At 41.8% G+C, this 72089-nt stretch overlaps 1 protein-coding gene and 1 long non-coding RNA gene across 2 annotated transcripts; both read right to left on the reverse strand.

The window, feature by feature from the left end:
- Nucleotides 1-19949: 19949 nt before the first annotated feature.
- On the reverse strand, nt 19950-35452 carry LOC138615913 (cationic amino acid transporter 2-like). Its single transcript, XM_069689792.1, is given in 11 exon segments — nt 19950-20072; nt 27507-27673; nt 28061-28155; nt 28682-28829; nt 29675-29811; nt 30593-30809; nt 31316-31455; nt 32930-33095; nt 33210-33363; nt 35059-35122; nt 35124-35452. Coding segments are annotated over 11 exon segments (1740 nt in total).
- Nucleotides 35453-37814: 2362 nt separating this feature from the next.
- LOC138615893 (uncharacterized) lies at nt 37815-38415 on the reverse strand. Its single transcript, XR_011310562.1, has 3 exons — nt 38364-38415; nt 38011-38309; nt 37815-37898 (listed from the first exon to the last, which is right to left on the reverse strand). It is a non-coding gene; the product is annotated as an uncharacterized lncRNA (long non-coding RNA).
- Between the last annotated feature and the right edge of the window lie 33674 nt (nt 38416-72089).

Consider the following 72089-nt stretch of genomic DNA (forward strand, 5'->3'; position numbering starts at 1 on the left):
TAGACCTGGCCGTCCAGCCAAACTGAGCAATCGTGGGAGAAGAGCCTTGGTGAGAGAGGTAAAGAAGAACCCAAAGATCACTGTGGCTGAGCTCCAGAGATGCAGTAGGGAGATGGGAGAAAGTTCCACAAAGTCAACTATCACTGCAGCCCTCCACCAGTCGGGGCTTTATGGCAGAGTGGCCCGACGGAAGCCTCTCCTCAGTGCAAGACATATGAAAGCCTGCATAGAGTTTGCCAAAAAACACATGAAGGACTCCCAGACTATGAGAAATAAGATTCTCTGGTCTGATGAGACCAAGATTGAACTTTTTGGCGTTAATTCTAAGCGGTATGTGTGGAGAAAACCAGGCACTGCTCATCACCTGCCCAATACAATCCCAACAGTGAAACATGGTGGTGGCAGCATCATGCTATGTTTTTTTTTTTTCAGCTGCAGGGACAGGACGACTGGTTGCAATTGAAGGAAAGATGAATGCGGCCAAGTACAGAGATATCCTGGAAGAAAACCTCTTCCAGAGTGCTCTGGACCTCAGACTGGGCCGAAGGTTCACCTTCCAACAAGACAATGACCCTAAGCACACAGCTAAAATAACAAAGGAGTGGCTTCGGAACAACTCTGTGACCATTCTTGACTGGCCCAGCCAGAGCCCTGACCTAAACCCAATTGAGCATCTCTGGAGAGACCTGAAAATGGCTGTCCACCAACATTCACCATCCAACCTGACGGAACTGGAGAGGATCTGCAAGGAAGAATGGCAGAGGATCCCCAAATCCAGGTGTGAAAAGCTTGTTGCATCATTCCCAAGAAGACTCATGGCTGTACGAGCTCAAAAGGGTGCTTCTACTCAATACTGAGCAAAGGGTCTGAATACTTATGACCATGTGATATTTCAGTTTTTCTTTTTTAATAAATTTACACAAATTTCTACATTTCTGTTTTTTTCTGTCAACATGGGGTGCTGAGTGTACATTAATGAGAAATAAAATGAACTTTTTTGATTTTAGCAAATGGCTGCAATGAAACAAAGAGTGAAAAATGTAAAGGGGTGTGAATACTTTCCGTACCCACTGTATATAGCACTTTTCTACCTTTATACACGTTGCAAGTTTGCCTCACCCATTCACACACAAACATTCACAAAGACACATCAAAATTAATGAATGCCTCACTCTACCAGCCCAGAGTCATGCCATTTACCATAAAATAGAATAAATCATGTTTTCCTCCTGTCTCACAGCTGACTTGTATTACCTAGACCAACTGTTTGGTATTAATTGTTAGTAAATTCATTTTTATAGCCATAACCAAAAGCTTCATGTTCTTGGGTTTCCATCTGTCCGGCCCCTTCTTGTGCACGTGATATCTCAGGAATTTCTTGAAACTTGGCAAAAAGATTCAATTGATACCGAGGATTAACTGATCTGTTTTTGGGGTTGAAAGGTTAAGGTCACTGTGACCTCACCTGCATTGTGACAGAAGGTGCATTATCCTGCTGAAATAGGCCACTGACATCATGGAAAACTATTCCCATGAAGAGGTGTATGTAAACTGCAAGGTCGGTATTATGTGGCAAAGTAATGTCCACGAGTGCGGGGACCCAAGATTTCCCTGCAGAACATTCCCCAGAACATCCCACTGCCTCCGCCTTCTTCCCATTGGGCACTCTGCTGCCGTCCTTTCCCCAGGTTAACGATACACTCTCCTGCTAAAATAAAATGTGATTCATCAGACCAGACTGATTGCTCCGTGGTACTGTTCGAATGCTGATGTGCCTACTGTAGGCATTTTCAGCAGTGGACTGGGATAAGCATGGGCCTTCTGACAAGTCTGCAGCTAAGCAGCCCCTGAGACCTTTCTGTCATAGCTAGCATTTAGGATTTCAGTAGTTTGTGCTACGGTAGCTCTTCTATGGGATCAGCCCATAAAGGCCAGCCTTCGCTCTTGACACACATTAATGAGCCTTGGGTTCCCATGACCCTGTCAGTGGTTCACCAGTAGTCCTTCCTTGGATTGTATGTATATTGGATGGTAGGTATACTAACCACTTCACCCAGGATCCCACAAGACCTGCCGCTTTGGAGATGCTCTGACCATCAAGTCATCACAATTTGGCCTTTGTTAAAGTCACTCAGATCCTTATGCTTGCCTATTTTTCCTGCTTTTCACACATCAACTTTAAGAACTGACTATTCACTTGCTTCCAAACATATTCCATCCAGGTGCCAGTGTAACAATATATCCAGTGCTTCTCACTCGGTTGTAATGTTGAGGCCAATCAATGTATTTCAACAGTATTACTTAATTTACTAAACATACATTGTTACTTTAGTGCATAATGTATTGAAGCATTAATATTGTAACTTTATTGAAATATTAGAATTTGTACTTAACCCTCCCGTTGTCCTCGGGTCAAAATGACCCGCAGCTGTCTTCAACCAAGTTCTATTTTATTTCTATATTTTTATATTTTTTTGGGATCATTGGTGATCACTCTTTAAAGAAACCCTCACAGCCTCCTTGTCACCAATGATCCCAAAAAATATGAAAATAAAATAGAACCCGGTTGAAAGCAGCTGCTTTTTGACCCAAGGACAACGGGAGGGTTAAGTGCAATATTTATTGTAACATTTTAGTTTGGACATTTTAGTGGAACATGCACTACTGATAAGTTTATGCATCACTATGTTGGTATTAAGATCAGTAAAACCGATTGTCAAAAGCATGTATTGAATCAACTGACCTTCTTTTCTAAAACCATAAGGCGGTTGGATGTGGTGGTGTTATCCTGCTGGTGACTTTTGTTTCCATCAACATATTTGTATGTGCATGTATCAATACTAAACACCTTAAATATAATGTGTGCCAACAATTTTCTACTATCTTTATGTTAACCTACTTTACTAACCTTTTGTTTGGGAGCTTTGATGCAACCATCTTTTTATGATGTAATCTGGAAGTAAACAGCTCCAGTCATGTGACACATTACACTACAAATATTTAATGCAGACCCTTTATAATTTATTTATTTGTTAAACATGGATTCAGTAACATGCTTTATTTTCAAATGTTTTTACAGTCAAAGTTGTAAATGATGAGATTTAATGGGTTAAATCTATTACAACCATTTCAGTTATGTAAAAATGAGGCCATCTCAAAAGCTGCTATAACTCCACTCGGAACTATTTTTTGCAAACTTTACGCATGTCAGAATGTTTGGAAACTACAGGTTTATTTTTAAAAATGGAATCAGAAAAGTAACAAAATAGATAAATATGAGTCTTTTTGACATTGCTGTTGATTTTGGGCTGAGGGCAGCTCAGTTTCTCCAGTCCTTCCTTCTCTTTCTATTTATTCTCCTCCTTCTCCTCCTGCTCTTTCTGTTTTTCTCACCTTCTCCCATTTCTCCTTTTACCTTTTCTTTCCTCTTCATCATCCTTACTCCCACCCATCTTCTGTCATCGTCAGCTCTTTTTTTCTCCTTCATATTTACGCCTCGGTCTTCTCATTAGTTCTCCATCCTTTCCTCTTTTCTCTCTTTCCTCTTGTTCCCTCCCTTCCACCATCTCCTCTTCTGTGATCCTGCTGTGTTTCTTCTTTATTTACCACGGGAGCTGCTGGGTTTTCCAGCAGGCCTGACACTTTAAGCTTTGATGGATAGGCCTGCCAGCGGACGAGAGTGATAAACGGTGAAGTGATGGATAGATCTGCCGGGGCGGTGGAGACATCACGAGGCAGTTTCGCTGTTTGGCAGCTCCTCGCCAGGCAGCAGGAGGGCCTGAGGGCGGCCATTTTGTGCCAAACCAGTGGCCCCTAGTGGAGGAGCCAGGGCCTAATGAGGCCAGATCATTAGACAGCAGAAACATGGAGGATGGAGGGGTGGGGGAGTGTGTGTGTGTGTGTGTGTGTGTGTGTGTGTGTGTGTGTGTGTGTGTGTGTGAGTGAGACGGGGGGGGGGGGGGCAGTAATCTGACCCCAGTAGAAATAGTAGCAGTCCTGCTACAGAGACAGTCCAAGATGCCAGGAGAATAGAGATTTCACACTACTATACTATAAAAGTATTACGATTAGTTGAATGACTCTGGAAGAAAAGGATTCCATCATATTGTCACAGGTGAACTTGAGGGCATTTAGTGGTTTAGCTCCAGCTGCTAAATGTACTTAATTGGAGTCTACCTGTGACAAAATTAATTCATCAAACAAACACCTGTGTACAGTGGGTACGGAAAGTATTCAGACCCCTTTACATTTTTCACTCTTTGTTTCATTGCAGCCATTTGCTAAAATCAAAAAAGTTCATTTTATTTCTCATTAATGTACACTCAGCACCCCATGTTGACAGAAAAAACCAGAAATGTAGAAATTTGTGCAAATTTATTAAAAAAAGAAAAACTGAAATATCACATGGTCATAAGTATTCAGACCCTTTGCTGTGACACTCATATTTAACTCACATGCTGTCCATTTCTTCTGATCCTCCTTGAGATGGTTCTACTCCTTCATTGGAGTCCAGCTGTGTTTAATTAAACTGATTGGACTTGATTAGGAAAGGCACACACCTGTCTATATAAGACCTTACAGCTCACAGCGCATGTCAGAGCAAATGAGAATCATGAGGTCGAAGGAACTGTCCAAGGAGCTCAGAGACAGAATTGTGGCAAGGCACAGATCTGGCCAAGGTTACAAAATAATTTCTGCAGCACTCAAGGTTCCTAAGAGCACAGTGGCCTCCATAATCCTTAAATGGAAGAAGTTTTCTTCCAGGATATCTCTGTACTTGGCCGCATTCATCTTTCCTTCAATTGCAACCAGTCGTCCTGTCCCTGCAGCTGAAAAACACCCCCAAAGCATGATGCTGCCACCACATGTTTCACTGTTGGGATTTGTGGAACTTTCTCCCATCTCCCTACTGCATCTCTGGAGCTCAGCCACAGTGATCTTTGGGTTCTTCTTTACCTCTCTCACCAAGGCTCTTCTCCCACGATTGCTCAGTTTGGCTGGACGGCCAGGTCTATGAAGAGTTCTGGTCGTCCCAAACTTCTTCCATTTAAGGATTATGGAGGCCACTGTGCTCTTAGGAACCTTGAGTGCTGCAGAAATTATTTTGTAACCTTGGCCAGATCTGTGCCTTGCCACAATTCTGTCTCTGAGCTCCTTGGACAGTTCCTTCGACCTCATGATTCTCATTTGCTCTGACATGCACTGTGAGCTGTAAGGTCTTATATAGACAGGTGTGTGCCTTTCCTAATCAAGTCCAATCAGTTTAATTAAACACAGCTGGACTCCAATGAAGGAGTAGAACCATCTCAAGGAGGATCAGAAGAAATGGACAGCATGTGAGTTAAATATGAGTGTCACAGCAAAGGGTCTGAATACTTATGACCATGTGATATTTCAGTTTTTCTTTTTTAATAAATTTGCACAAATTTCTACATTTCTGGTTTTTTCTGTCAACATGGGGTGCTGAGTGTACATTAATGAGAAATAAAATGAACTTTTTTGATTTTAGCAAATGGCTGCAATGAAACAAAGAGTGAAAAATTTAAAGGGGTCTGAATACTTTCTGTACCCACTGTATATTCAGTCAATGTCTCAACAATTGTTGTATGGATTGCCATGAAACGTTTAGACTTACATTCCCAGACCGGGCTGTGCAAGCGATGGACAAAGGTCTGACTGCCCCTTTAAATCCTTCCGCTATAGTGGGGGAAAAAAGCTCTGCCCATTTCCAGTGTGTAGGTTTCTAGCTCAGAAGTAGTTGGATTTTAAAGGAAGTACCCTCCACTTTTGTGTCACTAGTGCAGGAGCTGAGGATAATCGTAGTTCTTAGAACATCGTTTTGAGAGACTCTTTTATGTCCAACTTAAGACTCGGTACTTTCTCTGCACAAGAGGAACTATAGCGAAATACAGTAAGTGTATGTTGATTAGTTGAACTCGTGGTTCACTTGCAGACCTTTATCATTCCTTTGGGACATGATACATGATACATGTCCCCCTCAGATGTCAAAGCTTTATGACCAAATATCTGCAAATATATAATTGTGCTAATGTCACTATGGTAACACACTAAACTAAGATAGGAACAATACCATTGTGAACATGATAGTACAATGATTTTAGCTTTCAGCTCAAAGTACTGCTGTGCACAGCACAGACATTACTATCGTAGTCTTGGTCTAATGTGTGTCTGGGTTGTAATTTAAAAATGAGAACAAATACCTTATTTCTCTGAGTTTTTCACAACTTCAAAAGGCTGTTTAAGTGTTCTGATTTGGTTATACGTATGAGGTCAGATTTAGGTAGGGATGGAATTATTGTTATTTATTGTTCGGGTTAGTCATTCAGTTGTATGGTTGAAATATTGGGTTACAGGGCTTTTAAATGCTTTAAACCATTGAGTATCTTCCCAACCATCTATGAAGTTTAGAACGTTTGTTTTTCTTGGAAATGACATAAAAAACACAACTAGATGCTGGTTTCTTGTACACTGCATCTGGAAAGTATTCACAGCGCTTCACTTTTTCCACATTTTGTTATGTTACAGCCTTATTCTGAAATGGATTCAATTATTTTTTTCCCTCAAAATTCTACACACAATACCCCATAATGATAATGTGAAAAAAGTTTTTTTTGAAATTTTTGCAAATCTATTCAAAATAAAAAGCGAAAAAAAAAATCACGTGTACATAAGTATTCACAGCCTTTGCCATGACACTCAAAATTGAGCTCAGGTTCATCCTGGTTCCACTGATCATCCTTGAGATGTTTCTACAACTTGATTGGAGTCCACCTGGTAAATTCAGTTGATTGGACATGATTTGGAAAGGCACACACCGTCTATATAAGGTCCCAGAGTTGACAGCGCATGTCAAAGCACAAACCAAGCCATGAAGTCCAAGGAATGACAATTCCTCTAGACCTCTGAGACAGGATTGTATCGAGGCACAGATCTGGGGAAGGGTACAGAAAAAAATTCTGCAGCATTGAAGGTCCCAATGAGCACAGTGGCCACAATCATCCGTAAATGGAAGAAGTTTGGAACCACCAGGACTCTTCCTAGAGTTGGCCGCCTAGTCAAACTGAGCGATCGGGGGAGAAGGGCCTTAGTCAGGGATGTGACCAAGAACCCATTGCTCTGTGAAGAGAGGAGACCCTTCCAGAAGGACAACCATCTATGCAGCACTCCACCAAGCAGGCCTGAATGGTAGAGTGGCCAGACGGAAGCCATTCCTCAGTAAAAGGCACATGACAGCCCGTCTGGAGTTTCCCAAAAGGCACCTGAAGGACTCTCAGATCATGAGAAACAAAATTCTCTGGTCTGATGAAACAAGATTGAACTCTTTGGCCTGAATGCCAAGCATCATGTCTGGAGGAAACCAGGCACCACTCATCACCTGGCCAATAACATCCCTACAGTGAAGCATGGTGGTGGCAGCATCATGCTGTGGGGATGTTTTTCAGCGGCAGGAACTGGGAGACTAGTCAGGATGGAGGGAAAGGTAAAAGCAGCAAGGTACAGAGACATCCTTGATGAAAACCCGCTCCAGAATGCTCTGGACCTCAGAGTAAGTTCATCTTCCAACAGGACAACGACCCGAAGCACACAGCAGAGATAACAAAGGATTGGCTTCAGGACAACTCTGTGAATGTTCTTGAGTGGCCCAGCCAGAGCCCAGACTTGAACCCGATTGAACATCTCTGGAGAGATCTGAAAATGGCTGTGCTCCCCATCCAACCTGATGGAGCTTGAGAGGTCCTGCAAAGAAGAATGGGAGAAACTGCCCAAAAATGGGTGCCAAGCTTATAGCATCATACTCAAAAAGACTTGAGGCTGTAATTGCTGCCAAAGGTGCTTCAACAAAGTATTGAGCAAAGGCTGTGAATACTTATGGACGTGTTATATTTTCATTATTTATTTTTAATAGATTTGCAAACATTTTAAACAAACTTTTTTCACTTTGTCATTATGGGGTATTGTGTGTCGAATTTTTAGGAAAACGATGAATTTAATCCATTTTGGAATAAGGCTGTAACATAACAAAATGTGTCAAAAGTGAAGCGCTGTGAATACTTTCCAGATGCACTGTAGGTCGTAAGCCAAAAGGAACAATATGTTCCTCTGAAATGTAGGAGTATCAAGTTGCTCAAATGGTGAGTATCTCAGAATCATAGCAGCCTATAGCACCTGAGGAAATATCATTTTATATTATATTCCAGCACTTCACATGTCCAGATGCAGAGCTATTTCACCACTGTCTTGATCACATTTTACCCACTGGTAGTGTGGGGTTTTATTGTAATTCCCTTCCTTATATTTCTGTGTCCTCTCTGTTTTTGATTGGAATTGGTTTATATTGTCACACCAATAAAGGTTATTCTCCTTCCCAGAAGACATGGTTGAAACTATTTCCAGAGTAGCACAGATGGGCGGTGAGAGACTTTGATATTGACCCAAATCTAACACCCCTCAAGGTCACTGAGACCACCAATGTGTGTGTGTGTGTGAGTGAGTGTTGAAATCTTGATCAACACATATGTCTGAAAAACTAATTCATTGCACTCTTAATCATCATTTCAATGCACATATTTTTTTTTTCTATCTTTAGTTTGACTCCCTTCCTGTTTTTTTGCTCAGGGTCGGAGTTCATGACCTCCTACTGACAGGACAGCAGTGCTGACCTTTACTAGAGATGGAAGCTGACGTACTTCTGAAATGTCAAGCTGAATGTCAGGGCGTGGCTTCACACCAGGGGTCAGCATGTCACCCCTAAAGTACTGGACAGAGGCTAAAAATAGCTGCATTTGACATTCATCAGCCAGGAAATGTCCGATCCACCTTCAGACAGTCAGTCAGCTGCTTTATCTGTGACTACTTATTTTTTCTACTTGATTGTGAGTGTTACCTTCTTTTCTTAGATGATAGGATCAGCAGTATTCTGTCTCTCTAGAAAATATGCTAGAGCCATTAGTTTAGCTTAGCATAAAAACTGGATGCAGGTAGCATTGCTGTCCAAGTTACAAAATATGGAATATATTTAGAGGTGTGGTTAGTTGTATTTTAGAACTTTGGAGCCCAGCTAGCTAGTCTCCACCTTCCAGTCTTTGTGCTAAACTAACTGCTCCTTACGCTAACTACATAGGGCCTGATTTACTAAAGGTTTGCGTGTGTAAAATCACATGCAAATTTCACACCACCCACAAAAAAATGTCCAAGCTGATCTACTAACGACATGCAGTGAGGATTGCGTCTTTCAAATGTACAATTTAACACACGTTGTCCATTTTACGTGTTTGCCTGAATGCATATGTAATATTGAGTGTTTCTACCTGAATGTGCAAAATACTGGGAGGGGAAATGCAAATACATAAATTTAGCACCCGCAATGATATTTATCAAACCTGAAAGTAATTATCTGAGAAGTGATTGCATGTGTATTTTAGTACGACTGAAGGGCTTGTATTATAATCATATGCGCACATTAGGAGAGATGGCTGCTCTTATTGTGGTGAGAAGGAGACGCAGGGAAACCAAAGAATACGTAGAAAACGTGTTTTTACACCCGTGGAAACATTTTTAAGATGTCAGAGGCAAAGATTTACAGCGATGACATTTCTGAGTTATTGAATGCAGAATTCATAGGTAGCTTCATAAGGTTGCTGAGCACTGAATGAAACTAATTAATTTGCTCATCACAGAAAGAGCTGGACCTGCTGATCAATGTTTGTTAGAAGCATCTCATACACCGTCCCTCCTCTTTTATTGCCGATGTTTTATTATAAGTTTTTTTCACCTAATATCTTGCAGATATCTTCTCATAATTTCATCTATTGATCTTTTTGTTATTCCCTCAGCATTGACATCCTCGCTGATAATCTGCTACATAATCTCCTAGTTCTTGTTATATTAATATTTATTAATTTTAATGAGATCAGATTTCCTTTTGCTTTAATAGTCGTTCTGTTTGAACGTGTTGGAAAAATTACTCAGAGGCTTGGTTCAAAATCAAACATATCGGACATTTATTCTTGCAAGAAGGAGCAAATACATGCCACCCTCAAAGAGAGGTGTCCAGCAATGCTCCACGTCACTCCTCCGTAGGGCAGCTTTTATACAGTGTGACAAACAGTTGACAGTCACTCCCATTCCCTTTGTATCTGCTTTCGTATGGTAATACTGAGTTGGTTGTAGGTCACAAGATAAGGACACAGGGGAGTCGTCAATTAGATGCAGAAAGTAAAACAAAAAAGAATCACTTGCAAATAAGAGAGAAAACAAAAGAGACTTTCGGAGCCTGCTTGACAAGAGACTTTCCGGAGCCACAATGCAAACAAGAGGAAGAGACAAATCTTTTTTTTCCATCAGAACGGCCGGAATCACTTTAACACACGCAAATACCTCATTTAAATAGAATGATTTGCATATCAAAGACACAATTCACTTCAATTCAATTTAAATTGTATTCATATAGCTCCAAATCACAACACAGGTTATTTCATGGCACTTAACACATTTAAAGTCCTTACAGAAGAACTTTACAATATTATAGAGAAACCCAGCAATTCAACAATTCCCACATAAGCTAGGAAGGATGGGGCTGACAATCGCAGAGCAGACATACAGCTCCATGGCCGGGATATCTGCAAAAGAAAGAACATAAACTATGCAAGCGAGTGAACTGAATGGAGGCAAAAGACAATAAGCAAAAACTATGGGAGAGAAAAAGCATGAAGTTAATGAGATGTGATGGTGAGATACGAGTCTACAGAGAGTTAAAGAGTGAGAGGAAAGAAGCTCAGCGTATAATGAGGTCCCCCAGCAGCCTGAGACCATTACAGCATAACTGCAGGATGGTTCAGGGCCACCTAAGTCAGCCCTAACTATAAGCTGTATCAAAAAGGAACGTTTTGAGTTTAACCTTAAAGCTAGAGAGGGTTTCTGCCCCTTGAACACAAACTGGAAGCTGGTTCCACAGGAGAGGAGCCTGAAAACTCTGCTTTGCTCTGCCTTCCTTTCTACTTTTGGAAACTCTGCGAACCAACCAGCGTTCTGACAGCAAAGTGCTCTGTCAGTCATGATCAGTGATGAGTCATGGTCATGAAGAGCTTTTCTTAGATCTGTTTATTTTTACTTTTATACTTTTATGCTTTTATACAAACCAATGAGCCAAGGTTTTACTGATTACTGAACAACTGTTTCTCACAAGACTTGTTATTGTCTGTCACACCAGGTGCACGCTCGAGGAGAACACCATGACATGAACATTCGGTGCCGCTCTCTGATAAAGTTATGACTACTGAACAGATAAGAGGAACCATGCAGTGAACAGGAGCAGCACGAGACAGTGTAGGGTTTCATCCCCATTTAGGGCGATGTTTCCTGTGACTGGTGGAAGCAAAGCGAGGCGGCGCGGAAGTGAGACCAGCCTACGCACCAATGAAGGGAGAGCTAAGTCTAAACCACGCCTCCCCACCTTTTTTATGACCAATCAGATAGAAGCACATTCTCATTTAAAACTCTGTGTAACGCTAAAACAGACACTCTTTTTTGGAAAGTTGGCTACAGTTAACTGCTTGCAGTCTGTGGTTTTCTGAACAGAAAAGATCCATGTACATGCTGATTTTGATTCTCTAATGCTTAAATACATTGCTGAACTGAGAAATAACAATTCTCCTGGACTCTCTTCGCAAATCAACGAACGCGCTGACAAATTTGGTGACCCCGACGTGATTTGCTGAAAGAGAAGGATTCGACCGCGTCCGCAATTGAAGATTTTCAACGGGATCAAGCCTGGGCTGCTCCAGACCCCTCGTCACTCATGAGTGCACTCTTAACGGAAAAGGTAAGCAGAAGCCTGTTGTTTTAAAACCGAAATTCTGTGCATTGGCGATCACTAAATTTCTGAGTGGAGAGGAGGTAAGGAGACCCACGGCACACATTCTAAACACATAACAGTAATAAGTGAATTGTTGATAAAATATACATTGGAGAATCAAAATCATTTTGGGGGAAAGTAAAAGGCCAAGATAAAGAGAGTAAAATTGTGAAATAAGTGAAAAACTGCAGCTTCACTGCCATAAGCGGTGGGGATAATTGATATAGTCTGAATAAAATGCAGAACTTTTGACTTGTGACCTAAGATCACGATAGTCGGTGCATAGGTTTTGAACAAAAGCATAAAAAGAGCCAGTAAGCTCCCAGAAACGCACATGATTAAAACAGTAGAAGTTGTCCCAGATGAGTAATGTGTAATCTGCGAAACTGGAAAATGTATCATTGAAGGTTCGTTTACGCGAGGCCTGAGCTTGATATGCGCGCTCACACGCAGAGTGTATTGCAGCTGAGTAACGTGCCTTCTGCACAACTCGAGAGTGGACATCAAATGAGAAGTTAAAAAGTAAAATCAACATAAAGAGAGCCCTATAAATTCCGGGAAGACGCCACTATTTGAATTCTGGTAGAACTGGTAAGGGGAGTAATTGTGTACCCTGTACTGCTTGTGGACGGGTGTCAGGAGTTCAGTTTTGTCCTCCATTTTGCCCCCGATCACCTCTCCTCCTGTGTCCCCTATCTTTGCCTGTGGCCACGCCCCCTCACCAGTCCCAGCAGATGCAGCCACTCATCCCTGATCACCACCTGCAGGTGTGCTGCATCTCCCTGATCACCTCCCCAGACTATATGTAACCTGCCCCTGCACAACTCTGGTTGTCGGTTCATTGTGTGTTTTGTTAGCCACCCGTCCGTCTTCCGTCTGCTCCCCGTCCGTCTTCCGTCAGCTCCCTGTCAGTCCTGTTCCTGTTCCCGTTCCTCCGGCCTCTGTGTCTCCTGCGGATATCCCCGTCAAAATCACCAGTCGGTGGAGTTGCCCTCCCGGCTTGGAGGATTGTTGACGCCGTCCCTTCCGCTGGTCTGCCGGCTGCCCTGTTACCCGTGTCCCCCTGGAGCTGTCGGTTGAGTTGCCCTCCCGACTGGACGTAAAGTGGACACGCTCGGTGCCACCCTTTTGGTTTGTAGTTTTTGTTTTGTTTAGTTTTTGGACAATAAAGACAGTATTTTTGGAACTTATACCTCGAGTCTGTGTGCTTGCATTTGGGTCCTGGAAAAATACACCCACCTCATAACAGAATGAACCGACCACCGAGGGACCCAGCAGCCACAGACTCGAATCCTAAATACGTGACTTTATTTCAATATTTTTCCAATCAGGCCCTCAGCCCCGTCGGTCGCTGCGAGAGAGCTCACAGCCCCGTCGGTCGCTACGAGCGAGCCTACAGCCCCGTCGGTCCCCACTACGAACTCTCTACCCCCGCAGCGCCGGCGAGAGATCCGGACGCCATCCGGGCCTGGGCGTTGGCCCTCAAGTACCTGCAGCATGGCCTATGCGGCAGTAATGCTGCTCCTTCGTTCCCCGTCGCTGGACGGGTCATCGACGTCCCTCTTCCAGCTCCTGCTGCTTCCAGGGTGGTCGACGCCCCGCCCCCTCCTCCGTCCTCCTGTGCGGTCGTCGCCACGCCACCGGCCCCTGCTGCCTCCGGCGCGGTCGACGCCACGCCCCCGTCTCCGTTCTCCTGCGCGGTCGTCGCCACGCCTCTGGCCCCGTCCTCTGGCGTGGTCGTCGCCACGCCCCCGGCTCCGTCCTCCTGGGTGGTCGACGCCCCGCCCCCTCCTCCGTCCTCCTGTGCGGTCGTCGCCACGCCACTGGCCCCTGCTGCCTCCGGCACGGTCGACGCCACGCCCCCGTCTCCGTCCTCCGGCGCGGTCGTCGCCACGCCTCCGACTCCGTCCTCCAGGGTGGTCGACGCCCCGCCTCCTGCTCCATCCTCCTGTGCGGTCGTCGCCACGCCACCGGCCCCTGCTGCCTCCGGCGCGGTCGACGCCCCGGCTCCATCCTCCGTCGCCGTGCCGTCTCCAGCCTCCGGCGAGGTCGTGCCTCCGGCCTCAGGCGTGGACGCCGCCCCGCCTCCGACTCCGTCCTCCAGGGTGGTCGACGCCCCTCTTCCAGCTCCTGCTGCTTCCAGGGTGGTCGTCGCCACGCCCCCGTCTCCGTTCTCCGGCGCGGTCGTCGCCACGCCTCTGGCCCCGTCCTCTGATGTGGTCGACGCCCCGCCTCCGGCTCCATCCTCCTGCACGGTCGTCACCACGCCTCCGTCCTCCGGCGAGGTCGGCGCCCCGCCTCCGGCCTCCGGCGAAGTCGTGCCTCCGGCCTCAGGCGAGGACGCCGCCCCGCCTCCTGCTCCGTCCACCTGTTCGGTCGTCCCTCCGGCGCGGTCGCCGCCCCGCCTCCGGCGCCGTCCTCCAGGAATGTCGTCCCTCCACCTCCGTCCTCCATCGCGGTCGAAGCCCTGCCTCGTCGTCGTCCTCCGGAGAGGTCCCCCGAGCCCGTCCTGCTCCGTGGCCGTCCTCCGGAGCGGTCACCTGAACCTGACCTGCCCCGTGGCCGCCCTCCGGCGCGGTCACCCCAGTCCGTCCTGCCCCGTGGCCGTCCTCCGGAGAGAGATGGCCGTCCCCGAGCGGTCACCCCAGTCCTGCCCCGTGGCCGTCCTCCGGAGCGGTCACCCCAGTCCACCCTGCCCCGTGGCCGTCCTCCAGAGCGGTCACCCCAGGCCTCCCTGCCCCGTGGCCGTCCTCCGGAGCGGTCACCTGAACCTGACCTGCCCCGTGGCCGTCCCCTGGGGCGGTCACCCCCGGCCTCCCTGCCCCGTGGCCTTCTTCCATCCACCTAGGTTTCCTGTCTCATGTCTTGTGTTAGTTGTGGTCCTCCGTCCCTCCTCCGGTCCCCCCTCCTCCCATCCAGTCTGGTCCAGTTTTGGTCACCGAGAGGCTCCCTTTGAGGGGGGGGTACTGTCAGGAGTTCAGTTTTGTCCTCCATTTTGCCCCCGATCACCTCTCCTCCTGTGTCCCCTATCTTTGCCTGTGGCCACGCCCCTCACCTCCCGTGGCCACGCCCCTCACCAGTCCCAGCAGATGCAGCCACTCATCCCTGATCACCACCTGCAGGTGTGCTGCATCTCCCTGATCACCTCCCCAGACTATATGTAACCTGCCCCTGCACAACTCTGGTTGTCGGTTCATTGTGTTTTGTTAGCCACCCGTCCGTCCTCTGTCTGCTCCCCGTCCGTCTTCCGTCTGCTCCCTGTCAGTCCTGTTCCTGTTCCCGTTCCTCCGGCCTCTGTGTCTCCTGCGGATATCCCCGTCAAAATCACCAGTCGGTGGAGTTGCCCTCCCGGCTAGGAGGATTGTTGACGCCGTCCCTTCCGCTGGTCTGCCGGCTGCCCTGTTACCCGTGTCCCCCTGGAGCTGTCGGTTGAGTTGCCCTCCCGACTGGACGTAAAGTGGACACGCTCGGTGCCACCCTTTTGGTTTGTAGTTTTTGTTTTGTTTAGTTTTTGGACAATAAAGACAGTATTTTTGGAACTTATACCTCGAGTCTGTGTGCTTGCATTTGGGTCCTGGAAAAATACACCCACCTCATAACAACGGGTTCATTGTGTGGTTGTTTTTTGCAGTGTTGGGTTTGATATGTTTTTGCAGTGTGGGGTTTTAATATGCATGCAATGTATTTGAAATAACTAACTGTGTGGGAGGTAGATATTAACTGTGTCTGGGTCAGTTGCTCGGGTGAACTCCATACAAGCTGACTGGCCGTTGAGAAGAATTGGACACGAATAAAGGACTGTAAAAAGGGTTCTGTGAAAGTTGTGTTTTAAAATAATACACGGAGATATCTGAATTAAAGGTGAAGCTGGGAGGATTTTGCTGGTATGAGTGTTTGAGGGAACGTGGCCCTGAAATCTGATTTTTCATTTTTTTTTGCTGTCGGTCTCATGAGGACGTAGTTGAAGTATTGGAAAAATAGCAAAAATATGCTACGGCACTAAACTAACCTGGGTTGATGCACTTCCCCTGGCACTCATGTCAGTGAGAACCTCTCCAGGAGCAAAAACACATTTGACACCTCATGAGTTGCTGATAGGCAGGCCAATGCCTGGTCCACCCAGGGAGGGAGGTCATATGCCCTCCCTGGATGTCTGGCAAGTGAGCTGTGATGAGTACATGACTGCGCTAACTAATTTGACTCGAGTTTTGTCTAAACAGGTGCAGCTGACCGAGCCCGAGGCAACCCCCACCGAGACTCCAGCAGTACAGGTAGGGGATTGGGTACGAGTGAAAGTCCACAAGAGAAAGTTGCTTGAACCCAGGTGGACAGGACCCTACGAAGTAACTGAGTGTACTTGAGAAATGTGATCTCTCTTGCTAACGCTGAGGAAGGATTTTCAAGATTTTATTAATATTACTTAGATGAAAGAAGGCAGTTCTGGAGACTTGCGGCTAAAGTTCAAATCCTCATCAAAGATGACTCCAAGGTCTGTCACAGTGGTGCTGGAGTCCAAGACAATGTCATTGAGAGTAACTAAGTGATCAGAGAAAGAGTTTCTGAGGTTTTGTCTGAATTTAGAAGCAGAACATTTTTGGTCATCCAGGCCTTTATGTCTTTTAGACAGGCTTCACGTTTTACTAACTGATTTGTTTCATCTGGTTTTATAGAAAGATATAGCTGCGTGTCATCTGCATAACAATGGAAGTTCATGCAGTGCTTCCTGATGATATCTCCTAATGAAAGCATGTAAAAAGTATTGGGCCTAACACTTAGCCTTGTGGAACTCGATAGTTAACTCTTGTTTGTCTGGAAGACTCATTGTTTACATGAATAAACTGAAATCTATCCGATAAGTAGGATTTGAACCACTCTAATGCAGTTCCTTTGATCCTCATAACGTATTCTAATATCTGTAATAAGATCGTATGATCAATCATATCAAAAGCAGCACTGAGATCCAGAAGAACAAGTACAGAAACAAGTCCATTATCTGAGGCTATTAAAAGGTCATTAGTAACTGTCACCAGTGCTGTCTCTGTGCTATGATGAACTCTAAAGCCTGACTCAAAATCTTCAAAAAGACCATTCCTCTGTAAATGATCACAAAGTTGATTTGCAACAACTTTTTCAAGGATTTTAGAAATAAAAGTTAGGTTGGAAATGGGTCTGTAGTTTCCTAAAACAGCTTGATCAAGAGTCGGCTTTTTAAGTAAAGGTTTAATTACAGCCACTTTAAAAGCCTGTGGTACATAGCTGGTTACAATAGATAGGTTGATCTGATCTAATATGGAAGTACTAATTAAAGGTAAGACTTCGTTGAGGAGTTTAGTTGGGATGGGATCCAAGAGACAGGTAGATGATCCAGATGAGGAAATAATTGTAGTTAGGTCGGAGAGCTCAACAGGAAAGAAATGTTCAAAGTATAAATCTGGTCCCACAGTTGCTTTCAGGGCTGTTGTGCTTAACATCACATCAGTGACAGTGGCTGGCAGGATCTGCCCAATGCGCAAGCTTTTGAAATAAACACGCAATTTAGTACTCTTTATTTGTGATCTTAGTAAATCAGGCCCATAGTGCATGCAGACATTAGGCCAAGAACACACTGCATGGATGGCATGGCTGTTATTGTCTACCTTGTTAAACTGTTATGGCTCGCTCATGTGTGTGTGTCCAAACTTGTGTCTGCTGCAGTGCTGCAACTTCCAGTCTTATCTATCTACTGTACATCGAGTTTTCTTTGGATAATGGCAATCATTGATTAAATGATTGAGGTTCGTAAGGTGAATCAGAATCACAATCGGCTTTATTGGCCAGGTACATACACATACAAGGAATTTGACTCCAGTTGTAATTTGAGCTCTGTGTGCAAAAAGCAGACAGACATAAACAGATATATAAAACATAAATAGACGTATATACAGCAAAGAAAGAAAGAAATATATACATATATACACCTAAAACAATGGGGAAATTGGAGTTGGGTCTAGTGCAAAAAGGTCCAGTCATATAATACATATCAGGTGTTTAACAGAGTGACAGCCTGCGGATAAAAAACGTTTTGGCGCAAAGTGCTCTGTAGCGCCTACCAGAGGGGTGGAGCTGGAACAGTGGGTGTCCAGGGTGGGATGGATCTGCAGAGATGCTACCGGCCCGTTTCCTGATTCTCGATGTGTATAAGTCCTGAATGGAGGGCAGGTCAGCACCGATGATTTTCTCAGCAGTCCTGACTGTCCGTTGTAGTCTGTTCTGGTCCTGTTTGGTGGCCGATCCAAACCAGACGGTGACGGAGGTGCAGAGAAAAGACTGTATTATAGCCGAGTAGAATTGGATCAGCAGCTCATGGGGCAGGTTGAGCTTCCTGAGCTGCCGCAGTAAGTACATTCTCTGCCAGGCCTTCTTGACTATGGAGTTGATGTTGGACTCCCACTTAAGGTCTTGCGTGATTGTGGATCCCAGAAACCTGAAGGTTTCCACAGCAGACACTGTGTTGTTGAGGATGGTGATGGGGGGCAGTGTTGGGGGGCTCTTCTGAAGTCTACTGTCATCTACACAGTCTTGACAGTCTTGAGCAGGTTCAGCTCCAAGAGTTGTAACCAAACATTTAGGCACGTGATTTTTATTTACCCTCGTTCAGAGCAAGACACAGGCCCACACAGACACCAGACAAAAAAGGAAAAATGGATCTAGAAGAGCGTACCAGAATAACACTGACCTTCACCGTTTTTTTTTATTTATTCTTATACTATAAATAGAGCCTATCTTGAGAGTTTTTGCTATCATTTGTGCATTTGCGAAAATTGTGAATCTTTTTTGTGTCTATTTTTGCTGGGAATCGCACTTCATACGTAAAAAAAAAAAACAGGCTTCTCATCTGTTCTCTAAATGATACACTGCAGATATGAGGTATGTCTCACACATGACATACCTCTCAGCTACACAGTCTAAGCAGGCTGTTACTCTGTTAACATGGACAGCAAAATTAAATTCAAGATGTTTCGCAACATCCATGCACACGCCACGGAGCCAGTGCCCCAGGCTCTAGACTTGTGAACAAAAATGTAGAGAGCATTGACTACGAAGCATCTATTTACCAGATATATAAACTATGATACAAGGGGTCTCCAGCCAGTAGATCATCTTGGTATCAAAGAAGCGCTTAGAGGAAAAGCGTTTGGAGACTCCTGCTATAATACATTGATTTCATTATCTTTAAAATCCATTTACTAATCAATTTCACTAACTTTGCATGAAATCTGAAAAAAATATTCACATGCTGCATTTGGTGTATTACAATAAGGTTGCAGAGAAAACATAGCTACGAAGTAAATATGTTCTTGTTTCTACTTTGTTTCTCAGTAAAACCTGCAGCAGAGGGAGGACAGAGGACTAACAATGGATTGTATAGTGATTGATTCGGCAGACTATGTATCCTTTATACTATCTAAACTTCATTCACTATTTTGATGACAAGAATATAAGTGAGATCTTATTGAGTTTATATTGACATTTCTATTGATGTTGTGAAAACAAGATTTTGTCATTGTTTTGAATATAAGTATTCTGAGAAGAGCCAAAAAAAAGTATTGATAAATAACCAGACTGATAAGAGTATGGATAAAATAAAAAGTTTAAGGTAAAGAGATGTTTTAAGCTTTCTTTTCAAAGTATTTACTGAGCTCGTTTCCCTGATATCCACAGTTCCAAAGCTTTAAGGCATAATTGACAAAAGCGGTGATCCTGCTTTTCTTTGTTTGTGTACTTTCTTTGTAGCAGGAGTGGTCACAAACTCAAGGCAGAAAAATGGCCACTGTGAGTTTTATACAGTAGTTAAATTATTTTGACTCATGCATTCATGTGCAAGCAGCTTTTTACTTATACCTGACCCCAGTAGAGTTCCCTTCCAAATACATTTTTGAGAATCTCAGGTCTCAGCTGTGTTGTTTAATCTTTCAAAAAGCTTTTTTTTTTTTTAATTTTTTATAAACACTTATATGTTTGAATGTAAAACCTTAATCTGACAGGTAAATCATAAATATTTCCACATTTTGTATATTTTTATATCTTTTTGTCTTCATATGTTTCCTGATATTCCTTCCAAGACAGAGAAGAGCTGCTCAAGGTCATCCTCGAAGTCTCCTCCCTTCAGTTTCCTTTCTTTTCCCAGCTGAACCTTCCTAGCGAATAAAGGGAACGACTGAGAGAAGAAAAGAGAAACGGGAGTAAAAGTCCTGAGTAAGCGTTGCCTGCTGAGAGAAGTTTTTCCCTGCTATCAATCCTCTGTCGGCATCTGGCTCCCTCACCTTGTTAGCTAATTGAATAAATGAAAGATTGCTTTCTGCTCCTTGGACACTGTTTCCCCTTTTTTTTTTTTTTTTTTTTTAACTCCCTTATGTTACTTTTTGTCTTTTCTGTCCTCCCCTACCTTTTCATGTTGAATTCACATAAAAATAACATTAGCGTAATGACACGATGCTAGAATTAGTGTGTGTGTGTGTGTCACCCCCTGAGGGTACAGGTGTTGCAAATGACACCTCCAGATGTGCTGATGAAGATCAGGGAGAAGAGGGAGAGGAGAAAAGAGGGTGAGGCGGAGAAGAGGAGCAAACGGATTACACGTTGTAATTTAGAGGAGATAGAACAGAAGAAAGAAACAGGTGAGGTAAAAGAAGGAAGGAGAGAAAAAAGTAGAATAAGGGGAAGAAGGAGAAAATGGAAGTAGAGAAGGAAACAGTCAAGAGAGAATTATCAAAAGTAAAGTTAAGAATATAATTAAATTCCTGTTTTATCCTAATTTAAGCCTCAGTGGCTCATGATACCATTTTCAGCAACATTTAGAATTGTTGTGTGAGAGTGAGAGAGAGTGTGTGTGAGAGAGAGAGAGACGCTTTATTAGTGCAGCAGGGCTGCTGTCATTAAACGCTGACGTGCAGATCATGGCAGCCTGTTAAAATGCTCTCCCCTCAATCCTGGACTGCATACTGTTTACGACCCGCCACAATAATGCACCGTAATGCCTCCACTGGAGCCTAAGCTCTCTTACTTCACTATTTAAGCTTCTACCTCCAATGTACTCAATCTCCAGATGAGTTAGTGCCCCAGTCTTTGCCAGCAGAACTTTATATGCTCCAAAATTAAAATCCTGGAGGCCCCAGTGCAAAAGTTTGCTGGGCCCATATTGATCCCCACTATAGATTTAGTAACATAATTGATATTGTACTTCAATTGTCAATATTTCTAATAATTTGCCAATAAATAATACATTTATATCAACTCAGATTATACTGAATCCGGTGCTTTTGGGACTCCTTTAGTGTCTTTGATCCTTGGTAGTTGCCTGCTTTGTCAAGTTTGTAATCTGTCTTTGGGTCATTTAGCATAACCATAACTGAATCTTTTTTATTCTTTAAGTAGAAAAAAACCAGTAGGATTCGGAGAATGTAATGACATCAAACTTTGCTGCGCTCCTTAGGAATTCTCACTGTAAATTTGGTTGCAGTCACATAATGTGATGTCAGTAATTACTGAATTTGTAACTTATAACCATATTTTGTTGAGGTACAGTAGTACAGCAAAGAACACTACTTAAGTGCTACAGTATTTCAATTTTGTACTTTTTGAAATTGTAATTACATTACATTTTACTACATTTCAAAGGTAAATGTACTTTTTACTTCACTACATTTATCTGAAAGTTTTAGTTACTGATTATTGTTCAGGTAAAAATGATATATTTAACTAGAATTACTGCCTCACAATTGTAAGGCTCTACCATCCACTCAATTTGCAGTTTTACTCAGGTCCAGACCCACAAAACATATGTGATAAAGTCACATGCTTATGTGTTCACATGCTCGGCCAATTAAGCTGATTGACAGTGGACAATGCTTTAAATATAGATGCTGCTGCAGAGAAGCTACAAATACTAAAATGTGGATGCGTCACACCCATAATCAATATCTATACAATCCACACACCCAAGATTAGTGTCACCAATTTAGAATTCAACATACAGGTGAAACATGGTCACAATATCCCCTTCTGTTTCTGAATTATGACCAGAAAAGACTAGAACATTTTTACGTCGCAGTGAAGTTGACCTTTTCTACATTATATATATATATATATATATATAAAATTATATATTAATTATATATCATTAATTAATGAAGTTATATATATATATATATATAATTGACATATAATTGACGTATTCCTGCCTCTCCTACAGGAGAGGCAGGAATACCTCCTGTCTATCCACGAATAGTCTGTTTACATGTAACATTGGTTCAAGCCTCCTCACATGCTAATAGAGCTGTCACTGCATTTAGAATGTTGGGAAAAAGAAACCTTTATTACAAATTTGTCTTTTTTTGTGTGCCTTAAATCATCTTTGAATCACTTTACTGTCCTTGTCAGACAATGTATCTTGTTCACAGTGATTTTGTGATGACTTATTTTGCCAATTATTATTGGAGGTGATGCTAGTTATAAGCATTTAAGCTGCATACTTTTCAACCAGTTCCTGTCGACAGTTTTTTTCATTAAACTCTACAATTACCGCGCATTGCCTTGATGAATGATCAAACTTAGTCCATTCCCTCTCCGGCTGCTGAGAAGACATTTTAACCTGATGAGACACTTATTAATACAGACGAGACATAATTTGCTTCAAGGTTTTTACCTCGAGGGAAGAGGGAAAATAACCCATCACTTGGGATCCTGCCTCGAAATGGTAAATGTAAGACCTTTTTACGAGATGGAAATGATTTGTTCAACACATTCTGCTTCTGCAAATGATGTACTTGAAGGTACAGAGCGCCTTAATGGTTTAGAGGAAATGGCACTTTTGTGTTGGAGAGCTGTGAAATCTGTGCGTGTTTGAGTGCTTCTTGTTAAAAGGTAACCGTTCTCTCCTCTTTGTCGTGCATTAAAGGAAAAAATATGCCTATAGGCGGTGTCTGTGTGCCGGGGAAATGTGCCATATGTGTGTGTGTGTGTGTGTGTGACCGTGCTTTGATAGTGCGTCAGAGGGAATTAGCCTCTGCGTGGCATCGGCCTGGCACACAGTGCCGCCTGCCCTCTGCCCACCAACCCGCATATGTGTCCCAGATTAGAATTAATAACCAGCACTGCCAATCATGCTTTAATCACAATAACTGTGCATTTAGAGGGTGCGGGGAGGTCACGGGCATCTGGGCCTCAGGATGGCAAATCTGGAGATGCTATTAATGTGAGTTTGTGTGTCCTGATGGACTCATTTTGAATGATGATAGTAGCAGCTGCTCAGGTCCCCAAGGGATGACGGGAGTATAGGACTTAAAAAAAGAAAAATAGTGCAGGAAAAAACTTACAAGGTAGGCGGTGCTGTTAGGTGTCGTGGGTCAGGAGCAGTTATCAAATGCATAAAGCATGGAGCTTATAGAAACATGTCTCCAAAAGGACATTCCCAACTCTCTGGTTGAAGGATGATCAGATCCTCAAAAAACTGAATGTAGGGAAAAGAGTATGTTTGTGTGGGACACTGTGGGACATGTTAACAATGCTGAGAGGTCAGCTAAAGCTTTGATATATCTTTCCAACACACATAGACTACAGGTTAGGCCTTTAGCATGTGACAGAGTCAACAAATATAATCTATTTGATTGCAACTTTACAAACTCCCACACCAAGTAAATACTAGTACAGTGTTAGAGCAAATCAAAATATGGGACATTGTCTCAATATGTGGGACACAGGACAAGGGATAAAAATGCAGTGCAGTCTCCCAAAGTGGGACACCTGGTCACCCTATAGTGCAGATGAGGATGACTCGTCAGGGAAGAGCACAGGCGGAGGCATGTCTAATGCAAACAATGCAGTGAGAAAAATGCTCTGTAACCCTGATGTTGAAATTCTCTGCCTAAGCATGATACCGTTTTATCTCCCGAGGGAATTTGTGAATATTGTAATATATAACCCAGCGGGATTGCCGTGAGAGTAGAAGCCTGCATAGCAGACTGTTTTCGCCTTCAACTACAGAGAACTCCGGGGGGGCATTTAACCACTGTAAACTCAAGTCATCCCTCTTCGGCGTTGATTAATATATTACACATCATTGACACGAGACAATACGACTTTAGACAAATGCTCTGGTAATGTTAAATACTTACACAGCTAAATACAAACCACCTCTGGCTAACTCTGATTTGATTAATACCAACATACAAAGCTATGCTCAAATGCAGCAAAACACAGGTTAAAACAGCAACTGTGTGGTCAGAAGAAAGGCAGTAAAAAGGGTGCTTCATGTGCAGCGAGTGGACTATTTTTCATGACACACAGTCAAAGACGTACAGATATATCGTAATATTGTTTTTCACAGTCCCACGTTGTGCAAAATATAAAACAAGAAAATTATAAATGCAACAATAAAAGGACAAGTCTAACTGCTTACATACAGTGGGGCAAAAAAGTATTTAGTCAGTCACCAATTGTGCAAGTTCTCCCACTTAAAAAGATGAGACGCCTGTAATTTTCATCATAGGTACACTTCAACTATGAGAGACAGAATGGGGGGAAAGAATCCAGGAAATCACATTGTAGGATTTGTAATGAATTAATTGGTAAATTCCTCAGTAAAATAAGTATTTGGTCACCTACAAACAAGCAAGATTTCTGGCTCTCACAGACCTGTAACTTCTTTAAGAGGCTCCTCTGTCCTCCACTCGTTACCTGTATTAATGGCACCTGTTTGAACTTGTTATCAGTATAAAAGACACCTGTCCACAACCTCAAACAGTCACACTCCAAACTCCACTATGGCCAAGACCAAAGAGCTGTCAAAGGACACCAGAAACAAAATTGTAGACCTGTACCAGGCTGGGAAGACTGAATCTGCAATAGGTAAGCAGCTTGGTGTGAAGAAATCAACTGTGGGAGCAATTATTAGAAAATGGAAGACATACAAGACCACTGATAATCTCCCTCGATCTGGGGCTCCATGCAAGATCTCACCCCATGGGGCCAAAATGATCACAAGAACGGTGAACAAAAATCCCAGAACCACACAGGTGGACCAAGTGAATGACCTGCAGAGAGCTGGGACCAAAGTAACAAAGGCTACCATCAGTAACACACTACGCCGCCAGGGACTCAAATCCTGCAGTGCCAGACATGTCCCCCTGCTTAAGCCAGTACATGTCCAGGCCCGTCTGAAGTTTGCTAGAGAGCATTTGGATGATCCAGAAGAGGATTGGGAGAATGTCATATGGTCAGATGAAACCAAAATATAACTTTTTGGTAAAAACTCAACTCGTCGTGTTTGGAGGAGAAAGAATGCCGAGTTGCATCCAAAGAACACCATACCTACTGTGAAGCATGGGGGTGGAAACATCATGCTTTGGGGCTGTTTTTCTGCAAGGGGACCAGGACGACTGATCCGTGTAAAGGAAAGCATGAATGGGGCCATGTATCGTGAGATTTTGAGTGAAAACCTCCTTCCATCAGCAAGGGCATTGAAGATGAAACGTGGCTGGGTCTTTCAGCATGACAATGATCCCAAACACACCGCCCGGGCAACGAAGGAGTGGCTTCGTAAGAAGCATTTCAAGGTCCTGGAGTGGCCTAGCCAGTCTCCAGATCTCAACCCCATAGAAAATCTGTGGAGGGAGTTGAAAGTCCGTGTTGCCCAGCGACAGCCCCAAAACATCACTGCTCTAGAGGAGATCTGCATGGAAGAATGGGCCAAAATACCAGCAACAGTGTGTGAAAAGCTTGTGAAGACTTACAGAAAACATTTGACCTCTGTCATTGCCAACAAAGGGTATATAACAAAGTATTGAGATTAACTTTTGTTATTGACCAAATACTTATTTTCCACCATAATTTGCAAATATATTCTTTAAAAATCAGACAATGTGATTTTCAGGAATTTTTTTTCTCATTTTGTCTCTCAGTTTGATGAGTAATGAGAATTACAGGCCTCTCATCTAAGTGGGAGAACTTGCACAATTGGTGGCTGACTAAATACTTTTTTGCCCCACTGTACATTTGTGTGTTGTTGTTGTTGCTAAAAAGGACATTATGATGTTTCCCCAACAACACAGAAAATGACTATAAAAGCTGAAGGATTGTACCACAATCAACAAACAAAAGAAAAATGATCCTTAGTTTATTATATAGACAAAACACATCATCCTGCTTTGCTGAAATAGTTTCAACTTCGCACACTGCTGTTCATTTAGAATGTGAAGAAAAGTAAAGAGATGGTTTTTGATCCTAAACCAGTTGTCAACATTGCCGTTATCATCCGAAACACTTCCATTTGTCATGTATGCTCCTACAAGTATCTTGTGTACAGCGATAAAATGTTTACCTGAGAATCATGTTGACAGTCTATGCTCCAGGCCACAGCAGAGGATGTTTTTATTATTATTATTACTATTTTTTTTTATATAAGGCAGTCCTCGAGAGCCTGATGAAGTATGGAATACAGCCTTGGTATGATAACCTTCCAGCACAGTTGAAGTCCTGACTTAGCCGTATTGTTCAGACGGCAATTCATTCTCTCAGCTGATTCTCTAATTGTATATTAATGGTGTTTGTATTTTGCCTATGTGTCCATTTTTAATACTTTGCCCAGTAAAAATCTGTTTCTGCCCAGAACGAGTAGATGCCACCAACAGATCTCTGATAGGCTCATGTTTTTTGACTATAGCAGTTTATTTTGGTGTTAGCAGGTCAGTGTTTTGTTGCATTAAGCCTTGTTGAACTGAAATAATGTTTTCTTGTCTGATGACTTTGTTGTATGACATTACATGATTTACAGCCAAATTATGCCATACACTGATTGTGGTTGTCTACAAGCAAACAGTTACATTATCACTTGTTTTAAGATGGCTCCATCCTACTGGCAAAAAACTGAAATACAAGTTCTCATACTTTTTTTTTTAACTTTTAGTACGCACTGCAGCTACCCTTACAACGTATGTACTGTTGCATGTGGTATGCGTACATTTGGAACTTACTACTTCTTTACAAAAATGGACCTTGAACTATGACCCTCCTAGCCATATCAGTCGCAATCCATAGCATAACACTTGAAGTAAAAAGAAAAGGATGCGATTCGGCACAAGTATGCTTCTATTTAATCCATCTTCTCCTGTTTGCAAGTTGCAACCAGGCAGAGCATTTGCACCACCATCTCATCAAATAGCCGGCGGCTGGTTGCCTACTTTAGATTGAAATCAAAGGGAAACAGCTCGACTCACACTGCCCAAAGGCAACAAATCTAACCTACCAGGACCTCTAAAGCTGGATTTTAAACTTTAACAAGGTCAAAAAGTTAAAATTCACAAATAAATATAACTTTCAATACATTGTGTAATTACCATACCTATCTGTTTATTGGGAAAGTGGACATTACTTTTCTTTTCTTTTCTAAACACGTTTTCTTCTGAATGCAAGACGTCATTCAGTGTGGGTTTGACCTGGGTCTTTGCCATGAAATTTCTACCCATTTGTGAGGCCCACTAACTGACCCACCAAACAAAATATTCCTCCAATGGAACTGGAAAGGCGTAAATCTTCAGGATGCATAAAATCCTGCATTAAGAGCCGAATGCCCACCACCATCACCCCTCTGATTTACCATGAAAGCAGCTTTAGACGTACTCTGTGGCTGTCTCCAGATGATAAGGATGGCAAGGACCAGTGTCAGCACGAGGACAGAGACAAGCAACACGCTCCACAGCTCTCGTCTGCGAAGGGAATGCACAGCCTTGGACAGCAGCACACTTAAAACAATCACTAGGAACACTGGGAAGCGATCAGAACTGTTAGGACAAACCAACATTTAAATCTAGTTTCATTTCAACATTTATAATAGTCAAAAAGGTTTCTATGCAGGCTTCTGTGACTCGAGAAAGAGTACAGGTGGCAACAAGAAGTGCCCATGCAGAAAACTTTTCAGGGAGAAGCCAAGATCAAAAAGTGGCTAATTGTTTGCCACTAGCGGTGCAGCGGCATATGCCATTCCTAATGGCAGGTGCCACTGTTAGTTTGTCACCGCCCACTAACATTAAAGTTGTTCCATATACTACAAGGCAGAGTTTTGACTGTTCCTGGATGCCCCAGTGGGCTATGTTTTCTGACAAGTTCTGACAAGGAAAAAAGCAAACAAAACAGTGATAAAGGATGACTCACCGATAATGATGGTGACTATGTTGACATTTTTAGAGGTGCGGTGGGTGGGTCGAGATGGAGGCTGGAACAGCCCCATTGCTATAAACTGTTCTGGTCTGTGGACAAAATTTGCATCTTCTTTGTACCCGAGATGAAAAAAAAAGTTAATGTAGGACTTTTATAAGTAGGCAAAATAAATCAAGCTTTTTAAGTTCTTCTCTGCTGAGAAATATATTTCAGCTGTTATATCTTTGTTATTTTACCTTTAATTTGCAGAATCGTGTGTACCAAGTTTGAGACTAAATTATTATTAGATTCATCTGCTGAAAGTTCCTCTGACTTCAATTAAAATTTTCAGGCAAGCTTATCAGCAGGATTTGTGACATCACACTTTAAATGCATGGCAAGCCACAGCTGTGCATCAGTCTGTGTGTTCTGGGCCTTTGCCTGATAGGCAATCACATAGGGGCATGTGTGTGATGTGAAAAACTAAACCTGCATTGCACACACTGAGTATGGTCTTCTACTTATGAGACAGAAAGCATAAATACATTTTTTGGGTAACTAAACATTTTTGAATGGAAAATTATGGAATTGGGAGGTGATCTTTATTTCTAAAATAGTTTTACATTTTAAATTCACTTCTTAAACAGAATATGTTCACATTTATTTATACAGTGTACATACCTTAATATGAGAATACAAACAGCAACCATAGTGTATGCAAAGATGGTCCCAATGGAACTCAAGTCTACCAGTGCCTTTAGGTCAAATAACAGGACCATGAAAGCTGCAAAGACATCCAAATACGGTGCATGTTACTAATCTAACCTTTTCAAGTAACTTGTGCTCCATTGGTAAAAAAAAAAAATGTAAAAAAAATCTCACTGCTTAAATATTTGCTTTTAATTACAAAGACTCATGTTCTCCAAGCTCAAACGGCTAATAGACCAGTACTTGACCTGCTGCTATTTTATCATTGTAAATGACAAATTATTGAACCTTGGACTATTATTTGGACTAAACAAGCAATCTGAAATGTTTGACAATTTTCTGACTTTTAGATGGACTAAATTTGTTCTCTGGAAGAATAAATAAAACTAAATAAATCCAATAATAAAATAATCATTCTATTAATCTATCACGCAGTTTTCAGGTAAATAGGGAAGTATTCCATACAACTAAACTTGTAAAGAACAATATATCAGTCAAAAACTGCACATTAAGACATGCACAGCTTTGATAACTGATCTATGGCAGAATATCACAGCTTTTCCCTTTTGATCAACAAAATACACCTAATCTTCACAACCATATTGGCCAGTGATAAAGTGTTTTCATTCTACAGTCTCCATATTGCATCCACAGTAGGGTTACATTTAGAAAAAGATTGTGCTTATGACAGTTAAGGTATCGTTGAAGGAAGAGAACAAAAACACATTTCGGTTAGGTAATAATATTACTTACAATAATTAAACAAACATTTGTTGTTGCAGGTTTGTGACAAGTTAGAATTATATTGTAAGGGGGACACAACTTTGTTCACTGGTGACAAAGAGGTGTGGATTGGGCCAAAAGTAACATAATTCCTGATGAATTTAGAGTTGTTGCATATATAGCTGCAGCTGCCTTTACCGGCCATAGCTCCCGACGTCAGTGTGGCTAAGACAGGACTTTGCCGGGAGCTCATGTAGCGGAGTGGCCTGAAGAGCAGGCCGTCTCTGGCCATGGCAAACAGCACCCGTGGCATTGGAAACATCACTCCCAGGAGACTGTGGAAGAACCATATCAGAAGAGAAGGGAGAGCTTGCCAACAGGTTATACATTCAGTTCCATATTGGACACCCAGTTTGCACTGTCATGCTGTCAACAGATTTTACAGATAAAAATAACTTTACTATGATGATTAGTACAACTCAGCCTATGATAAGAAATGGATAGTCTCCTTTTGCTCCAGCTATGATTTTCTCTATTCTGACAAAATAACCCTGACAATGCCACCATGGTAAATACAAATCTATACAGATAGTCTACATTACTTGGCCTTGTTACTGTGATTTTGACAGGTAAATGTTCTCCAATCCATCTCTTTTGAGTCTCCAAACCTAAAGGAAGTGCAACACTAAACCACTGGTACTGCCTGAAAGTTATTTGTTGTATGGTGTTATTCATAATTGTATGTCACAACTACAGTGTATATTCAAGTGTCCAAATATAAACACTTTATTTTGGTCATCAGATTGTGCAAGTAGCAATTCTATATTTGAACAAAGGACAGGATATTAAGCTTTTTACCAGAGAACAAAATGTCAATTGTAGACCATTTGTAAGAACAAAAGCTGAGGACGTAGGAACTTCATCAGCTAATTGCAACAATATTTCACAGAAAACATTTTTTTGATTGTAATTCCCGTGATCATTTATTTTTTGCCTATACTCTTCACTCTAACCCATATTTACTCCCATACCATAATGACAGGTCTACCATTCTTGGATGAGCAATTAATTTGACACTTTACTGAAAGCCTGATTTATAGGACAACAGAACTGTACCTTGTTGAAAGTCCACAAAGGGATCCTACAGCATATTTTGCTGGCTCCCAAGCAATGTACTCAAAGGCCACAGATAGTGGACTGTGGGTGTCGAGCAGATAATTGGGCACCAAAAGGGTCAGGGAAGCTGATACGCCAAAATAGGCCAAGAAGCAGATGAGCAGGGACACCACAATCCCAACGGGTATAGCTTTGTGTGGGTTCTGCACCTCCTCGCCTAAAAAAGCAGATCAAATAATGTTATACTTCCTAGTTTTTCTCCAACAGCTGTCAATGGTAGGGGACATGTTAGATGTTCGGTCAACAGTCAGCTCTCTGGAGGCCAAATCTTTATGGTTGGATAACTGAGTCGTAGCATCTCTGAAATGGGAAGCCTTGTGCAATGCTTCTGGCCAGCAGTAATGAGTACCCACCAAACAGTGGTCCGACGAGGGATGAACCATGAACCAGCAACAGGGTGGTGGGGGATGTACTGGGATAAGTCTGATCCATGTGAGCAAATTGCAGGATCTGCTGCTAATATGTTGGTGCCATTAGGCACATACAAAACTCTTGTTAGGGCGATGCTTCAGCAGGTCGGAGCTGTTTTGGTGGCACTAGCAGAACCAACATATTCGGTAGTAGGGGATAATCTATGTTTTGGCTCAATGTAAAGGAGGTGTGTATTTAGTCAAGTCATACAAAATATACATTCTCTTCATACATAATCCTTCTCAAGATTACCGGTTGTGGCAATGCAGTCAAATCCAACGAAAGCGTAGAAACAGGTTGCTGCCCCTGCCAAAGTTCCATCAAAGCCAAATGGGAAGAAGCCACCAGTACCGTACAGTTCAGTGGTTTCATTTTGGGCCACAGTAAGGTTCCTGTACAAAAGAAGAATAGGCTTATTATTATTATTATACATAAGTGTACATTTTTACGTGAATTTTCACATTTGCTATTTACATGGTGGCAGCGAGAAACAATCAGAAGCTTGGAGGATATATAGAAATCTTATGCATTGCATACATCTATTTCCAGATTCAGAGTCCTGATTTTTCTGGGTGACTATTCTAAAGCACTCAACACATGAGAAACTCAGTCCTATGGAATACATATAGTAGTATGCATGTTGTTGAGAGCAAGGCATCAATTATCTTGATAACCTGAACATTGTTTCTTGAAAGATTTACAATTTGTATCAGTGGTATTTTTCTAATGTTGTTTCTAAGCTCGTTTTGTAGTAAAACTCAAAACTAAAGTGGAGATATCTGTCAAGAAAAATACATGTGGGAAGTCTACCAAAAATAAATGAGTACAATTAATTTAGAAAAAGAAACCTACTGCAGGGTTCAGTCAAAACTGGTCAGATACAGAACCAAGTAACAACGCTGGCAGCGATAGGGCAAAGGGAAACTTATGTTGCAATAGTGAGTGAACAATTCTGCATTTTCTCCATCTACAACACAAGAAACCCGGCCCAGCTTAAAATAACCTTAAATTAATAATACCAAACCTTGACTTGGAGATTACATCGTTTAAGATATACTGTCACAGGGACCTATAAAAACAATGTATTTAAGTCATTTGGACCTGGCCTAAATATGGTGCCAGGTTGGCTCTGAATTATCAGGGGCTGTCTTTAAGGCTTTTATCAAATACCATTAAAAGTAAGTGAGGAAATGTATTTCAGTATATTAGGTAAAGTGACCATATGAATAACTAGTTGATCATAATTTGAATAATAATAATTAAAACCGCAAGCAGTGATGTACGGGCCCTCGCACTCCTGCGCGCCGCCTCCCCTAAGCCGTCTCCCCGACGTGCAGCGCGTGAGGGACCGCGCATCCCCGCTTAAAGTTGCCATTTTTGTCTCGTTTCCTGTCTCCAGTCGGTACGACAAAATCCTTAGGACAAGTTCGACAAAATACAATGTGTAAGAATCGCCGAAAATGGCGACTAAATTAAAAACGGTGGACTTCCTGTCGAGTTGACGTAATGGTGCAATGTAACTTTTGTGCGTCTAGGTGTGATACACATGTCCACCAGATTTTGTGAATTTAGGTAAATGTGGCCGCCGGGGCATCTCTTTAGGGGGCGCTCTCGAGCCATTTGGCCACGCCCACTCGCAACTCCACCAGAATACAACATTTTTTGCTGGGAGACATATGTGTATCCACTTTCATGAGTTTTTGAATATGATAAAGCTTCCAAAAAGGCAAATCACTTCACGCAAGAGGGACTAACGACTAAGAAGAACGACAACGACTAAGAACATTTTTACGAAAAACAATAGGGCTTTCGCACCGATGCTCGGGCCCTAATAATAATAATAATAATATCATGAAAGTAACTTACTCCATTTGTCGAGTTGCATTGAGAATAGTCTCATGAGTGATGCGCCAGTTGGTGATGTCACCTTTTATAAAGCCGGAGACGATGATAAAAATCAACACAACCACATTTACTGCTGTAAAAACAGTATTGATGACTGCAGACTCCTTCACACCAAATGCAAGTACACCTGAAAATAAAAAAAATAAATAAAAAAGTGTAAATTGTAACTAAATTCCACCTTAAAGAACATGTTGCATTTTCAATACTTTAAAATCTTTAAAAGCAAAATTGCAAATATCACCTGCAAGTAACATGATCAGCCCAGCAGCAAAGAAGTCTGGATATGGAGCCATGCCAGGTGAGTCCATTGGTGTGTGTTGGCCCAAAGTTTCAGCAATAACATGAATCAGGTCATCAAAGGCCCCGGTCCAGGCTTTCCCTACACTAGATGTTCCCAAGAAGAACAAACACATATAATAGTTATCCTATATGGTAACTACAAAAAACAGCCCAATTCAAAACTATTTAACACATGGTTTATAATTTTTTTCTGAACATTATTCAACAATTAATACGAACACAGAGGTCTTTAGGTCTGAATTATTCTAAGAGAGATGGGAAAGATTCGCATATTCATTATTTAATGTTAGGTGTTCATGTTATCAAGATGGTTGTATGATTACTGATCTTGGAAAATAAACAATATATCACTTTCCATCAAATGTGGGTGTATTTGTACTGACCCACAGTCTTTATTTATATTTGCTTGGTTTCAAGTCAAAGCGATAAGAAAAATGAATATTTATAGACGCGTTGACATAAACGTTACTTAAAATCGTAGGAGTTTTTTTTCAGGATTTTTTGCAACATTTGAACTTCGCTTGAATGGAGAACTTTGGACATACACCAAATCAAGCAGCGAGTGAGTAGTCAGTTCTTCAAGTTGATGTGTTGGAAGCAGGAAAAATGGGAAAGAGTAAGGGCCAAATTGCGCTGACGAGATAACTGGGGGAGAGCATCTCCAAAACTGCAGACCTCGAGGGATGTTCCTCGTATGCAGTCATTAATACTGACCAAAAGTGGTCCAAAGAAAGGCCCAATCCCAATGTCCACCCTCACAGACTTTGAGGCGCGTTCCCACTAAGGTTTGGGACTGTCCCACTGTCAAATCATCAAGTCCATGAGGGCTCTCTGGCAGACATTTTGAGCCCTTTAAGCATCCTTTCCGTAAGTCTGCATTTCTGCAGACCTAGCCTAAGGAAATTACCCACATTACTCCGTTTGATTAATAGGCCTGTGGTGACATCAGGTTACGGCTACTGGTGGGCAGGACATAGTATCTCTGGGTTTCCAATCAGATCAAGTCAGATCCCCACTTGCTCGCCCCTATTTCTCCCAAATATGGTCACTCCCTGCCAAACCGGGCCGAACTAGCAAGATGGCGCCAGCCAAAATCCAAAGTCGAGGCTTCATAACGGCCGTTCACAAACCAATGGGTGATGTCACCGCTGCTTGCCGTTTGGATTGGAGTGGCGTTCTTTCGGCAGAATAATGTGCACTGCAGCTCTACAAATAGTGTTAAGAAATAGTTGGAGGAACATGACTAAGAGTTCTAGGTGTTGACTTCGCCTTAAAATTCTCCAGATCTTAAATCTGATCAAGCATCTGTGGGATGTGCAGCAACAAATATGTGCAGGCCTCAAGTAGCATGTTGGGAAATGCTATGGAAATGGAATGATTTGTTATTTTCAACCAGCTGTTTTTATACAAATGATTAGAAACAATTAACAGTTACGCAAAATGATCGTAATCAGCTCAAATAATCACAATCTTTGTGACAGCTCCATAATTACAAACTACAAACACATTGATATATTCATTTCGAGTCATACCTTTGCCCTTCTGAAGACAGAACTGTCTTATCTACAATGGCAACATCCAACATACTAAATGACATATTTTGTCATGCATGTCAGAAATGGATAGTTTTTCTTAGTTTAAATAATTGGTTTTACAAATATTTTTGCAAATGTGCTGAGAACTAAGACTGTTTTAAACAGATCAAAGCCAATAAACTAATGGACAGTGCAAATTCTTGTTTGTGCAAGTTTATCCAGTTCACTGTCTGGAAAACATGTGTTTTACTTACCAATGACATAGGACAGCAGTAGATTCCAGCCAGTCACAAATGCCCACACTTCTTCAGTCACATAGATAGGCTGAGCCTGTCTTTGGGACGCGGGCTCCAAACTCAGCGTAACACAACCCTGCAAAGACTGAAGCCACTGCTGCAATTAGGAAGGAGAGGATGATGCTCGTGCCGGCTACTTCCCTTGCCTCCTCTCCTGACAGCACGTAAACCCCGGCTCCAAGTGTGCTGCCAACACCCAGGCCCACCAGGTCCAGGGTGGTCAGACATCGGCAGAAGTTAGACTCTTCACCTTCTGGCTCCAGAGGCTTCTTGTGGGTCAGGTTATGAATAAACCGTAACACTTTGGCACAACATATTCTGAAATCAAAAGCACTGTCATTCAACAAAACCATCTTAAACAAGCACCGGGGTACGTATCGTGTGGCATTCCTTGCCCCAAATTATAGTGGGTAAACCCAGTTAAGAAATAAGATTGCGTGGAATTAACTTGCTATTTTAATGAACACAAATTCATATTTTAAAATCTATAAGACCATAGGATACTACTCATCAAAGCTCTCACCATAGTGATATGTGTTGTCTGTTTAAACCAACATTACTTGATGGGTGTTTCCGTCTTCAAGTTGCCTTAACATTAGGAAAACATAAATTAGCATCTGCTGCAGTTGGTGAAACGGAAAGAAACAAAGAAAAGAGAAAACAATTCCTTTCTCTTTCCAGCTCACAGTCAGCCTCAGCCATGTAACCAGGTGCAGGTGCACACCTGAAATAAATTCAGGTAATCTCCTTATTCTTCTTCTTCCTGTGGTTTGATTGGCGATCGGCAGCCAGTTTGCAGGTGCATCACCACCACCACCCACTGGAATGGAGTGTGGTGGAGAAAATTGGCATACAAATAGATTCCCTCTTTTAACCCTGTTTTCTTCAAGTTTATGTATTAGATGAATGTAGATTGCCAATGTAGTATCCTCAAGGAGGTTCCCTAAAGTGATACTTGACTTAGCTCTCTTTAGGAATGATGTCACTCTCCTCCATTATTTGTCAAAGCTCCTACATTCAAGCATTACACGCTAAACAGATTCAGAATGACCACAGTACGTGCATTTATAGTTCACATATTTGATAAATTGTCTGACTAAGTCCACAGTTACCTATTCTGACTGCATCCTGACTGCATTCCTGACCTTCTTCCCATCTTTTTGAAACATCTTTCTGGACATTATAAAGATATGTTTCTGTGTAATTTATGTCCCCATATTCTTGCCACACTTGGTGTATTTGAAACATTATGTTGGTTTTTTATACCATACCAGCTTAGCTCAGCAGAGTTGTCATGTTTACTGTTCACAATGTGAGTGCTTGCTTGGCCAGTATGTCAGAATCCTCAAATGATGCAAATCATCAAAGTCCCTTTTGTGCCTTCATAATTGATTATGAATTTACAACAATTCATACAAACAGGAGATTTTGTGTGCACAGTTTCATATATTTGATGCTTCTTAGTTGCCCGACTGTCAGATGCAATATTTTTGTTATTTAATTCTTACCATTGCAATGCTATCAAAATAGCTAGGCACTCCACTGCATATGTGTACTAATAAGAGATCTGTACTGTACTGAACTATATATGTTTAAATATTTAATCATGTTCATTTTCTTTTGCAAAACCTCTCCCATGTGCATTAAACATAATATACTTGAAATATATATAAAAATATAGCATCAAAATGTCCACATTTGTTCAACTAAATTAATTGTGTTATGGCGCGTGTGTATGTATCACTCCTTCCATCCACCAGAGGTCCTCAGTCCCTCCGTGCTCAGTCTGCTGCCTGCCACACACACCTCACCTGCTCCCACTTCCCCAATCAGCTGCAGGTGCAGTCACTTAGTGATCAGTCAGTATATATACTCCCAGTCTGAAAACATTAGTTGCTGGAGTCAACACTTCCATTTAAAGGTTACAGTTTAGGTGTCATTTGTTGGCACTAGTGATGGTGAGATGAAGCCTCATGAGGCATCGAACCACTTCAGCCAATTGGTTCGAGAAAGGGTTCATTACTCGAAGCTTCATGTGAACACGAAACCACCTACTGGCCAAGTGTATAATGACAGGCAGCTGTATCTGAACCACATGTGATGCATTGAATGTTTGTGTCTGTTATGGCTGTTGGGAATGACTATGAATTACAAAAATGTATGACCAAATAATTTCTGTACATAAATTATCACATATGTGCATAATAAAATATCTTTTGAATGTATTCTGTGTGTGTAAATTTTCCCAAAATGGTAGTATCATATGATATGGCAGGTTGTGTAATAATGTTTTTCTGTCACTTTAGGAAAATGTCATGAACTTAAGCAGGCAGAGGACAGTGAAAGTGCTTGTGGAACTAGGAAGAGGGGACTGAATATGCTTGTGTAACTTGGACAATGATGTACAGGACAGGGGACATTTTATTCATTTTTATTCAGAAATAACAGTTTCTCAACAGTTTTTGGTTTTGTGGATGTCCACATGTCAGAAGTAAAGCTAACAGCAGCCACCTTTTCCACTTTAGCCTCAGCCTTCTCCTTAGCTGACTCATACTTGGCCTCCACCGTGGCCTTCAGAGCCTAAAGGAAAAAATATATAGTGCTGAACTGTGAGACACAATAAAGTACTCATTTGTTTCATGCATGCACCCATACATACCTGCCTTGTAGGGAGGACATAATTAGGATCCAGTTTGGACACAAATGCCCTGAATCCAACATCATCCACAATACTGAAGGGCTGTGTGTCCTTCACTATCATGGAGACGAGGGCTTCATCCACCTCTTGTTTTCTGGTGGCTGGTTAAAAGAGAATAAACACAGTGTCTGTTACCTGTCTTTATTTGCACAATAAACAAAAGTGAACAGGGACAAATTGTGATGGTGCATTTGTAATATTGTAATGACTTACCTTGGCTGGGTGAAGCTCCAGTTTCCTCCTTATTCTCATGCAAGGCATGGTAACGCTTCAGCATGGATGAGGTGTTGTTATTGTACCCCAACTCACCTTTGAATAAAATAAGAAACTGTGAAAAATACAGTTCTTGATAAGCAAACCTAATGTGTCTGAAATAGAGTTAGATATAGCTTACCTTATTAGGAGTTATCAAATCAAAGTGTTCCCACACAGGGGAAATCCTCCTCTTCCCAGCTGGCTCCATCTTATCACCTCCTTCTCTCCTCACTCTCCTAAATCTCCAAACTATCTCTCTCTCTCTAAACTCTCCAAACTATCCAAACTCTCAACTGACCTCAACTCTCCACCAACAACCCACATTTTGAATGGAGCCTGAAGAGTTTATATTGCTGTCAAACCTCCCGGCAACACCTGAACCACTTCCCGAAGCAGTCACGTGGTACAGCCGGCAGCGAGGCTTCGGACGTCATCATTTTTGGCTCCTCCCCTAAATGAAGCAAGCCTCGACACACGCTTCGAGGAAACGCCCCCTCCGTTACTCCACACACGCTTCGAAGCGTCGGCACACCTCGTGACGTCACTAGTTGGCACTAGTTTGGGATTTTTTTTTTTTCCTGTGACTTTTTTTTTTTTTGTCATTTTTTTTGTAGCTTTGGACTTTGTGTTTGTCTGATATTGTGTCTGTAAGTAAAGATCTTGGTTATCCAACACCTGCCTGTTTGTTGTGTGCATGGGTCCTTCTTGTTGTGAACTTTGAAACTTTATAGTGTCAAAACATACTTTAACACGACACATTTTTTTACTTGCTATACTTGCATATTGAATGTCTCTGCCATATTTACCCTGTTTCTTTCTTCCTTTTTTGTGTCTTCTTATCATGTAACCTAACCTAAAATCTATTTCATGTGAAACTATTGTCAATTTAACACCTACTGAGGTGAATGTACTCAAAAGTTGATGTGAAAAAAATACATTTTGTTTTGGTTAGTCACCTGTCCAAATGTACCCTCTTATATCATTCATGTTGACACCATTAGAAACTTCCTCATAAAAAAAAAAATGTATGCATTTTACAAACTCCTTGCATTTAACTTTGTACAGCGTAAAAGTGGTAAGTAGCATTAACATATTTCTTCATGAGGAAATATTTATATTTTGACTCATGGGATTCAATTTTAAATTTTTCCTTTTAAATACTCCTACTCAATATGTAATATTAACCAGGGTTGGGAAACAAAGGGTATTTTTGTGCAAATTCAGTGCACAAATAGAGAATAACCATCTGCATTACACCAATTTTTTTTTTTCATTCATTTATTCTGTCCACTAGCCTGCTATGTATTGATATCGTTACAATGAATTTCCCAACACCATAGGTGACCTTACATAAAATGTATTTCAACACATCTACGTCCTCAAAAGTAGTCGAAAGGGAAATTGAACAATGGATGGGCAGCTTATGTTTTCAATGGAAAATTTGCTCCACAGACCCACTGAGAATAAGCACCATCACGGCAATTCTTTAAAGCTGAGGCACTATCATAGAAAAACAATGTGGTTGGACACATTTAGGATATGTCATGCAGCTAATTCAAATTATTATCTATTTTGAATTGTATGTACCTTTCTTTTTATCATGGTGATTACGCCTGCTGCAGCTGCCTCATCCAACAATTAGTGGCTGCTTGTTAGCCTTCTCGCTCTCTCTCGCATTGATTACCTAAAGTGGAAGCAGGTGTGCCGGGCCAGAGCAGAACCTCATCCGCTGCCTCACTCGCTTTACTGCCAGCCTACTTCACCACTCTCAACCTTTAGTTCACAACTCCAGTCCCTGCCTGCCTCATCATTCAACATCACCACCTCTACTGCTCCTCCTCCCGCCTCGTCTAAACTCACCTACCACACACGTTACTTCAAGAAACCGTATTTTGAGAGCAAATCCTATCTTTTGTCCCTTGCCTGTAATTGGGTTCACCAATCACCATTATATTCTGATTTAAAATAAAACACGTCCCCATGCTAACAATGCTACTGATTTTTAACCTGAATTAACCCAAAGGTTTTTAGGTTAATTGGGGGTATATTACCATCATAACTGAGCCTGAGAATTTTGGACAAATAGCATCTAGGTGTGTCCTCCAGCTTCCATTTTTAATGCTAATCTTAATTCAATTCAATTTTAATAAAATGTTATTTATAGAGCGCCAAATCACAACACAGGTTATTTCATGGCACTTAACACATTAAAGTACTTACAGCAGAACTTTACAATATTATACAGAGAAACCCAACAATTCAACAATTCCCACGTAAGCCTAGGAAGGAAAAACTCCTCTTTAAGGGAGAAAAACCTCCAATAGAGGGAAGGAAGAACTCCCTTTTAACAGGAAGAAACCTCCGGCAGAACCAAGCTCAGAGGTGGGCGGAGCATCTGTCTCAACCGCTTGGGGTGAGAGGAGAGCAGAGAGAGAAAAGGACAGCGTAGAGATCCAAAACATTAACTGATGGTGGGGCCAACAATCACAGAGCAGAGACATGCAGCTCCATGACGGGACATCTCCAAAAGAAAGAACAGAAACTGTGAGCGAGGGATCTGCATGGGGAGTTAATAGACAATTAGCAAAAACGGTGGGAGAGAAATAGCATGAGGTTAATGAGATATAATGGTGAGATGTACAGAGAGTTAAGGAGTGAGAGGAAAGAAGCTCAGTGCTTCACGAGGTTCCCCAGCAGCCTATAACAGCATAACTACAGGATGGTTCAGGGCCACCTGAGCCAGCCCTAAGTATAAGCTGTATCAAAAAGGAAAGTTTTAAGTCTAAACTTAAAGCTAGAGAGGGTTTCTGCCCCTCAAACCCAAAATGGGAACTGGTTCCACAGGAGAGGAGCCTGAAAACTGAAGGCTCTGCCTTAACCCTTCTGGACACATGCATCTCTGAACTAATTGAGCAGACATTAGATTTAGATCCATCTTCTGCTTGAACAAGAAGTCAAATAAATCTATTTCCCAAAATAACTATGACTTTAATGAAAGCTGACAGGGTACCATCCTATTTTAGATGGAATACGAGCATAGGAACTTTCCTGCCAATGATGATTTAATTTTGTATTAATCTAAATCTAACTAATCTACCAAATGTTGTACCGTCGTCTATAACATGTATGATCTTGCGGCTTTGAGCAAAGATAAGTTGCCAATGTATGTGGGCACAAGTCATACTAGATGTGAAACAGGTGGAGCAGGGTGGGTGGGTGTGAGTATTGAGGGTAGTAGTCCTGGGATGCCTGGATTGCTGTTTATTCTTCCCGAGGTGTCGTGGGCCTAACTTGACGAAACACCGGTGAAAGAACGTGCCTACTTAATAACCTCGGCGAGATACTGCTCATTCTCACTATGTTGCTGAGGCTTTGCCTGAACCACTCTCCCCACTCTCTCCCCCTGCAGCTGAGCTAACCACACCCCGCCACCACACCTGCCTTAATTTGGGCTTTTGGGTACTGTAAAACTAAATAAGCTATTTATTAAAGGAATAGTTTGACATTTAGGACCGGACTCGCCAAAGTTTAGCTGAGATCTTTGTATACACTTTTATGTCCGTATGTTAGGCACACAGCTGGAGTCAGGAGGCTGATGCCCTTGCTAAGTATAAGAACTGAAACTGACGTAAAGGCCAAAAATACACCGGCCATCATCTCTAAAATTCACGATTCATTATTTAATCTGTTACATTGCGGTGGATTATATCACGCAAAGATATTTTATGGGAAGTCACTATTTTAACTACTTGTCTCATTTTTTTTTCTGTTTTACTTTGGGCAGTTCTATCTGTGTATCCCCACTCCCAGTCTTGATGCCACAGCTTTGTATTCGATGCTCGGACATGAGAGAGATGTTGATCTTCTCATCTCACTCTTGGTAAGAAAGTGAATGAAAATGACACAAAGTCAATGCATTTAAATTCAACCATTGTATTAGTGATGTACAATCCTATTTAGTTGTACTTAACAACCAATTTGAGGTGAAATAAATTCACTTTTTGAATGCTTTGAAGTCTGGAGTTCGCCCGCTGTTGTCTCTAGAGGATTATAGTGGACAGATGGACAATCCAAACAATTTTTGTCTCTCTCCCCCCTGAGTGACCCTTGTGTTTGAGTTTTGCCTTTTGTGTGTCTGTGTAAATCTAAAGAGGAGGCTCTGTCTTTTAGGACCTGCTTGGCATTTTTGCAGATCTGTCTATATATTCATAAACTGTCTGTGATATATTTTATTATTTCAGTCTATTCTGTTTTAGCGTTAGGGTTTTTCATTTGCACCTCTAAGAGGTGAGCATCTGTCATACAATTTCTTTAGCAGCAACATCATGATTTTAAAGTCCTCTAGCCTGTAATATTGACCTAGTACCTCAAGATGGCAGCAGGAGTATTGCGAGTATTATATTTGCAAACCCCTTTCACCCCTCTCCTCACACTCGATGACATAATCCCTCTACTAATGAAAAAGAGGGAATTGAAATCAAGGAGGATGGAGAAGATAAGGACAGCAGTCTGTCTTCTTCAGCTCATGAAATACAGAGTGGAGGCATTTTTAATGGGAAATCATTTAATAATGGAAAGGGATTATGATCTAAATGTTCCCATTTCATTGAATTTAATTTTACATGTCCGTCTTCATATCATATCCTTTCAGTGATCCTGATCCTCATTCATTTTGTAAAATACAATGGATATTACTCCCTTCCTCCACTTCTTGCTGTAGGATGTGTGAAGAATGCCCTTGCTTTGCACCATCTATTAATAATTCAGCCTGCACAATTAATATGCACAATGTGACTGTACAAACACCTACTAATAAATTCAGTCACCTCCCACATCTGTGTGTGTTATTAGTAGAAGAGACGTGTGGTTGGCAGCAAGCCAAAAGAGAGAGTGTGTGTGTGTGTGTGTGTGTGTGTGTGTGTGTGTGTGTGTGTGTGTGTGTGTGTGTGTGTGTGTGTGTGTGTGTGTGTGTGTGTGTGTGTGTGTGTGTTGTGTGTGTGTCTGGGTCACTGCAAAGTTGTTCTCTACACTATCTATCTTCACTAATGGAGTGGTAATTGTTACGAGCAAATTGAAGCGAGTTCTTAACATCTCATCTTGGCAGCAGGAGCAGCAATCAATGCCGTTTGTCATTGTGCTATACATCCTCACCACTGTGTGTGTGTGTGTGTCTCTATCTGTGTTGTGTAGTGTAAGCTTAAAACTTCAGAAGTTGTGGCTTGTCACCATGGAAACCCCCTACCCAGGAACAATTTCCCATTCGGCAAAGGTTGCTTGGGAGGGGTGGGTGCTCATAGAGGTGAAGTATCAGTCACCTGCAAACCTCCAACAGGCTGGAAATCCTGCACTAATGCAAATACTTCTTCCACTGTATACTCCTGATGAGACAAATTCACGTTTTTTTGGTGTATAGTGGCCTCCTCATAAAGGACTGACCAGGCAGTGATTCATATGCAGCTGGATTAGTTCCACATTTACAATGATTAGCGCTACACTGCATCGTCAATGGAAAGCCCCTGAGTTAAATTGATTTATAAAAGGCATATTGATCCAATTCCTAACCAGCAAGCTCACACTGCAACCACAAATCTTCACGATAAGAATGCAGGGGCCTCTACTGACATAGCAGTTCTATACTATTATTATGACTTTATTGTAGTAATAGCTTGCTGTTCTGATGGGACTATATAGCATTGTGTGCAATTCATTAGGTTCATTCATTCATGTTGTTAACAGTTTTCTGGTGTCAAGATGTCAAAAGTAATAATTTCTTTATCTAATAAGTGTTTTGAGTCATTTTTTTTTCACTGCATGTGTTTTGTGATATGGTTCATCGTCATGCCAGTGTAAACCATTCGAAGATAGTGGCCTGTGGTCGTAAAAGGATGCACGTTTTCAGCACCAGTATTCAGATCGTCTGAGGTATTTAAACTATAATTGAATGGAATAAAAGAGGCTAAAGTATGTCAAGGAAACATTCAGCACACCATTAAACCACCAGAAGCCTTGCTCTTAGAGGCAACTTCTGACAGGTTTATTTTAATGTAACTCCTAAATGTAGCTTCATTTAGTTGTATTAGCAAGACATTCTAAAAATACCACAGCAGGATCACCAATCACAGAGCCCCTGATTTTCATCCAGTAAAAATATATCAGAGATCTTGACAGAGAAGTGCACAACCGTATTTATTTTCAGTACTACACTGCTCAAAAAAATAAAGGGAACACTTAAACAACACATCCTAGATCTCAATGAATGAAATATTCCAGTTGAAAATCTTTATTCATTACATAGTGGAATGTGTTAAGAAAAAAATAACATAAGAATGATCAATGGAAATCAAAATCATTATCCCATGGAGGTCTGGATTCAGAATCATACTCAAAATAAAAGTGGAAAAATCAGATCACAGGCTGATCCAACTTCTGTGGAAATGCCTCAAGACAAGTCAAAATGAGACTTATTACATTACATTTCATTTAGTTGACGCTTTTATCCAAAGCGACTTACAATAAGTGCATTTCAACAATGAGGGTACAAAACCCAGAACAACAGGAATCAAGAAAATACAATTTCTTCAAGAAAGCCAAACTACAAAGTGCTATCAGTAAGTGTCATTTTAAGTGCTACTAAAGTTCTACTATTCAAGGTAAAGTCTGAAGAGGTGTGTTTTTAGTTTGCGGTGGAAGATGCACAGAGTTTCCGCTGTCCTGATGTCGGTGGGGAGCTCATTCCACCATTTAGGAGCCAGGACAGCAAACAGTCGTGATTTTGTAGTGTTTAGCTCGCAGCGAGGGAGCAACAAGCCGATTGGTAGAAGCAGAGCGGAGGGAAAAACCAAAACATACTCACTTGTGCTTGTGTTTAAGATTTGACAAACATGATTTCTAGCATTGTAATCCGTGTCAGATGAAGTGCATCAGAATGAGCAGCCAGTTTACAAGACTTGTGAGGTGGCACATCTGGTGTAGGCAGTCCTGCTCACTCTAAGCTTCTAGTTGGCGCTTTGTCAACATGCCAAGTCACAAGATAAACAGTAAAAATGACACTTAGCCTACCATTTTACATTTAACAGGGGCCAGTATCTCAGGTCTTTCTGCTAAGCTAGGCTAACTGGCTGGATAAGACAGTGGTATTGATCCTCTCCTCTAACTCTCCATCATAAAGTTATTATTTTTAAATTTCTCTTTGTGGTCAAGATTTATTAGATTAATTGTACTTTTGGTTTGACTTTACACCTGCAAACATTCTCCCTGCTCTTCTCCGGAATTACCTGCGCTGCAACTCTACAGACACAAACAATATCATCCAACGGCAAAGTGTTTCCACATCAGTGTGACCTTGCTTTTTTAAAAGTGCATTTACCAGTACAGTGCAGTAACACTGTATGCTTAATATATTTATCTGACACAAGGGCTAATGTACTCCTCCTCCCGTCCATCCCTTATACACCCAACCACTGCAGAGTCATCAGAGAACTTCTGCAGGTGACATGACCCCGAGTTGTACTGGAAGTCAGTGGTGTATAAGGTGAACAGGAAGGGAGACAGACAGAACAGTTCCCTGTGGAGCTCCAGTACCACTGACCACCGTATCAGACAGCACACTGCCCAGTCGGACAAACTGTGGTCTGCCTGTCAGGTAGTCAGTGATCCAAGAGACGGTGGACGTGTCCACCCCCACCACCTGCAGCTTCTCACTCAGCAGCAGTGTCATGGCGTCAATGGTGGATGAGCCCTTTGATGTTGAGGGCTCAGTGTCCATGCAGCTCACCAAGGGGGACAAAGGGGGGAAGGGGTAAGGCAGCGGAGGTGTTTGGGAGGTGTGGTGTGTGGAGGAGACTAAACATGTTGAAGAAACAGTTTAGCTCCCTCCCCTGGTTGTCTCTCTCTCCCCTTGAGCCCAGTAATCTCCTTCATACCGGTCCACACCTCCCTCACGTTGTTCTGCTGGAGTATTGGCCTCCAACTTACTCCTGTAGGAGTCCTTGCACTCTCTCAGCTTCTCCTTCAGGTGGCGCTGCACTCTCCTGAGCTCCTCCCTGTCCCCAGACCTGAAGGCTGCTTTCTTCTGATTAAGAAGCACTTTCAGGTCACTGGTGATCCACAGCTTGTTGTTGGGGAAGCAGTGTACAGTCCGGGATGGTACAGTGGTGTGTTCACAGAACTTAATGTATTCTGTGATGCAGTCCTTCATGCTGTTGATATCCTCCACATGTGGTCCACACAGCACATCCCAGTCTGTGGACTCAAAGCAGTCCTGCAGGGCGTCTTTAGCCTCCTGTGTCCACCTCCTCACAGTCCTGGTGGTTACAGCCTGCCTCTGCACCAGAGGAACATACTTTGGTGTCAGCAGGACCAGGTTGTGATCCAACCTACCAAGGGGGGGAAGGGCAGTAGCACTGTATGCATCCATGGCATTAGCATACAGTAGATCCAGGGTTTTATTGTTCTGGGTGGGGCAGTTAACATACTGGTGCAAAGTTGGCAGTACTTTACCCAGACTGGTGTGGTTAAAGTCTCCAGTAACTGCCAAAAATGCACCGGAATGCTTAGTCTGAAGTTTGGACACAGTGGAGTGGATGGTGTCCACTGCTGCCTCTACGTCAGCTGATGGAGGAATGTACACAGCGATAACAATGGCGGACGAGAACTCCCTCGGCAAATAATACAGGCGCATCCCTACGGCTAGAAGTTCAATGTCCGGGCTACAGAAACGTTCCTTCACACACACATGATTGCACCACCTCTCGTTCACATAGACTGCAATCCCTCCATCTTTCTTCTTGCCGCTCTGTACAAAGTCTCTGTCCACCCGAACAGTCCTGAAGCCAGGTACGGCCGCGCTGTGGTCCGGGAAATGTGAGTGCAGCCATGTCTCAGTGAAACACATGATGCTGCACTTGCGGTACTCCCTCTGGGTCTTCATCAGCACGCTGAGCTCATCCGTTTTATTGGCCAAGGACCTCACGTTCCCCATTAAAATCGCCGGTACCGAAGGTTTATATTTCCTCCTCTTCGCCTTCATCTTAGCACCAGCTCTGCAACCCCGACGTCTTCTCCGAAGTTCCTCCGGGATTTCAGGCCTCGCTCCAGGCAGCAGCAGCGGTTTACTCAGCGCAATCTGCTGGTCGCTAGAGTAAACAATACTCCCAGTCCACTGTGCGTGGCTCTCCGTTACAAAGAGGGAAAAAAGTTACGATCCATTGCCTGACCATCACTCAACAGACGTGAAAGAAAAACAACTCAGAAGAGAGGGGAAAAAACTGAAAAATACTAAAAACAAAAACATACCCGGGGACCTGCAGCAACAGGCTGCCACTAGCACGGCACCATCCTAGAGAAAATTATATTTTATCTGGGTTAGAGAGGGACAATTAGGGATGTGATTCAGCTGGGGCTAATTAAGCCCCTTCCGGCACCGTTCCCTGAAACACTCCCCCAATCAGTCCCTCCTGCAGCTGAGCCAAACCATGCCCCGCCACCACAGTCCTCATCCTTCAAACCATGTTACAGCTTGGCAGTTTCTACCAGACTACTGATGGCTTTTCCAGATTTCTGTAACATGTATAGTTTTCACATGCAAATGTATAATAGTTTAAAAACCTAATACTGGGATTCTAGTGTGCATGCAGATGCCATGATTTTGCACCCCACAATTTTAAAGCTCTACACCCACCAAGGGTACCGTCTTTAAGGAATAGGTTGATTAATCAATTAGTTGTATGACATAAAATGTATCTACAACAATTGAAAATGTATTAATCATCAAATAATTTACAAAACAAGCGGGAAAAAAACATTTTATCAATACTTGACAGCACAAAGGCATGAATAGTGCAGTAGGAAGAGTATGCTATGCTACAGATTTTGTAATTGTGATCAAAATGACAATGAAATCTAGAAAAAAATTAGCAAAGATTTAGATGATTTATATTCCCCCTCCTGCTGTGGATTTTTCTCAGAAGTAAAACAGTTATTGTTGCCTTATGCTAACACTTTATTTAGTGCCAAGATTTTGTAAGTGCTCATCTGCAGATCCACTTGACCCAGGCAACAAATTTTTTAAATGTTCTTGGTACCACAGAGAAATCATCAGCAATCATCAAATGAAATGCTGAGACAATTTGCTGATTTGGAAATTGGATGGAAGACAATGGATTATTGGAGAGCAGTTAGAGGATGTTGAGTGGAAAAAGTAAGATTTGATCATGTCTAGCTATTCAGTTGAAAAAGAGGAAGGAAGGTAAGTCAGAAATGAAGCTCATCAAATCAGTTTGTAACTTGGCAGTATGGGGCTGAGGAGTTATTGCTTTTTCACCATCATCTTTAATTGAAGATGTTCAAACCAGATGCTACAAATTTGCACCAGTCTAAGAATATAATCAAATTAAAGGATGCATTATTTTGTAATTATGAATCATTTTCACGCAAAGTCCAAAGCTTGCTATTTTTGTGGGGTTTTTTTTCAACTTACTGAATATTTGCACAACTGTTATGAATCATCCATCTTGCTTTGCATGTTTTTTTCTCCTCCCTCAACTCACAAACACAAGCTTCTTGGCTGAGACCACCATCTTCGTGATGCCAGCATAGAGCCCATATTTCCATCAGAGGTCTAGTTTTTGGCAGTACACATCCTCAGACCTGATCAAGGTTTGTTGGCAGCAGCACCAGCACCAGACTCTGATCCACTAAATAGGCACCAGTGTCCTGCCCCATATTTATACCACAGGGACTTGTAGGAACGTGCATGCAGACATAATTGCTGTAGTTTCAAGACCTTTCTGTGATTTTGGCCTCTCACTGACAATAATACAGCAGCAATTCTGGACCATTGTGTAGCAATATGAGTGGCTAGTTTTAAAGGGATTAATAGTTTTCAGATGAGCAGCCCTTTGGCCATTTTGATTTGTTGAGCTGGGCACAGAGGGTAATCCAATTTCTTCAGGAATTTGTGCAGATTTGATTCGGAAATATCAAGCAAACAAGTCATGCATGAATGTTGATACACATATAATATAAATCTATAATATATATGAAGATGTTTAAATCTACCAAATATCTGTATGTCTTTGAGGACTTCTTTCCTCAGTTGAATTGCCACTCAGCCACACAAAACCGACTTTGATTGCCTTAACAATTTATTTTAGTTTTCCAATGCATTGAACAAAATATAATGTATTTATTAATACGTTTTAGACAGAGCTAACCTGCAGCCTACTATTTAATGAACATATGGACATTAATCTTTAATCTTCTCATTTAATGTTTTAAAGATATAAAAGCCTTGATGACATTTTTTACCTCAATTTATTTGGCCGCAATTCCTTCAGAAACTTGCAATCTAACCATAGTTACTCTTGGTGGCATTGCCTTGACTTCCTGTGCTACTATGAGGACCATTGGACCATTGTCCTTTAACTCACATATCATACAATTATTTAGTATTACCTTTAATTTACATCTTCAAAAGAGATGAAAAAGATTTGGGAATGAGTGCTGCAGACTGATATATTGTATAGATACTGAATGTAGAATATCACTTGCCTCATCCCTAGATACAAAGAAAACAGCAACTTGCACAGGGTTAATTCATGATTGTAACACCTTGTCAACATACATTTTAGACCATTGCACCCACTGAAAAACTGTGGATCTCCATGCATCAGTAAGTGTGCATGCATACACATGCAGCATATGCTCTGTGTGTGTTTTTGCTTGCAGGGCACTTAACATTAGAATGCCAAGTCAAGCATGGCACTGAGTGAGGAGGCAATCATGACAAATGGTGCCATTCAAACACTGTGGCTGCTCATGGGTCAGTCATGCGAAGTGGGAACAGAGGCATGTGATATTTAGAAGATGAGACACATTTTATTTCCTATAACAGAAAATGACCTTTCACAACTATATGCAGTAAAATGAACTTAGTTGTTATTTAGTCATTTTTAAGATGGACATTTCTTCACTTGCATTTGTTAACCTGAAACCATCCATCTAGTCATCTTGGCGTCTGTCCAGCGATTTATTATTTTGGATTCATCTATGGTTTTCTATTTCTCCTTCCCGTCCTGCCTCTTTCCCTCCTTCACTCTCCTCCACTGTTCGTCAAAAGAGCAGACAACTGCGAGATGAGATACAACCCCTGGCGTTTTTCACATTTCATTCCCACACTCTTCTTAATTCCCATCTGTCCTGTCATTCTCCCGTTGATGCTGTCAGGAAAGGTAGAAATGCCACAGAAGTAATATTCAAAATGAATTAGATGCATCTTGAGGCCTGAGTCACTTAAATGTTGGCTTTCCTTGCCACTAAATGAGCTCTTATTTTGTCTTTTCGGTCGTTTGTTCAACATGTCCCATGAAATGAGCGATTAGTACATGAGGGGCACAGATTTAATGGAGTGCAATATTTGTGGGTATAACCCCTTGTCTCAAGTATAAAGGTTGATAAATCACCTCCAATAAATCATAAGACTACATCAGGTGAAGAATTTAGAATGTTTAATAAAAAATAAAAAACTGAAATCTTAAAATATTTCAAATGATATGGACTATGAAAGTTTATTTTTAAATCTGCAAAAAAATACCATAAAACTACATAGAATTAACAATACTATAAACAATAATCTACTATGGACTACTGCAAGGGTGGATCAATAACATTAAGACTGCTCCTGTCCCACTTGAAAAATGCAGCACAGTAACATGCACTGAGAAGGAGGAAGCTGTGATCATATTAAGTCTAATAAATTCCATTGCTGGATTAAAAACATGTTTTTGTCAGAGCTGGTCTGTGCGCATGGCAATTTATCTCTCAAAATGACCAGAGGGCAAGTATGAAATGTTGTGTCCAAGTCTGGAAATTGTCAACGGAGACTATTAAAAGGCTTCAGGAAGCATATGGCGGTGAAGAATGAGCCTGGTGAGGTGTTTTAAGTGATGTTCATATTTTTCAGGGGCGGAACGTCATTGTCCAAAACTAAAAAAGGCACTACAGGTCTGGCGTGCAGCCACGTACATTTTCTTTTATAATAGCCGGATTGAGTACCATGAATTCATCCTCCAGGGTTTCAACATCAAACTCTACTGCAATCTTGGCAATCCTGTGTCGAGCTTCGAGTGTCACCCAGTTGACCCTGCCTTGCCGTCCAGTGTCGAGCCTCGGGTACCACCTGTACGAAGAAACCTTCAAGTTTGTTCCTTGGAGATCAGCTGTTGAAGGTTTGGCGATCCTGTGTAGAGTCACGGATGTCACACAGTCGATCCTGCCTATCTGCTGCGCTTGTGGAGAACCTCGGGATTCCCACCAAGCTACATCAGCCTGCTGCGAAGCCCTGCCCATCCAATTACGTCAGTCTACCGCTCGCTGTGGAGAAACCTCAGGATTCCCCAGTGAAGCCACGCCCACCCAGGTCAGTCTGCAGCTAGCTGTGGAGAAACCTTGGGATTCCCCAGTGAAGCCACGCCCCGCTGCGCTCTGCCGGCTTTGTCTGTCTGCCTGCCTGCCTGCCAGCCAGCCGCGATCGCGGAAGAGACAGAGAACTTGAACTTTCTGGTTTGTGTCCTGTTTTATTTTCTACCTGGAGACAATAAAAGAACCCTGGTTTGAGAAGGAATTCTGCTGTCCTGTCTGTTTACAACACTACATCATAACAGAACGGACTGACCAGTATGGTCCATACTGGGTCCCAGCAGCCGCAGCAGGATCCCTTCCTGCAGATTCCCTGCAGAGGGCGATCACAAACCAAGGGGTTCTTCTGGGACAGCATCACCATCTCCTACACGACCTACTAGGAGCACAACAAGCCATCGGATCACAGGTGGCTGAGATCAGCAGCATCAGCCCTGCCCCACCTCCCGAGAACTGACAGCTGTGGATTCGCCACCTGCCCACAAAATCGTTTGTCCCAACCCCGTAACCCTTCCACGGAAACACGAGAGCGTGCAGAGGGTTTTTACTACAGACAATGTTTGTGTTCAACCAGCAGCCCCGCATGTACAGTATGCCTCAGACAATTCTCGGATTGCATACTTGACCGGGCTGCTACACGGCTGGGCACTGGGCCCAGGCCTGGTTCTCCCAGAACCCATTGGCCACCGTCTCATTTGAGCAGTATCTGGAGGTGTTTAAGAGAGCTTTCAACCACCCACGTACGCCCAGGATGCTGTTCAGCTCCTCCTTCAGCCTCCGTCAGGGCCCCGCCAGCGCCGCTGAACACTCTATTGACATTCGGATCCTGGCCGCCGAGTCCAGCTGGGACGAAATGGCACTACAGAGGATTTATTTCAACAGCCTCTCCGAAGGGCTAAAGGATGAGCTCGCCATTCGTGAGGAGGCTGTGACTCTGGAGGAACTGATTTCTCTCTCTATCCGATTGGACAATCGACTCCGAGAGCATCGGAGAGAGAGAACCTACTGGCCTCCGGCTCCGGTTCGTCAGTCCGTCTCTACTTCCATCCCCCAGTTTCCGGTGCCACCTCACCAATATAACCCAGGATGCCAGCCCTCGCCGGACCCAGGATCTTCTCCGCAGACTCGGGAGGAGCCGATGCAGCTGGGACAGTTTCACCTATCCCAGGAGGAGAGAGAGCGACGCCTCCGGTCCAGGGCCTGCCTGTATTGTGGCAAGCTGGGACATCGCATCCCCATCTGTCCGGTGAGGCCAAAAAGAGAGAGCTTGTCAGTAATAGTGGGGATCCTGGCAAGCGACTCCACAAGATTTCCCCATCCCAAGTCCCATCTGACAGTCCCTGCTAGCCTATGCCTGCCATCTGGTCCCTTACCTGTCATGGTCCTCGTCGACTCTGGAGCAGAGCAGAATTTTCTGGACACCATGTTCACCATTACTCACAGGATTTCCGTGGAGGAACTGGAGTGCCCCCTGGTAATCCCCAGATTACTCATCGGACTCTACCCATTCCCCTGCTTGTGTCGGGGAACCACCGACACGAGACTCAACCCATTTCCCTGCTCGTGTCGGGGAACCACTGGGCCACCCCTGGCTCAGAGATCACAACCCCCAAATTGACTGGTTGGGAAGAAGAGTCATGTCACTCCAGATGCCTCAAGTCGGCTATTCCCCGGCCGACCCCCTCTTCCTGCACCTCTGTTCCCGGATCCGACCTCTCCTCCGTCCCTGAGGACTACGCTGACTTAAGTGAGGCGTTCAGTAAGGAGCGAGCCATCTCTCTACCGCCCCACAGACCATACAACTGCACCATTGAACTGCTTCCTGGTGCGACACTACCCACCAGTCGTTGTACAGCCTCTCCCGTCCAGAACGCGAGGTCATGGAGACCTACATCACAGACTCTCTCGCTGCTGGAATTATCTGTCCGTCATCCTCTCCGGTGGGGGCAGGGTTTTTTTTGTCTCCAAGACTAGCGTCTTCGTTCTTACATCGACTATCGAGGATTAAATCAGATCACTACTAAGAACAAGTACCCCCTGCCCCTGCTCAACTCAGTCTTCGAGTCCCTGACCGGCGCCACCATCTTTACGAAACTGGATCTACGGAACGCTTACCACCTGGTCCATATCCGGGAGGGGGGATGGAAGAGTGGAAGCCCCCACAGTACGTCAATGACGTTCTCTGAGACTTTCTAAATTGTTTTGTGTTTTCAACAGGTCCTTCTATGCCTGCCCCTCTGGGACATTTTGAATACCTGGTCATGCCATTTGGCTTGACTGCCCCCATTCTGGTCCACGCTCAACCCTTCATTGTCTGGACTGACCACCGAACATATTTCAGGCCCAGGCCCGCTGGGCTCTCTTCTTCACAAGATTCAACTTCACCATCACCTACCGCCCTGGTCACAAAAAGACCAAACCTGACGCTCTATCCCGCCAGTTCTCCCCTGATGAGGGGGACCCTTCTCCCAACACCATTATCCCTCCTGCTCACGTTCTTGGTGCACTTACCTGGGAGATAGAGTCCGCAGTTCGGGAGGCTCAGCTCACCCAGCCGGACCCAGGAGATGGTCCTCCCGGTCGCCTGTTTGTGCCCCTGTCTGTCCATTCCCGTGTCCTGCAATGGGCTCACGGCTCCCGACTCTCCGGTCACCCGGGGATGCGATGGACAATTAACTGGCTCCGTCGTTTCTTCTGGTGGCCCACCCTCGACAACGACACCCGCACATACGTGCTAGCATGTGCCACCTGCGCCCGCAACAAGGCCTCTCACAGACCCCCACCAGACTGTTACGACCTCTGCCCATTCCCCAGCGACCTTGGTCACACATCGCCTTGGACTTCATTACTGGATTTACCCCGTCTGAGAACAAAACGGTCATTCTGACTGTAGTGGATCGCTTCTCCAAGGCGGCCCATTTTATCCCCCTGACTAAGCTACCTTCAGCCCAGGAGACAGTGGACCTAATGGTCCAACACGTGTTCCGACCCCACGGCATCCCAGCCGACATTGTGTCCGACCGAGGGCCCCAGTTCACATCTCAGGTGTGGAAGGCATTTTGCCACACCCTTGGTGCCACAGCGAGCCTCTCCTCTGGTTTCCATCCTCAAACCAATGGACAGACAGAGAGCCTCAACCAAGAACTTGAATCCATGCTCTGTTGTGTGACCGCAGCCAACCCATCTTCCTGGATCCGCCACCTCCCATGGGTGGAATATGCTCACAATAGCCACACCTAGGCTGCAACCGGATTATCCCCATTCAAGGCCTCCATAGGCTACCAGCCTCCGCCGTTCCCCAGCCAGGAGACTAAGGTGGCCGTCCCCTCGGTTCAATATCAGTTTCGCCGGTGTAGGAGAGTCTGGAAAGAGACCCGGGCTGCTCTTTTGCGGTCATCCGCCAAGAACAAACGCCTGGCTGACCGCCGCCACACACCCGCTCCCACCTACCTCCCCGGCCAACAGGTCTGGCTCTCCACCAAGGACATTCCCCTTCGGACAGAATCAAAGAAACTCTCACCCCAGTACATTGGCCTGTTCCCCATCATATCCATCATTAACCCAGTCACAGTCAAACTCAAGCTCCCTCAGTCTATGATAATTCACCCAGTGTTTCACGTTTCCCTGCTTAAACCTGTACAATCCAGTCCTCTGAACCCTCCAGCCGAACCCCTCCGCCCTCCCGGCTCATCGAAGGCAGTCCCGTCTATACTGTTAACCGCCTCCTGGATGTCCATCGACGTGGGAGAGGTTATCAGTACCTCGTCAACTGGGAGGGGTACAGACCTGAGGAATGCTGCTGGGTCCCTCGTTCCCGCATCATAGACCCTGCACTAGTCCTTACGTATCATCGCCTTCACCCCGCCAAGAGGCTCCCGTTGAGGGGGGTGGGGGGGTACTGTGAGGATTCCTGTCTGATCCTAGTGTGTTTTCGCTCTATTTGTGTCCCGATCACCTTTCCTCATGTGTGCTGTCATTTCCCTGTCTGTTTGTTACTGTATGCCACGTGCTTATGGTTTGTTTTGTGTTCTTCACAATATCCTCCTCCGAGCTCTGCCCTCTGACTTACCGTTCTCCATCAGCATAGCTGTGCCTCATTTCCATTAATCCCCCCGCTGGATGCAAATACCCCAGTCTCCCGTCTGCTCTTTGTCAGTCCGTCCATTAACCTACCCGACATCCCATCCCATAAGTCTGTCCGTCTCCTTGCCTGAGATCCCGGTTCTGACTCAGTGTCTGTTTCCTGATTCCTGCCGTCCATAAATTCCCAACTGTGAGCACAAGTGTGAACACAGCTTTAACAAGCAGCAGTGGTGTTGTAGGAAGCTCAGGTGCTGCTGATTAAAATTACAAGTGGTGAAGTGAGAGAAGATGGACCCTTACTTATACTTTGTTGGTAAAAAAATAAGTATGTTTCTAATTGACAGGCTTGAAATGGAAGTAATAAGATGTTGACACGTGGATGTTTGATAAAAAATAGCTATAGTGAATGTAGCAGCTTCTAGTAAATCCTGGGCTTGCTCTGTATTTCTTAAGTCCTACAGAAAAAGCAGCGGCGTGTCATTGTCCCTACTGAAGCTTACAGAAAGTACCTACAGAGGCAATTTATTGTTTGCTTTCTCTCTCTCACACACACACACACACACACACACACACACACACACACACACACACACACACACACACACACACACACACACACACACAGACCTATTACTAGTACCAGTATGAAGATAGATGCCATCATCCATTACATGCTGCCAATTTGCCTGCGGCTCCACAGTCTGCATGCGGTTGGGCTCCTACCTCTCATTAACCCACTTCGACAGTTTGGGTGGTAATCCCAGCCATATCAATCAAGCCTAATTGGTCTAAGCCTGCAGAAAATGCTGCATTAACATATTAACGATTTCTGGGGGAGGGGCGGGGGGGGGGGGTGTCACCCCTCTGCAAACAGGTTTCCTCTTGGGTCATGTATAGCTTCCTGTTATAACATGGAGGTTAGTAGAGGCATCTAATGTTTTTCATTTTGTGTGATACTTCAAAGTAACCTATGTGTTATGTAAGAGAGGGCTGCTAGATAAACATTCACATTAATAAAAGCCTGCATAATGCAGAAAAAAAAGCATTTTTCAGCATAATCTGTAGCAATCAGAGTTCACCTTTGTTAAACTATTACCAGATAGCCAAACAAAGGTAGGAGAATTGTGGCATACTGTGGATTGTACATTAAGATGGACCAGGCCCAGCCTGTGGCTTAAGTGGTATAGTTAAATGCTCGGGGTGCCATCCATTCAGGGCATTCCAAATTATGTAAACTTGAACTTTTTTTTTATTCTCGTAGTATTTTAATGCCAATATTTTAAAATATTACTCCATAACAAGTAATTATCTTAAGCTTAACAGAATGTTTATGTCTTCATGAATCTTGTTTGTGTTCAAATACCACAAAAATAGTATACTGTTCCATTTTGCTAGTTTTCTGTGGCTGGCTTGCTTGGGTTTCATTCACATATGCCTAGTGTGAGGTACTGTAAGTTTTGAATTGTGGACAGTGAAATTTGCAGAAACAAGTTTAGATGCTGCTGAAACTGAAGCAAGAATGTCTTCAATGAGAAAGAGCTATGAAGCTCAGATCGAGGCAGGATTTCAAAGATGGAATACCGTCACACATGTAGTAGTAGAAAAATGTACATGCATACTTGACTCATCATTGAACAATAGCTGAGGTGATACAAGTTCATTCCTGAAATTTGCTTACACTTAAAACCAAAGGTAAACAACACCAGAGCCATGAACAAGCAGAGATATCAATCTTCTGTGTTATAGACAGTGTGCTATTTATACAAGTTATGTCTTTGAACGCACTGCAGCAGATGAAAATCATAATGTCGGATGAAAAACTTGGATCCCTCAAAGGTACGGTCTTGGAAAATATCGTACCAAAACAGTGCGAGCTGGAGTTTTATGCAGCAGCAGAGTTTTGTTCTTTCATGCTCAATATTTTATGTTATACACCTCAGAGTTTGAATGACAAGGTGAGTCATGTGTCTCTCTTTCAATCGCACACACTTGCATCATTAAATGGGGATGCAGGTGAACACACACTGAGAAAAGTACACACTGAGGGGTGGAGTGATGAATGTGCTGATTTCATGCTGACATATCAGCACACTGCACCCGTTCTTGTGTTTCAGGCAGAACTTTGACCTTTACAAATTCCTTACAGTCAGCTTGTTTCTTATGACTTTTTTCCCCAGAATCAACAAGAGGTCTGAGACATTCAAGCATCTGCTGCTCATGCACATTAACTTTAAGTGCACTTAACCGGCTGGTATTAGATACCATTCCATAAGATAACAGTCCAGAAACTTTAATTTTTCAAGAGCTAATGTTCAGGAACTTTCTCTGGGGTAAACGTTCATCCACAGCAGTGACAAATTAGTTCACTGACATCTCAAAAGCTCAAAAGTACAACTATCTCAAATTCCCTCTGAATGTCCTCAACAAACATGGACAACAAAACCTGAACACTAATCTGGCCAACAGTCTTAAAATCCCATCCTGGTTATTGTTGTAAGGTTTCATGCTGCATCCCTAGAAGTACCACCCTGAAAGTAAGCCTTTTTTGTAGGGTAAAAATCTGGTCTAGAACTTAATTTCAACCCAGGTTTCTAAAATGGAAAACAGTTAGGGGAACTAAGTTCCATTTTTGCAAGAAAAGTTCATAAAAGAGACAAAAAGACCAACTTTATCACCGCCATACAAAACAAAACTAGAATTACACCTTAGCTAAGATATAAATTCTAAAACGTAGATGCTTCACACACATCTTCAATCCTGACAGCATAGACGATTTATATAATTACCACAACTTCAAGATGGACACACTTTTGACCCCCAAAATCTTATCAGTTCATCCTTAAGTCCAAATGAATGTTTGAAAACATTCTCTCAAGGTGTTCCTGAAATATCATGTTCACAGTGGGAAACGGATGTAGACTTACAGCGACCTTGACCTTAGAGCACCAAAATCCTATCAGTTCATCCTTGAGTCCAAATTAATGTTTGTGCCACATTTTAAGAGATTCCTTCAAGGCATTCCTGAGATATCTCGTCTTGGTGAGAAATGGATGTGAGCTCACAATGACTTTGACCTTTAACCACCAAAACCTCACCAGCTCATTGCTAAACTATTGCAAAACATTTGTGACAAATTTTAAGAAATTCCCCACAGGCAATCCTTAGTGAATTTGATCTTTAATCACCAAAGTCTACACATTGTTGATACCACCTGAATGTTTTTGCCAAGTTTGAAGAATTTACCTCAAAGCGTTCTTGAAATATCGTGTTCATGAGAATGGTGCAAACAGATGAGAGGGATGCTAGGTTTCGGTGACCTTGAACTTTGACCACCAAACTCTCGTCAATTCTTTCTTTAGGTTAAGTGAACGATTTTGCAACATTTGAAGAAATTACATCCAGGTGTTTCCGTGATATTATGTTCATCAGAATGAGTTTAACGGGGGTCACAGTGACATTGACCTTTTTTCCCCTTAAGTCTAATCAGTTCATGACCTGGCACAGAAAGTCTGATTAAAAAAAAAAAGAGCTGTTTTAAGATTGACCATATTCCTTAGGTACCAATGGAAAGAGAGAGAAAAGAAAGAATGCTTGTGGTGTTTTCATGGTATTTGTTGACAAACGGACAAATACAGATTATTGCGAGCCTTGTACCATGTTCCCTTACTCCCATGAGCACACAGACTAGTTTATGCTGTTATGGTATAATTACGCAAATATGGAATAATCCACTGCTAAAAGTAGTGCCCAACAAATGTATCATTTGCTGCTTGTTGAGTAAGGGTTGCTAAAAACTAGTGATTTTCTGTTTTAGAAAAATATTTTCTTTTTTAAAGATGAGAAACAATATTTGAAGATTGTTGAGTAGAAGCCAAAGGAAAAAAAGGGAAATAGAAAGAAAGACATTATAATAAAGTATTAGATGTGGTTGTTTCATTAGATTTGTTGACAACCAATTAATGCAAGCCATCTTCTTTAGGTCCTGTTTTTGCTGTCATTACCTAAGGATATGTTTAGTGATGCATTTTTTCAGAAAGGGTACAGTGTGATACACCTGGTACACGGTTTACAATGAGAATTATCCAATTTATAAAGTTAAAAAAAAAAAATCAAGGGAAACATTTGACACGAAGGATATGGATAAATTAAACTTATAAAGATCTAAAGTGATCAATCAATGTCAACCTCACACAGTGAAGATTTAGAACAGTAAGATGTTTCAGTGCAGCTGTTTTAGCCCCGTGATGCATTGTTCTCGTAGGAATCTTGGGATTTCACACTAATTCTTCTTAGCCAACTTACCATCTGATGCCCATTTGGCAAGTAAACACCTGGACTCTTTATTGTGTGTCTATACTTAGACTGGGAAACTGCTCAGTGTGACATTTTCAAATGTGTGCAATTTCACACATTTAAAAATATCCACTCTTAGCTAAAACCAGATTGTGTGAGAGCCATTATCAATAGTTTTCTGCATGTTAGAGAATGTCCATCTTCTCACATGTCAACATGTACTGTTTCAAAGACACATATACACCACCACACAAAATGAGGCAGGCTTACACTCCTTTGGTCATAGTGTTCCTAAAGATGTGTCTGGCAATCAGTAAGACAACAGGAAGAAAATATGGAAAAATGTCAAAAAGATTAAACCGAGTAAGAGGAAAAATGACTGAAAGATGAAGTGAAAAAGACAGCAAAAATGTTGGAAAGTAAAGAAACAGAGGATAGACAATCTTAGAGCGAATGGGACTGCAGCCTGTTTGACACCATAATTCCTTTTAAGTGTTACTGAGCCTTTGCTCTTTTGAGCTGAGACAATCCGTCTCAATTTGCTTGGTTGACAGTGGTGAAGCAAGACTCACAGCATGCTCTCTCACTTTCTCATTCTTTTTATCTTAATCTATTTTTTCCACATCATTCTATTTTTCTTCTCCATGCAGTGGCCCTCTTGCTTTGATTATTATTATTTTTTGTTTGTTTTGGGTTTGTCTGATTTTTATGTTGGCAATCTGTTGTTGCTTCTGCATCTGGTAAAGGTTTTGTATTATCAGCTTCAACATATTCAACATTCATAAGTAATATTTGTCAGATATATTCTTCAGTTTCTTCAGAATTAATGTAAAAGGTAAATTAACTGGGGTTCACTATCTGGCTAAAGGACATCTCAAAATGTTGACAGAAAGAGCTGCAAATTAGCTGAAAAAACACTATAATTCCCAAGGATTAAATTCACACAGCCTGCAGGTCATTTCCCCCCTTGTTACCAATTGTACCAAATAAACCTCACCCAGACCCTTGACAGGAAGTAGTCTCAGTCCATTCCCAAACTATGAAGCAATTAATTTGCGGTGGGAACGTATATGACCTCGATCCAACCCAACTACCAGGTGTACTCTGTAGGTTTGAGCTAAACGGCTCTTATATGGTTAGCATGTCATTGTACCTGCTCATTATTAGCTCCCTTTTTTTTCAATTGTCTGGGGGCAGCATGTCTTCTTTGCTGAGTGTGAGGCATAGTATTTTCTTCAAAGTGCGTTTGGCATTCTGCTAGAATAATTAAGCCTGGTATGTTATTCAGATGATTACCGCAGTTATGAACAATATATATATATATATATATATATTACTGCCAATAACAGGATGAGCATAAGTTATGTGGTACCAATCTCACCTTTTCATGCTTGAAGCATGGCTCAAAGCTAGTAAAAAAAAAAAAGTCAAATTTGTCAAATTTCTTAACAAGAATAACTTGCCAAAGACCTGGATGTTTCACTCAGATGTTGAATACTATAAACTCTGTGGTGCTACGCCTACAATAGTATGTTTTCTTACTACTACAAAGTTCATCAGAAGCAACACTAGTTGCTCAAAACTTCACTTTAAACTGGTCCAATACGAGTTTTGATTCAGGTGAATTTGCCATGAAAGAGACACACATCTTTAGGTGCAATCACACATGAACAGGCAGTCGTGAGCATCGGGACATTTCCCGCTGATGGTCGTTACGGCCTGTCATGAACAGCCAGGGTTCCCGGCTTGATATATATATTTTTTTATTTAGGATGGCGAAGGCATAATTCACCAGTAGGAGTTGCAAATGGGTCACAACTTCACCATCCACAGAAAGCGCAATGGTGCGCAGCTGATGTGCGCAGCTCAGAAACAACGTCATCATGTCACTCTGCTCCACACAAGGCAGCAACTACCGACCTGCTTCTCTACATTTAACATGTGAGACAAGTCACCCGGCAAAATGAATGGTCAGGGGAAATGGGAAGGGGGAGTAGAGAGGGAGAGGATAAAAAAGAGAAAAGTGCCACAGATGCAGATACATGATGCACAATTTAAAAAAATAAAAGTGCCATGTTGACCACTAAAGGACCAGTTCAGTCAAAAACATGAGCTAAATTGCACACATCGGTTAACACTGAGGCAGCTATGAGGTGACTTTTCCTAAACTGACTGACAGTGGTGAAAAGAAATAGTTTTTGTAAGTTAAAGCTTTTATACAAAAGCTGTTTTGGCCTTTAATAGGCCTGTTATACTTGCAGTAATGTAGACAATGATTAATCTATTTGACTTGTTTGTTTTTGTGCTGTTTTCTTTGTAGACACCAGTGAGTGAATATTGAGATATAAACCTTTTTTTTATATTTGAGGGCTTTTTGGACTTTTTATGTAGCTTACACTGTTGTAGCTTCAGTCTCAGTGAATGTGTGGATTAAGTTTTTTTGATATGCTTGAATATAAGATAATCATTTAAAATGTTAGCCAAATCTGCATCTTAGTCTGTTTAAAAAAATAAAAATAAAAAAAAAAAAGCTCTAGATCAACTGTTTTATGCATCGAGCCTTACAGAGTTTTTGAGTGTACCGTTGGCAATAGTATACCAATGTCAGTATTCAGAGAGACTACTACTTAATCTGTCCCAAGTTTTTGCATTATGTAATTATAGTGGCCATATTTACAACTAGTATGCTGTCCCTAACATCAACAAAAATAGTTAGCCTACAGAATTAGCGGTCTGGTAGTTTGCGCAAACTGGGTGGCCTCGGATGAAGTCAAATTCCCGGACCTGAATTATTGTCTCAGTCCGCCCGTGGGTGTAATCTCTGCTAATGACAATATAATTATGAACAACTGTGCTAATTCAGTTTATTTATTTTCTCACCATATAAACACAGGACAAATAATGAAGCATTTTCTCAGTACCTATAGAGCAACTAGCAAAACAAAGGTGCCATTGTTATGCTTTTGCTACAGTATGCCATATGTACTATGTATATTTGTATGAGTTGTGTTAGTACCTGCTGGGTGGGTAAATAAAGCAGAGCCTTGGAGGGCCCGACTTTGTTTGGTATTCAGCTTTGACTTGTAAGCTTTCACTCTCTAAAGCAATTTCTAGAGCTTGAAGCATCTTCAAGGTGTCATCCAGCTAATTTCCAGTGAATTGAAGCTCTGACAACAGGCGCCATGTGTGAGAGCACAGATCAATAAGCAGGGCTTCTTTATCAGTGAGCGGGCCAGCTCAGTGAATTGGACGCTGTCACCAATGTCATTCTCTGTTAACATAAATTGGCTGAATGGCATCAGGTAACTTATAAGTCTATCACACTCTGATATAACCCTCCAACTCCTTAACTCTTAACTCTGTGTGTACAAGGAAGAACATATGCTCTCACAGAGGTTAATGGACACACACACACACACACACACACACACACACACACACACACACACACACACACACACACACACACACACACACACACACACACACACGCTCATACAACAAGATTAACCTTCAGATATGCTGACCTAAGCTGTTTGCTCTGGTTACCTCACTGGTAACCTTTTCAGGAGGATCCCTGCATCTCATCTTTCTCCAACAATCCCTTGCTGCATTTAGATTCCAGCTTGGGGATTTTAGAATGTGGCTTCTGTCAAAATACTTCAGTTTTTACACATTTTTTTTATTCAGCTCACTGTCCAGATATCACAGTGAGGGAGTAACATATATATATGACTCACACTGGCATTTCTAGGCAATAGTTTCATTCCTCTTTTTTTCTAACAGCTTCTCTTTTTGAAGAGACTACATACAGGAAAGGGAGCTATAAGGTTTTCCTTTAACTGTGATATAAATATGTGGAGAATTACCTACAGTACATAGTACAATGCAAACACACTTGTGTGGTATTAACAAATGTCATATAAGCTATTAGTATGCATCTCGCTAATGCACAGGCTGCAAGCTTAAATTCCCACATGGTCTAACATTTATCTGAAGTTATGTGTTCTTATTTTTGACCAGGATATTTCCTTTAATTCACTTATAAAACAAGTCTTTAGAATTGCCTTCTTTCACCTGCACAATATTGTCCAAATTACAAACAGCCTGTTTCAGAGCAGTGATAAAAAAAAACTTCATATCTCCCAGATGCATTGCTCAATATATAAAACAAAGCCTTTGCAATGGTAGGAAAGAAGACATTTCAAGAGTTAACATAGATCCAAACCAATTCAGGCTTCAAATTAGTTTCACAAATGTTTAGTGAGGGAGGAAATACTGTAAATTCAACACAAAAGGATACAAACAATTTGTTTGTGGCACCTTTTATTTTTGGAAAATTGCTTAATTATTTTAAGTATGTGAACAGTGTATAATTTCCCATCTTTATCTGTGTTTGAGTCTGATTGATTTTCTACAACACTTTATCTCTGCTTCCAACACTTACTGTGGTTACATTATGGTGCACAGAAGATGTAGGCAGGAGGCTTGGGGGAATGTTTAGACATACAAATTACAGGAATTTGACATAGCACGTTGGAGCCTACCAACTTACCTCCAAATTTTACAATATTTGTCAATGCAATTTAGTTTTCTCAGTTCTTCTTCTCACTTTCAGCTCAGTATTCTCCTTGTTTCAAGGTTTACCTTTTTACACTCCTCAACTTTTACACATCAGCCTCCCTCCTTCTCACCTCTACTTTCAGCTCAGGGTAGTCCTTAATTCACACCCTGCAGAGCGAGTCAAGCTTCCATCGTGTCTGAAATACTGCACGTTCTCACAAGCTGTTCTTCTCCTGACCTCTAGCTCATACTTGCTTTGCTACATTTTCAGGTTTTCTCTAGCCTGGTGTTATCAGACACAAAATTCACTGTGTGGATTCATAGGTCTAAGTTCACTCCATCTGAGATCATTAGCTGTTGTTGTATCCTACTGGGTGTAGACTTCAGGTTCATCTTTAAACTTCTGGAGCAGGTTTAACCATTCCGTCTGCACTAAAGCCAGCAGGAACTCTACTGCAGCTGAAAGTATATTTAGAAAATAAATGCTCAATTTTAATGTGTCATGTAACCACAGACACAGGTTGCTGTTAGGTTGGCCATTCATAGTGGCTCAGAGAATGCTAATATCAACATTATTGCAGGGTTTCCAGACTATAATCACTGAAAAAAATGTGTAGTCTTGCGGATCCAACAAAACAAAAACTATTTTTTTTATCTAGAAATGTTACACAAATGATTGACATTTAAAATGAGGTCAGAATGAAAATATAATGTAATTTTTTTTCAGGAAACATAATAATCCCATATATTGTACACAAACGACTTGGAGAACAAGAGGTTTTTACATCATTTTAAATGATTTTACATTATTAATCCCAATAGAAAAAAAAAGATATTCTAGCTTCAACTGACTTTCCATTTGAAAATCACAATAAGACAGATATCCTGCTTGCTTTTGGCCAGCAAATAAAGCACATCATTTGCTGTTTTTTTTTGTTTTGTTTGTTTTTTATGTTAATATAGCATAAATTATTTACCAGCTGTGCTTTAAGATATTGTGGTTTTAAACCATCTTGTTTCTAGAAAAAACATATCACAATGTTTCTACTTTGTACTTTTTTAACGTACATAATAAAGATGTTGAAATGCTCCACAAAGATACAGTATAAGGGAGCTGCAGAGTTGGAAAAACTTTGTATTATACAATTGTTGTATACAGAAAGTAAGGTGAATTAATCAGTATTGGCAGTCTCATTAGTTGTTAGGTTTGAAATTTAACAACTAATACCAATCGCAGAAGTCTGGTGCCTCACAATGTCAGAAATGTGTCAAAAATGCTTTTGCTGTTCGAAGCACATCACAGGTGTAGTTTGACTGTAGAACAAAACTGGGGGCATTTAAACTTTAAAATAAAAAAATTCAATTTTGTAGTTATGACATTTATTTTTATCAATGAAATATGTGCTGTGTCTTACCTTTTTATTTTTTTTATTTTGTGGAGACCCCTTGGCACCCCCGATGAGAACCATTGCTGTACATACATGGGCGGCACGGTGGTGCAGTGGTTAGCACTGTCACCTCACAGCAAAAAATAGGTTCCAACTATATGAATGTCTTGAAGACATAAAGGCCTGGATCCTGTTATTTTCTACTTTTAAATTCAGACAAAACTGATGGTCTTTGGTCCCAAGCACCACAAGTTACTGTGCATGGCATTGCCTTGGCGTCCAGTACTACTGGAGTATTTTTTTTTTTTGTGTGTGGTAAATTTTTGACCAGAGAAACAATTTATATGCATAGAAATATACACATAATACTGCTAGCAGTGTGTAAATGTGAAAATCCCTCCTTATGCTGTCACTTTTCTTTCTCAAATCTTTTTGATGATTTTACAAATATTTTGGACAAAGTTGGGATATACAATACATTACATTCAACCATGTGTCGCTTGGAGGTAGTGTAACTGTGACAAACTGCCACTGAATACAGAAATTACAAATATGACTAACAAACAAGTAACTCTGGCGAGATGTGATGTAAAAATGTCTTCAAACAAAGACAAAAACCCCAAAAACGAAAAACCCCTAAACAAAAAATGTATAATTTTTTTTTATTATAAATAAATAAAAAGGAGAGTGGGGGGGGGGGGTCATCTGTTAGTCCACTGGTTGGATTGTAGCAAGGTTTCCAGTTCTCTTTGAAGGAGTCATTGGATTCTCTGAGTAAGAATTTGATCTCAGGGGCTACTGCAGTAATTTTTGACCAGGATATGTCCTTTAAGTCTCACTTAAAGAAAGGACTGCTATCTTTCACCTACATAAAATTGTCGAAACTAGGAACATCCTGTCACAGAGCGATGCTGAAAAACAAGCCGATGCATTTGTTTTCTCTAGGCTACATTATTGTTAAAAAAAAAAGATCAATATGTTCCAATAACTCTCTGAAAAGTCTTCAGTTGAATTTGAGCAAGATCATTTTTCTGCTATATTAGCCTCTTTTCATTGGCATCTTGTAAAATCCAGAATAAAAATAAAATTCCTTGTCCCTACATACAAAATCCTTAATAACCAAACTCCATATCTTAAAGACCTCATTGTACCCTATTATTCCAAGATAGTGCTTTGCTCCTGTGGAACCACCTCCTTGATTGGGTAGAAGAGGTGAACACCCTTTTAAGATAGTGTCTAAAACTTTCCTCTTTGATAAAGCTACATTTAGGGCCGGCTTGGACGCCCCTAAACCATCCGTTAGTTTACATTTTTTATGGGCCTAGGTTGCCATGACGCATTGATCTCCTTTCCTCTCCCATCTCTTTTACACCCCATGCACCATTGGAAGTCAATAACCCTTGTTTTCTCTTTCCTGTAGTTTGTGCTTTTTTCCTTTCTGTCCTCTCTCGCTTCTTGTAGCTTTCTACAAGTATCTCCAGGTCCGGAGCTGCATATTTCTGATCTGTGGTTCCTGGATCTGCCAGTGTTTATTGTTTGTTGTCTCTCTATGCTGTCCTTTTTTTTTCTCTCTGCTCTCCCCTCACCCCAACCGAGGTGGAGGAATCTCTGAGCCAGGTTCTGTCTGAGGTTTCTTGTAGTTGCTGGATGGCAGTAATTTTCATACTCTACCTTATTAATGTATCAAGATACTCTGTGAAAAGAAAAGAAGGTGGCAATTCAATTACACACCAAAAAACACCCTAAATGAGAGAAGACATTTCTCATTGTACAGTGTACTTCCTTACTCTATTGGCAATGCTATGAGAGTACCTTCTCAAACACCAAAGATGATCAATATCAAACAAGGAGGTGAGGGGGCAAAGGTCACAGGATCAATAGCAGTGCCCTTAATTACTCTAAAAAACCCAGCAACCCCTATTTAATGAAACAATTCAGGTATTATACAGACATAAGTCTGTCATGTGTCTGTCAACACACCACTTCTTTTGTCAAGTCATCCCTCCACCCAGACCTCCTCCAATGCTGATTTTATGGCTGAATAACTACATTACCAGACCTGAAATATATATGGAGGTGGGAGAAGTCAGATAATTTATCAGCTCTTGAATTGACACTTTCTAATGATAATCTCACAAGTAGAAGGGTGTTCAAACTTTTGCACATACCACAATTACTATTGGAATTAGCCATGTTTTAATGTGTCTCTGGAGTAACTTTTTGTGTTTATTTCTTCAACAGACTAAGTCATTTGCCAAGGGGTTCCATTAACTTAGCACACAACTGTATTTGTACCATGGACTTCTGTCTCACAAATATAAGCCCCTGCTTATTTGTGGAGTTGGGACGAGGTTAATTAAAGGTGGATGGTGAAACACAGGTAATAAACTATATCCTTTTTGGACTGTGGCTTCCATCACCTCAGATATCAGCACTGTCTACTCGACTTGCCAATGGTCATTTAGCACATTTTCACATATTGTGGCGACATAAATTTGTTTACACAGTCACATTGTGGGGAACTGCCTCCTTTCTGAGGACAGAAGGCAAGACCCCATAACATAATTTATAATGTTAGGTGTAAGCTAGGGTACATCTCCAGGAAATGGATGTAAATGTCCTGAAGTGATGGAAACACGACTGTGTGCGTGTCCATCTTTGTCTGCTGTCAAAGATACTAGATGGGGATACTTATGGCATAGCACTGTCTCTGACACTGACAGGGGTTTATCATTCATAGATAGCTGAAATGCTGCCTCAGAAGTGTGTGACACCTCTGTTGACACCAGTTATTTTGACACCTCGCTGTCACGGCCTCAGGCTACAGAAACGCAGACTGGGAGGAGAAAGAAAATTGGCTCTATTGGAAACAAAACAAAAAAGAGAAAAAGAAAGGGATGATAAGGGGAACATTGGATTACTCTCCTGTAGAGTCCCTCTCATCTGTGTCCGTGGGGAATTTTGTCAGAGGTTGTTGGTGTCTTGTTTACGTTGTGTCTCCACCATCCTGCTGAGCATGAAATGAAACAGCGAGCTGAAGAAAAACACACAACCATGAAAACAATGGAAAAGGGTCACAGAAAGAGATTTTCAGTATGCAATTTTGACCACAACAAAATAAACATGCAACAAAAAATGAAAAATAACACAGGCCGTTTCATCAAGTGTCCCTTGCAGGAAAGGATGGGGGTTGAGGTTGCCATGGTAACCGACGTGCCAGGCCTAACGTTGTAGTGGACCGCGGCTGAACAATATGTATGCGTGTATTCCCCTGAGACTCAGGTTCTCATGGTCAAAGCAAAGGCAATAAATCTTGGGTCCTTTAGTAACATAAAAAAAAAAATCAATTAGATCGATATATTGTCATCCTGTACAATATAATGCAAGGGTATGTCTCAATTTAACTGTAACTAAAGAGCCGCGTTGCATGTAGAAGTCTAACCATTAAAATAGAATAGAGTGAAATATAGTCTTAATGTGACTGTTATTGATGTAAAATATTGCTTCATCTAATACAGGAATCAGTCTGTGCTTCTGTCTATAATGGGAGACATTGATAGATTTCACAGTGGGGTTTTCTGTGATTTTTCTTTCATATACGAGTGAATGACACTTTCTGATGTGATATGTGATAGGCTACCTTCAGATTAATCCTCTGACATTTAAAGAAACGTTTCTCTGGCTTTACTCTGAAACAAAATGAGGAAAGGGCTGTTCTTTTCTCTTCAGCTTTTTTCCTCAGTTAATAAAACTTGGCCCAGTATCACAGTAATCCAGTGATAGTTGTCTGTAAAGAGGAACTGTTAATAGCTAAATCAGTTTACTTTTACTGGCACCAGTTTGACAAATGCAAACAAAAATGCTGGAAACTTCTTTCAAACAAAGCACAATTTGTAAATTATATTGCAACCATCTTGTACAATATCTCATGATTATGTGATAGTCAGTCACAATTGCAAGATACTGCATCCCAATTTGTTTTCTGTTTTCAATGCAACGCGCTTCAATTGGAGACTCTTCCTGCAACCTTTGCTTTTGTTTTCTTAACGGACAAACTGCTGTGGTTGACTATACAGAGTTGGAAAGCAAACCTTGGACTGGATGTGGTGGAGATTGACTCAATTATTGATTAAGATCTTTCAAAATGTTAACATCTTTTAACTAGAGAATATCAAAACTATAGTTTGTAGTTACATCCTGCAAGCTAAAAATCGAGCTTTGTTATCTTTGTTTCTCATATTTGCTGTTAATTGATTGTGAATGTGATCTATAGTTCTTCATCAAATATGTGTCCACTCTTTCCTTTTAACGTTTAACTTGCTCATTTTCAGCCGAGAATTTGATCGTCACATCAGAAATGACACACAAGTTCATAAAACTATATATTAATACCAAAAATTCCTCTCTTAATGTCCTATAAATATACCATTTAAAGTCTTGTTTGTTTGATTATTAAATCAATATGACTTTAATATTAAAAAGGTCCATTAGTAATGATAATAAATATTACCTTCTGTATCATTATTTGTTACATGATACATTTATCGTCCCTGCTTCCCTCACTGATGATTGTGTGCTGGGTCCTCTTTTCATCCAAGTTAATGAATTAGGTACTTTTTAAAACTTTAAACCATCTCTAAACAGGGAGGTATGTCACAGTGACATGAAGAGAATCTTCAAGTTATAGTGAATATGTCAACTTCTGTATGACACGACTATGACACGAGTCAGACAGCTACATATGACAAGGTAGAGCTGCAGCAAACAAATACTTATTCTTTAAATCCCCAGTCTGTATAACAGAAAGCTGCCACATTTGTTGGTATCTCCCCATCTACTGATCTAGATCTCACCTTCAGTTGCAACCCCTCACCCTTTTCTCTCTCTTAAGGTGTAAACAAGACATCTCTGCTCGGGTGACACCAGCACCACGTCTCCAACACAAAGTATTATTTGACTGAAGACATTTGTAGCTCCAGTTGTGTATTATCCTCAACAACGAGAGCCTCAGCTGGCTGACTGCAAAGACAGACACAATAAGCCAAATGGGAAATTAAATTACAGCAGCTAAATTATGCTAACTGCAGGGCAGGGATTTAGCATCCAATTCTGTTGTATTAGTCTCATTTGGAGCCTGTTAATATTAAGTTTGGAATTCAACACATGGCTTTCTGACTCATACGAGGTCATCACTTACATCTTGAACAGAAATTCAAGAAAACAAAGTATTGGTGATCCATGACTCTGTTGGCAGTATGTCAATATTATATAACTGCAGAGAGTTTTCCACCGACTGTAAAATTCATATTCAAAAGGGCAGATCAATGCAAGCCCAAATTCAGAGAAAATGGTGTGAGGTGTTTCTGTTACCGGAAATGGTGAACATGCATTAACCGTTGACTGGTTTGATAATTAAGGACATTCAAGGTCGCTACCAAAATCATGCAATTATCCAGTCATCCAACAGAAAACCACTTTTTTTGTATCATTCTTTAGTGCCAGCTAAAGGCTACATGAATCTTTCTTTTTCCAATGCAGATTTACTCATTTTATGGAGAATCTTATTTTTTCTGTTGATAGTGAATTAGGGTGAAGATTGTACCTTGTTTTAAAAAAATATTTTATGGAAACTAGAAATATTTTGCAATTGTCCATATTTATTATTACAATAAATAATTATATTTATTAATATTTTCTCAATACGTATTGTGGGCTTTTTTTTTTTAATACTCACAAATCTTTATACTCGAATATTAATTGTAATGCCTAGTCGGTTGGAATATTGGTTTTGTGTAATTCACAGCAGTACCAAGTGTCAGTCATGAGTGAGTCAGGGATCAGCAGTCACATGTCAGGGGGTTTCCTTACCTGATAAGACCCATTGTGTCAGCACAAAGACAGCAGCAGCTGATGGGGTTTAGCTTGCATTTTAACTACAGTGAATAGGACTCCTTAGTGCCATGTGATGGCATGTGCCTCCCAGGGAAAGCCCTACTGCAACATGGGACCTAAACAGCTTATAAGGCAGTGCTCAACAGTTCCACTTCAGTTGCTCTTATGAGATCATTCAGCCAATAACTTTTGGGAGGAGAGAGGGACTATGGCTAATGCCTATGGAGCAACACAACACAAATTACTGTTTTTCATCATGCATACATACCAAATGGCTTGCTAGCGCCCCCTAAAGAGATGCTACATTTACCTACATACACGAAATTCGGTGGACATGTGTATCACACCTAGACGTACAAAGAAGTTACAGTGCATCATTACGTCAACTCAACAGGAAATCCG

This window comes from Brachyistius frenatus, unplaced genomic scaffold (genome assembly GCF_029030835.1).
Source record: "Brachyistius frenatus isolate BFR_SWC_R1_liver_20210118 unplaced genomic scaffold, ASM2903083v1 Contig_8, whole genome shotgun sequence".
NCBI classification, from domain to species: domain Eukaryota; kingdom Metazoa; phylum Chordata; class Actinopteri; family Embiotocidae; genus Brachyistius; species Brachyistius frenatus.